Source organism: Aethalodelphis obliquidens, unplaced genomic scaffold (assembly GCF_003676395.1).
Source record: "Aethalodelphis obliquidens isolate GAN/ISIS:26980383/991018 unplaced genomic scaffold, ASM367639v1 scaffold25, whole genome shotgun sequence".
NCBI classification, from domain to species: domain Eukaryota; kingdom Metazoa; phylum Chordata; class Mammalia; order Artiodactyla; family Delphinidae; genus Aethalodelphis; species Aethalodelphis obliquidens.
In genome coordinates, this window is record NW_020837969.1 from 10,896,781 (window position 1) to 10,968,869 (window position 72,089).

Here is a 72,089-nt window from a genome sequence, read left to right on the forward strand (position 1 = left end):
CAAAACTACAATGAGGTATCTCCTCACACCAGTCAGAATGGGCATCATCAGAAAATCTACAAACAACAAATGCTGGAGAGGGTGTGGAGAAAAGGGAACCCTCTTGCACTGTTGGTGGGAATGCAAATTGATACAGCCATTATGGAGAACCTTATAGAGGTTCCTTAAAAAACTGAAAATAGAATTACCATATGACCCAGCAATCTCACTACTGGGCACATACCCAGAGAAAACCATAATACAAAAAGACACATGCACCCCCAATGTTCACTGCAGCACTATTTACTATAGCCACGTCATGGAAGCAACCTAAATGCCCATCGACAGACAAATGGATAAAGAAGATGTGGTACATATATACAGTGGAATATTACTCAGCCATAAAAAGGAAGGAAACTGGGTCACTTGTAGAGACGTGGATGGATCTAGAGACTGTCATACAGAGTGAAGTAAGTCAGAAAGAGAAAAACAAATATCGAATATTAACGCATATATATGGAACCTAGAAAAATGGTACAGATGAAGTGGTTTGCAGGGCAGAAATAGAGACACAGATGTCGAGAACAAACGTATGGAAACCAAGGGGGGAAAGTGATGGTGGGGGGATGGTGGTGTGGATGATGAATTGGGAGATTGGGATTGACATGTATACACTGATATGTATAAAATGGATAACTAATAAGAACCTGCTGTATAAAAAAATAAATAAAATTCTAATATTAAAAAAAACAACAACAATCCCAAAACAACAAAAGGAAAAAAACACCCCAAAAGACCCTGTAAATTCAGTTTCTTAGGAACCCATGAGTTTCACTCATTCATGCCCAGAAAAATCATAGACCATGTAGTGTGGTCATCCAGTTACAGTCCCAGCTTTCAAGCAGGACTATCTCTTTTTCAAAAATTGTATTTTTAAACAAGAATTGTATATATTTAGGGTGCCCAGCATGCTGGTTTGAGACACGTGCACACAGTGAAATGGTTACTACAGCCAAGCTAGTTGGCACGTCTGGCTCACATGGTGACCACTGCGTGTGGTCAGAGAACCTGGGATCCACTCCCTGAGCAAATTTCCAGGATGTGATCCAGTGTTATCACCTGCAGTCACCGTGCTGGACAGTAGTCTCGGGACTGCTTACCCTGCGTCCCTGCAGCTTTGTCCCTGTGACCAGCTCCTGCCCACCTGCCCCACCCTCCGGCCCCTGGTCACCCCCATCTACCCTCTGCTTCTACGTATTGGACGTTTGTAGATTTCATGTCTAAGTGAGATCATGCAGTTTTCGTCTTCCTCTCTCTGGTTTATCTCACTGAGCATAATGCCCTCAAGGTCAGGACCTCCTTTTTCATGGGTGAATAATATTCCCGTGTGTGTGTTTGTGTTTGTGTGTGTGTGTGTGTGTGTGTGTGTGTGTGTGTGTGTGTGACGTGTTCTTTATCCACTCATCCGTCCACAGACACTGGGGCTGTGCCCCCGTCGTGGCCTCTGTTGTGAATACACTTGAGCAGGACTCTTCCTGACTCACAGACACTGTCCCTCCTTTTATCCATGTGCTGCCTCATCCCACGAATATTTCTTAGCAACAGTGAGCACACCATGGTGTTACTGTCCTGCATCTACACTGGGCAGCAGGGATGTGACACACGGAGGGACGAAGAGTCACTGCAGAAGCCATTCTCAGTCCCCAGAGGGAGGGGACTGAGGGGGGCACACGCGTGACGCTCCTGCAGGACTGGGAGAGGCGGGCGGTGTCCCCAACGCCTGCTCCCTCTGGCTGGAGCCTCCTGACTCCTGCCTGCCTCTTACCCCGCGACTGCACCTGCCTGCCTGGCTCACCTGTCGTCTCGTGCGCCAGGCGCCCCCCTGCTCAGGGGGGCCCAGCTGAGACCCCCCCTCCCTGAACTCTGCAAAGACCCAGCCGTGTCTGCGTGGCCCCTCTTGGCCACCTCTGCGGAGCGAGGAGTGGTCTTGCCTCCTTTCTGTCGGCTGCAAACACAGGGCAGGTGTCATCAGGTAAAAACCACCAGGAGCACGAGGACAGGAGTGGAGCCCGAGCACAGAGGTGCAGTCACCCTGTGAATCAGGGTGAAGGGAAACGATGCTTGGAAACAGCAGTGCCAGATTTCCATTGCCAGAATGGAAAATTCTCCACCGATAGGTACCCAGCAGGAAGCCCAGGAAGGAGCAGACATGCCTCTCAGAAAAAGCTCGCTGAGGGTGTGTGTGGGGCTGGTCTGTGATGTCAGAAATGCTCCGGGGGTCGCTTTCCTCTGACATCCTTACCCGAGGTCCGGCCCGTCAGACGCAGGGTCTGTGTGAACAGTTAAAGCGCTGCTGACCGTCAGCCCAGCCTCCCGTTGATGTGTCCAGTCTGCAGGGGAGGGAGGTGGCGGGACAGAGTCACAGGCTCAATGGCGAACACGCACTGACCACCCACAACATGCCAGGTGCTGTCTGGGTGTCAGGGACACAGGGGGACATCCTTGCCCCCGAGCTTGCGTCCTGCCAGAGTCTGACAGAGGTGGGCACCCAACGGGCGGCCGTGTGGCTGGCGGGTGAGCGCTCTTTTCTGAAGTTCGATTTGGGCCAGGAGGGTGTGCCAGCAGGTGGCTTGAGCCCTCCCTGTCCTTGACGCCGCAGCCTCCCTGACTGCCCAAACTCCACCCACAGAGCTTGAGGTCTGTGCTCTGCCCGCGCTCTCCTCGGCTCCACGGGGCGGTGCCTGCTTCCCCCAACGCCGCCCCCGTGTGCCCAGTCTGCCCCGGAACCCGGGGTGCCGGGCTCTCCCTGTGCCTGCAGGTTCCCTTTGCTCTCCTGGACCCCAGAGTCCAGCTCCGCTTCAACTACCCGCATTAACATAACCCCTCCAGGGTTCCTCCTCTCAGAGCAGCCCAGTTTGCGTTTTGGCTAAGTGGGCAAAAGTTGTTATGTCCAAGACTCTGAACCTTCCAAATAATAACATAATAATATGTTATTATTTCGCCTGTGAGACCCTGAGAGAAAACGCGCAGAACGAACTCGTGCTGGGTCAGCAACACGCCTTCCCTTGCCCGGCTCTGATTTTTCTGAGACCCTTGGACACCTCAGGCCTATACTGGGTGCAGAACTGCTGACAAAGTGTTCTGTGCGACACCCACGTGCGCTCCAGAGAGGAGTGATTTACGACGGTGATGTTCAATAACCATTTGGCTATGGAGTTCTTCTGCTTAAGAACTATCTAGCGAAATTAAATGTCCTGTAAAAAAGAAAACGTGCCAGGAGAATTAAATATAGCTCTCCTGGAAAATGCCGGTGGACGTCAAAAAAAGGCAACTTTTTTAAACAAAGAGGAAACTATTGGTATCTGAAAATGCGTTTTGCACATTCCCCTGGATGTGATGGCGTCAAAGCAGAAGGTGCCTGGATGCTTCCCCAACCGCACTTTACACAGGTAACCTGACACTTGTACAGCTCCCTGTGAATATACATGTTGTCACTGGATCATGGGATCCCAGAGAAAAAAAGAAAGGTTCTACTTTTTATCTGTTATTGGAAGTGCTACAGAATCCTACCAGCAGTGCTGAGAGATGAGCTCCCATGTTTTTTAAAGGGATTTTGTGCCAACGGGAAAACGGCGGTGGGGAGAGGGCTCTGAGCTCAGACCTGCCTCTGCGGCCCTGTTGGCAGGTCACCCAACCTCCCCAAGACCCAGGGTTCTCGCCACTAAACGAGGGCTAGGAGGTCGCCTCCCAAGATCATGCAAAGCCTTAGAGGACATAATGCCCAAGAAGCTCCTGCTACATTTGCTTTGCCTTTGCTTTTTAGTTTCTGAGGTCAGGAAGGTGCTGCACACCAGGCAGGTCACTCACCCATCCCACGGCACCAGGTACACGTGTCTGTGTGCACAGCTCGCCCCCCGCCCCCGGAGGTACGCGCTGAGCAAGCTGGAGGCTCACGCGTAGTGGCCCCGGGCCAGGGGTGTGGAAGTGCCCCACAAACCCCTGAATGCTCCCCGCACTTGTGGGTATTGTGGGTACAGGAGGGATTACGGGTCCAGGACACAGCGTCCAGAGGCATCTCCATCCCAGAAGGGGTCCCCTCTGAGAATCCTGAGGGAATTCTGTGGCTGGGCATCTATACTTCTGCACGGGCATCTCTGCAATCTTACCCCAACGCTGTCTTGGTTTAATTGTTTATTCCACGGAAGAGGCAAAAGGCATCTTCTTTCGGTTTCTCAGTGAAATAGGCAAGTGAGTGACTGTACCTGTGGGAGCACAGAGGAGGGAGGGTGAGGGTGTCTTGGAGTCAGCGTCCGAGGGCAAAGGGTCGGGGCCAGATCACAGGTCAGAGATGTGCTCCCGACTCAGCAAGGTCTGTGCTTGTTTCTGCAGAATGAGGTTTTCTCTCCGTGGGGTTATTAGCAAAGATGGCTCACCATGACATGCACTGCACGACGGCCTCACACGCCGGACTCTTTACACACTCTGGGGACACGAGTGGATGCCTGGCCCTCAGGCACTCCTGCCCTCCATGCACCGAATTCTCCCAGTTCCCTTCCTTTCTGGGAGGCCCCCCATGACAACCTGATTTTTTGTGTGTCGTGTTGGATTATCAAGAATACCCGGTTTTCTTTCTTTTTTCTCTTTTAGTTTATTTTTTCAGAGCGATCCTTTGCTTTTGCCACTTAGATATCCTGACCCCTGTAGTAACTGCCCTCTTCTCCAGGACACTCGGCCCCGTCCACAGCCAGAGTGCAGGGTCACTCGCTTCACTCGTTCTCATTGTGTGCCGTCTAGTGTCCGGGCTCCCCTGGGGCTCAGGATACAACTGGAGGGAACAGAGACCTCGCCCGGGGAGCTTGGGCGCCTCTTGTTCAGCGGCTCACACCCCTCACTTGCACTTATTTCCTCCCCTTACCTTCTGTCTGCTTATAGTGTTTTACACCCGAATAAATCCTTTTCAGAATGAGGTGGGACACAAAATACATAAATAACACCCTGGGCTCCCCGAGGTCTCCGAGGTCCTCCGAGTGCCGAGTCTTCTTCTTGGGTGGCTCCCGGCTCTGGCTCTCCATCAGGACCAGGTCAGGAGGCCGCTCCTTGTGAGACACCCCCCTCCCCCAGGGTCTCTGGATTCCTGGAGCACCTGGTACCGTGAGATCACGTTTACACTGGGACTTAATGATCGGTTTACCACCTGTTTCTCCAGAGAAGGAACTGTTTCAGGACAAGATGGATGAAAAGGGCCATGGGATCCTGAGATTGCATCTTCATGCCTGAGGAGTCGGATGTTTTCAGGATGAGGGACCCGTCCACAGACAAGTCACCCCGAGGTCCCCAGGACTGACGGTTCCTTCAGATGTGCCCTGGGTGCGTAGACAGCTCAGCCACCGGTTACCCAGATGCTTACAGGACTTCTGCGTTTTCAAAGACTAACTGAAGCCCCTGTGAGGTCTGGGTCCCGGGACTCCATCTGGAGAACAGATGGTGAATTGATGCTGCAGGACAGACGTGGGGAGAGCTGAGGGGATGGGGGATGGAGGGGACAGGAGGGGACGGGGGGACGGAGGAGATGGGGAGACAGGAGAAATAGGAGGGGACAGGAGGGGATGGGAGCTGGGGGGATAGGAGGGGAGGGGAATGGGGAGATGGGGGGACAGGAGGGCACAGGAGGGGCAGAAGGGATGGGGGGAGAGGCAGGGATGGTGGGGAGGTGAGATGGGGGGACAGGAAAAGACAGAAGGATCAGAGGGGAGAGAGAAGGCAGAAGGGCGGGCAGTTCATGGGGTGACTTGGTGCCCTTTTCTTTACAACATGTGGGGACCTCCCCCAGGGCACCGGATGGTCGGGAAAGAGCTGAGGCACACCTGTAACCCTAAGAGGCAGGAGGCGAGGCTGCTGTGGAAACCCTCCCCATGGCAGCCAAACCGCCAGGCTGCAGGCTCCGCGGGTTGTTCCGTGGGATCCGACGGACGGCCTCCAGCACGCTCTCCTCGGTGTCGGGGGCAGAGGCGGGGCAGGTACGTGCCGCACACACATCAAGTCTGCACGGTTTCATAATTGGAAGCTGCTTCCCCAATTGTACCGGTGGCTTTTAAGGAAGATTAAGTGGAACGGTAAAAATGAGGAATTTACAGGCCGCCTCCACACGTGCTTAGAGAAAATGCAGTTGAGCCCTTGAAAGGCTGCACCGCCCGGATGCAGGGGTCTTGCAGGTGTCGTCTGGGGGGCAGGGAGATGCAGCACGGCCAGCTCGGAACGCAGGTCCCGCACGGGCGTCAGCTGCCCGCCGGCCAGTCCTGGCCGCCAGGGTTCTCTTAGCTTAAGCGAGTCAGGTTTGCAGCTGCAAAGCTGCCAGTTTTCACTGCCATCAAACTCCTCCTTTGCTCTCAACTTGGTGGCTTGGAAGGTGGCCAGTCAGGGTTTCCAGAGCAGCACGGAGGAGCAATCTGCCCCGACCCCAGCTTTGCAGACACGCGCACCCAGGCGCAGGCTGCTAGGGGCCTCGGAGGGGGCTCTGGTGGCCCAGGTGGGCACCAGGCCTGTCCCGAGCCCACGGAGAGAAGCGCTCCGCTCTCGCGCGGGGCTGTCCGCGGCGCCTCCCACCTCCCGGTGCCAGCTCTGACAGCCGCGTGGGTCGGGCCCTGGCAGGGAGGGAAGAAGATGCCCAGAACTCGAATTTCCGCGCCCCTCTGCTGCTGTCAGAGTCTGGGGCGGGGGCAACCCGCCCGTGCTCTGCCCCACTCGGGGAGAACAGCCCCGGCTTCACGCGGTGGCTGCAGGGGGATCCTCTTCATGCAGGTTCAGACCCAGCCAACTGCCTCCGGCGATGGAAGGCTCAGCGACCGAGGCCGCCCCTTCTGACCCACAGCCTCGCTCCTGCCGTGACAGGCTCCGTGGATGTCCCTGTCACAAGGGGTCACGTGGACGACACGCACCCTGCCCACAAAGACACTTTGGGGGATGTGAGGCTGCCCACGTGTGGCCAGAGGACGCCCTGGCCCCAGGCCTGCGTCCTTAGAGATGCCGTGATGTCGGCACTGTGAGTGCGGCGGGGCCCCGGGCCTGCTTCCTGCTGGCGGGGCACGCGGCTGGTCGGGCCGCATTGGGGAATGTTGACAGGCTCCGCTCTTCCAGAGTGACGAGAACACCCGCAGGAACCGGGATGAAGGCCCCCTGCTCCCTAGGAGCCCCGAGCCCCAGGCAGATGGGGCCGTGGCTGCACCTCTGCGTCCTCAGGATCTCATGGGACGCGTCTGGGCGGCGTGGGCTCGGTAGCGGGCTGTAAATGCTCGTGCCCGGGCCTGGCGCACGGGAACCTGCCTGCCGTTCGCGCAGATGCTCAGGCCCGAGTGTTGACTGCTATCCCTCCAGCCCCAGGAGGCCTACGCAGGAACGTGTCACCCGTCGTGCAGTGGACACTCGTCATTTACCTAAAGTCTGCGGAAGGTACAGACGCCTTAGCCTCGGATTGAAACGCCCACTGTGAGGGCCCCAGGAAGAATAAACAAAGGACGGTATCATCAGCTCCCTTCCGGAAACCGTGTGCTTGCAAAAGTGACTTTGGGGCACAAAACACTGTGGAAATCCAGATGATTGCTGTCACGTGACCTTGTTAGGTTTAAAAATACCCTCAGCATCTGCGTGGAAATAAACTGACTACTCAGCTCCTCCACGAGCTGTGGCCCACGCCCGCTCACAAATGCAGCCACAAGGTCCGGAGCTGGGCCCCAACCCGGCCCGACCAGCACCGGCTTGCCCTGTGTCCACAAGCCGGGGATGCAGGCGGGAGACGAGACAGGACAGGCTTGACATCCCCCCGGCTCCAGGCTCCTAACTGTCCACTCTCCTGGGGCAACAAGTAGGACATCCCACGGCTTCCTCAGTGACGTCTGGGACCCTCGAGTCCACAGCTTCTAAAGTCAGAACGGAAGCTCCGCCCACCCCCAGTTCTCTCCCATGATGTGCTGTCAGGAAGAGTCTGTTTTCTGTTCCACACCTTCGACCAACAGCTCTGGGATCCCTGGCACTGGGCACCGGCCATCCAGGTGCATCAGTGGCACATGTGGACTTTGTATCACAACTGTTCCCAGGGTCTTTGAACAGCGACCAAAACCTGGAGCCTTTATCGTGTTCACGGAAACGTGGGGACCCGCGGAACGGGAAGGGATGGAGGTCACCGCCCGGCACACACCCCAGGGGAGCTGGTTCGGGAAGGAGGGTCAGGGTCCGAATCCTCCCGTGAGTTTCCCATCGTGCGCCCTCGAGTGGGTTTCCAACTTTTCTGACTGGTTTCTTTAGCTGCGGGAAACCACGGGGCTATTTGGAGGATTAAATGCATTTATGGAAGCTGAACATCTGGCAGCTGTCAGGTCTTAGGAAAAACAGAGCATGTTTGCTGTTTGTCACGACCTGGGGTGGCAGCCAGGAAGCCCCGCGAGCACAGGAGTGCGGGGGGATGTCGGCTCATCCTGCCTCCGGCACTTTTCTGCACCTGAGGGAGCGGCCGCCCAGGGCCGGAGGCCAGCGCAGGCTTATCCCTGCCCTGCCCGCAGGAGTCCTGACACCAGTTTTAACTCGTTAAAACGGGCTTTAATGAGGCTCACACGCATCTCTCCCCAGCTCCTTCCGCGATCTTTATTTTTCTTTGCAGGTGAAGATGGGTATTTCTCCCAAGATTCAGCCCTTGTCAGTTTTTCTTCTCATCATTTGGAAAATCAATAATTACTCAGGCTTCAGCTCTCAGCTCAAGTACTGCCCATCTTCACTCAAGTGTCGAAGCCGGCAGCCGGCTCCCCCTGCCTCGCCCGCCCCCCGCGCCAGAGCAACTGCCGCCTTCGCAGACAGACGTCTGCGCTTGGAACGGGTTGTGACTCCATACCTTTGTTTCTTTTATCCAAGCCAGTTGTCTGAGTTCAACCCATCTAGTAAAAAATAAAATCTCTGTGTATTCACAAAGCTGATTTTAAGATTTCCTCTTCTTTACATTCCAACCCAGCTGACTACGTGCTTTTTTAAAAAAACAGCTGACAATTATAGCTGGTATAATTGACCTACAAAAACCTGTGCACATTTGAAGTACACGGTCTGATGAGTTTGGACATATGGACACACCTGTGTCACCACTGTCACCATCAAGGTAATAAACATCCATCGCCCCCCAAAGTTCCCTTGTGCCCCTTTGCCCTTCTGTGGCACGAGCCCTTCTCAGGCGCCCGGCCCGGCTGACACGGTTCCAGGGCTCCGCATCCCTGGACCTGCAGCTCCCGAGAGCGTCTGTGCCCACCGACAGCATCCAGACTCGGGCTCCTGTATTCAGAGCCAGGACTTCGGAGCAGAAGCAAAGGCACGGCCGGGAAGTGGGGGCAGGAGGCTGAACGGGGGCTGGCAGGCTGGCGGAGTCAGGACGGTGAGAAAGGAGGCCGTCAGGGCGCGGCTTCGGGTCGCTCCTAAGAAGCTGCCTTGAAAAGACGCCGTTCGAATAAAAGGGCACTGAGAACACGAGGGCATCACCTCAGGGCCAACACTGGGCCCCATGAGCACGGCTGGGGCGGTGGGCTCTCTCCTCCCTCCCGTTCTCTGCGTCCCTTCCACGTGCCAGGAGGTGACGGGAGATTCCTGAACCTTCCAAGACTTGTTTTCTTAGACAGGGACCTGTTCTCATTATGAGGAACAAGTTCCTGCTCTTGTAAGAGGTCCCCACCTGCAGAAGAGGCAGAGGAAGGTGGCCTGGATAGCCTACCGCCTGAGCAACCGTGAGACGTTACATAAGCGCCTTTGAAACCGTGTCCCTGCGCTTGACACCGTTCAGAAGGAAAGTGGGTGTTGCTTCCTGGCGATCAGATGCCTTTGGAAGGAGCGCTGCTGGGGGTGCCCTTGCGGAGACACCCAGCCAGTGTCTGCAGCCCCAGCTGCTCGCTGCGCCCGGCCCCGGGATGCTCTGTGTCAGCTGCGGTCTCACTTCTGGCCGCTGATTTTATGCTCGGCTATTAATAGTCAGATCATAGAAGCTCCTGCTGCCATGAATGGCCCTAACGTGCTCAGGGGAGAGGTGAGGCGGTGCACCAGGGGCCGGATTCCCAGCCTGGCAGAGCCCGGAGGCCGAGGGCACTTGGGTGAAGGAGCCGCTCAGAGCGCGAGAGGCCGGAAGGGAAGGGATGTGCGTGCACACATCCTCTGCGGGGCGGACATTCACGGAGACAGACACACACACAGGTTTTATGCCAGGACATGGCCGGCACGTCCCAGGCAGGGACGGTGGGCTTCTCCCAGCAGGTCACAGAGCCTGACCAGGTAAGTTTTCGCCCTGCTCCTGTGGATGTAAACCCCTGACGCTTCCTCCTTCCTTTGAGCTGCTGACCCCGTGGCAACGGCCATCAGGTCGTCTGGCGATCAGCACTGAGAACAGATGTGCAGTCAGAGGGGGAACTCCTCAAGGTCCAGCCGCAGAGTCCCCATGCGGGCTCTGCACCCCCCTGCCCTCCCCTGCCACAGGGACATGCTCCCCCTAAAGCAGCCCCCCTTGTGTGAGACCCCGCTCCGCATCACCAGCCTTTTTCTTCCCTGCTGCAGCACACACACACGTTTCACTCCTTTCCTGGGTGTGGAGAGCAGCCCAAGTGTGCACTGCGCTTTACAACCCCGGTCGCATCTACGTCGGCCATGTGATGAGTTCTGGCCATAGAAACAGGAATGGAATTGACAGGGGCCATGTGCAGCTTGGCTCTCCACCCTGCACTGGCTTGTCTGCCGGTTTGTGGCCACGAAAGCCACACACTAGAGGTGGCGGCAGAGCCTGGGACCCTGAATGGTCGCTGATGGCGGCGTGTCCCCTCCCCAGCCTGAGCTCCCCAGCGACCGGACTGGTTGTGGAAAACTAAATTGCTTTCTGTTCTCTTAAGGTGTTGCGATCACGGCCTGCCCTGTGGCGGCAGCTTCTGTCAAACATCGCAGGAGGCGGCATCTCCCTTCCATGGAGGGCAGGTGCCGTTGGAGGGCTCTGGTCAGTGGAGCAGCGTCCCACGGCTTGGGAGAAGTGGGCTTTCTGCCGTGTGGACAAAGCTGCTGCAGAGGTATCGGCAGGAAGCAGCTGAAACAGTCAACCCAGATGAAGATGAATTCATCTTAATTAACTAAGGCTGGGACCAGGTGGTAGGTGCGGAGCTGCTGAGACCTCCGGTGTGTCCTGAAGGAAGGGCACCTAGAATCTGGGGTTGGACTCAAAGTAGGGACACGTCACAGGAACCGAGGAAGACCCACTGCTTCTGGCTCAGCAACGAGTGGAATGAATCGCCTTCCACTGAGATGTCGGGCCGCAGAAGGAGCAGGCGGTGAGAAGGGGTGGAGAGGTCTGGGATTTTTTATTTAATAGACTTTATTCTTAGAGCAGTTTTAGATCAGACAGCACAGGACTCTCATGTGCCTGTCTCCCCTGCTCTCAATCTCCTCATTACTAACATTTAGCATTAACGTGCACGGCTACTATGATTGACAAACCAGTATCGATACATTATTAACGAAAGTCCATCCTTTACATCTACAACCTTGTACGCTTTCCATTCTACGGCTTTTGACAAAAGCAAAATGACACGGGTCCACCACTGTAGTGTCCACACAGAGTAGTTTCACTGCCCTAAAAGTCCTCAGCCTAGTCATCCCTCCTTCCCCACAAACCCTGGCAAACCCTGGTCTTTTTACTGTCTCTATAGTTTTGTCTTTTCTAGAATGTCACTGAGTTGGAATCATACAGTGTGTAGCCTTTCCACATTGGCTTCTTTCACTTAGTCATATTCATTTAAGGTTCTTCCTGTCTTTTCATGGCTTGATAGCTCATTTATTTTTTAGGGCTGGATAATATTCCATTGTCTGGATATATCACAACTTATCCACTCACTCACTGAAGGATGTCTTGGCTGCTTCCAAGTTTTGGGAATCATGAATAAAGCTGCTATAAACATTGTGTGTAGTAGCTTTTTGTGTGGACATATTTTTGTCAACTCATTTGGGTAAATGCCAAGGAGCGTGACTCCTGGATCATACAATAAAAGTATGTTTAGTTTTGTAAAAAAAAAAAAACAATACTGCCAGACTGTCTTCCAGAGCAGCTGCACCATTTTGCGTCCCCACCGGCAGTGAAGGGAGTTCCTGTTGCTCCACGTCCTTGTCAGCGTTTGGTGGTGTTGGGTCTTGGGATGTGGTTTGCATTTTTTTTTTTTTTTTTTTGCGGTACGCGGGCCTCTCACTGTTGTGGCCTCTCCCGTTGCGGAGCACAGGCTCCGGACGCGCAGGCTCAGCGGCCATGGCTCACGGGCCCAGCCGCTCCGTGGCATGTGGGATCTTCCCGGACCGGGGCACGAACCCGTGTCCCCTGCATCAGCAGGCGGACTCTCAACCACTGCGCCACCAGGGAAGCCCGTGGTTTGCTTTTAAACGTGTTAGAGTTGAGATGCTTTTTAGACATCAGTAAAGGTCTGGGGTAGATGCAGGATATAAGAGTTTGGGGTGCCGAAGAGACATTTAAGTTGGAGGTATCAATTAGAGAATCATCAAAAAATAGATTGCACTTAAAGCCATGAGAAGGATGAGGTGACTTGGAAAATAAGTAGGGAAGAAAAAAGGTCCAAGGATGGAGCTCTGGGCACCAAAACATTTAGATGCTGGAAAGATGAGGAAGAACTAAAAAAGGCAACTGAGGATTAAGTGCCAGTGAAGTAGGGGAAAAATGGAGAGAATGTGTGAGGGAGAAAAGGAGGGAGAGAGAAGAAGGGAGAGGAGGGAAAGAGAAGTGTCTGGGAGGCTGGAGGAGCTGTTTAGGAAGGAAGCCAATAGTCAAGGATGCAGAGACGCCAGCTGGTCCAGTTCTAGCCCCTGGTGAGGCTACAAAAGGAGTTCTCGTTGGTGAGTGAGGCTGAAAGCCTGAGGGGACCACATCCACTGAGGAGGCTGAGAGCAGGGAGGGGCAGCAGAGACAAGCCCTTCCTCTGAAGGGAAAGCAGAGAGACGCGAGAGTGGCTGGAAGCAGGTATGAGATCAAGAGAAGTTTCTCTTTGAAGATGAGGGATGCCACCTGCTTGTGTGCCAGTGGAGATGCTCCAGAAGGGAAGAAACAGGCTGGTGATGCAGAGCAGGGTCTGCGAAGGCAAGGAAGCAGTCCCTCACACGGGGGGGGGGGGGGGCGGCTTCACGGGGAGTGTGTCCACGGGGGCCGGGCGGGTGCAGAGCCGGTGCAGGGACTCTGGGGTTGGACCACGCGGAAGCTCGCCTCTGACTGCATGTCTGTTCTCAGCACGTGATGGCCAGGTGACCGACACGGGGTCAGCAGCTCAAAGGAAGGAGGAAACGTCGGGGGTCTGCATCCACGGGAACAGGATGAAATGTCAGCTAGTCGGGCCTTGTGACCTGCTTGGGGAAGCCCAGCGTCCCTGCCTAGGGACACGCCACGTCCATGGGAGGAACAGAAACCGTGCTGCAGAGAAAGACCAGCCTGTGCTGTGACCTCCTCCAAGGGCAGGAGAGGGCACGGGGTCAGTGGTGGACACCGCCGGATGGAGGCAGGTCTCGTCTCAGGAGAGCAGGAGCTGTGTGCTCTTCGTTTGCGTCAAGAAGGGGCACAATATCTGAAGGATTCTGGAACCTTCCAGGCCTCCTTGGTATGAGCGACTTGGGAGAAAAAACAGCCAGCACCTAGCAGGACTCGCAGGGAGTGAACTCGGGGGGGTCTGCTCACACCCTGGCTGACTCTGCCGTTCTGACTGGGCCACGCGCAGCACCGTCCCGACCGTCTCAGCATGCCCTGGACCAGCCAGACTGGAGCATAGCAGCCATTCAAATAAATGTTGGCTGAATTTCCCCAGATTGCAAAGTAGAATCTACCAACCCTTTAGACACGTGAGCACGCACACACAGACAGACACACACATACAAAATACTTTTAGGAATAAAGGATAGGAATGTAAAGTTTCAGAAATCATTATGTTTTAGTCTAAAATGACCTTCCTCAAATAGATCTGGCTTAATCGAACCAATTAATAAAACACTGAAAAGGGAGTATTGCTCTAAAACAAAATACCATTTAATCTCAGTTGGCAAAAATGTTTCGAGACAAGCCTTCTGTCATCCTTCTGTGATGAGTTGAGAGTTATGTTCTTTGATGAGAGAATCCGGAAATGAAAATTACCTTTAAAGATGGGCTAGAAGAACCTTCCTTTTTCTTTTTCTAACGCAGACTGTTTTATCACAGTCTCTCAACTACTCAACAGCTGATCCGGGCTCACTTTGGGCTCAGATCGTAATCTGGCTTCATCATGTCGCCGTGGCTTGTATTTTGTCGCCCTTCCCGGGATTTTTCTTCCTGTCTTCGTGGGTGTCCATTTAACCAGATCACCACAAATCTAGCTCACGCCACTCTCCCTCAGGACACAACCGCTGTGCGTGACTTGAGCTGTGTCTGGGACGCCTTTCCTGCAAAATCCACACCATCACCTACTCAGAGTGAATGTTGTAGATAATCAGACAGCTCATTCTTTATTAGGTCCAATTTCCCCAAAGCCTCCAGCACGTTCCTCAGCCTGAGTGCAAATTATTGCAGTCTCATGGCAAATACCTATTTTCTACATTTCTCACAAACACGGTTCTAGAACACGAAAACCCACATATTTAAGCAGTATTCTGGCATTTCCATTGTGCCTTCCACTATTACAGAGAGTTCATTCTGTTTTTGTTGTTCTGTCTTTACTAATAGTTTTTAAGAAGACTGAATCATAAAGATCATTGAATTGAGGAAGAAAGTATATTAATTGTAAAAAGATCATCATAACAGAAACGTCTCCCATTCACCCATGAAATCTAAAAGGGTGCGTCGTGTTCTGCACATACTCTTTGGCCGCTCAGTCCTGTCCTGCAACCCTCGCGCTTACGTATAATCTAAGAAAGGGCCCCCAGACCTAATGAAAATGTGGGGAATGGATCTGTTTACAAGTTTGCAATTTTAAGAAGCAGGGTTCTTTAAAAATCTTATATTCATGCAAATAGGCATAAGTATAAGAAGTATCCCCTCAAAAAAGAAAAAAAACCTACACTGTATAGAACGCACCCCTGTTACCAGGCCTATAATTTGCAGGACCCAGTGCACAATGAAAATGCAGGTCCCCTTGTTCAAACAGTAACAGGAGAGCGTTAACCAAGCTGGGGCCCCTCTGAGCACAGGGCCTTTGCGCTGGTGGAGGCCCACCACCTCGGACCAGTGTCCGGGGGAGACGCCGCCCCAGCGGGACGGCAGCACAAGACCCCACAGCACAGATGCAAACTTCATCCCTGTGCGCGGTCTTCACTCAAAACTGTCATGCCGGAAGGCTTCAGGCCCATCAGAGGTAAATTTCATGTTATTCTACTAACTAAAATGATACAATTTATTACTTCTTCTAACCTACGCTGAAAAGCAATGGATACAAGGCTTTCAAATGAGGTTCAAGCTACTTTCTACTAGAATCCAGTGCTTGTTCAGTTGCTAATCGTGTTCCTACAGTCAGCGGACTACTTCCTCTCACTTCAAGCAAGAGCACGGCAGTCCCTTCAGTCTCCAAATTATTATTTTTCTGTACGCAGGATATAAACAATTTATACTGAAATATTTCACCTTCTACAATCATGTATTATGGCTACATTGTAAACATGTTCATTCAAATTCACTGTTTTGTCTTTTTATTTTCTACATTTTTTTACTGATCAATTTGCTTTCCCTAAAGGTATCACCTAGGAGTCATTCAGTGTTAGTATATATTGGGTTTGCGTTTTAGTTACCAGAATTTACTGAAACACACATTCAGATTTTTCTTTCCCAGTATTGCTTTTATGTTATGGAGCATGAGTTATCATTATATATCCTGTCTTTGTGGCCAACAACTTCCCAGTTGCCATAGACTGAATGTCTGTGACACCAACCCCAAATTCATATTGAACCCTAATCCCCAGGGTGATGGTGTTAGGAGGGGGCCTTTGGGAGGTGATGAGGTCATGAGGGTGGAGCCTCGGTGAAGGGATCAGTGCCCTCATAACAGAGACATAAGAGCCCCCAGCCCCTCCCCCATGTGAGGACACACCGAGAAGACACCGTCTGTGAACCAGGAAGAGGCCTCAGCAGACACCGAATCTGCCGGCACCTTGATCTCACACTTCTGCCTCCCGAACTGACAGCAGTGTTTGGAGATTTTTTATTTTCCTCTCCGAGTCAGTAGACAGTTATCCCCATCTAAGGTTTCCTCCTGGACTTCCCGATGCCTCATAGGACCCTTACAGGAAGGACACGTGTCTGCCCCCTTCGTGGGCACGGCAGGCGGAGGGGAGTGGCCGATGTGGCACAGGGGCCCCGACTCGCTGAGCGCCGTGCTCAGACGATGCTGTGTGATGACTCGACATCTGATCCCCAGCCTGCCCCCAACAGAGTGCCGTCAGCTGAGATGGTGGCGTGTGCCAGAAGACGGCCTTCCCAGGGCCTTGGGAACAGTTCTGTAAACGTTCTCCTGGACTCTCCCTCCACTCCATTCATTTCCCCCCCTAAAAGACTTAAATTTCCCAAGAACGTCAAGTTCACCCTCTCTGGATCAAGTTTAACAAACTGTAAGTTGGTGATAACCGAATGAAACTCAGTGATAAGACAAGGGGGGCAGCAAATAGCGACTTGGGCATAGAGATTCCACGTTAGATACGACACATCACAACGAAAATTAAAACAGCTGAGTTGGTTTTGTGCAATGTTCCCACTGTTGCATCATGCACAAAACGCCCACGTGCCTACAAATGAGGAAATACGGACTAATTCCAGTGATCTGCACACAAGTTACACACGCTCTCATTTTAATTTAAAACCGGCATTGCACTGTGGGAGGACAAATGGTAAAGTTCATGCTGATAATTAAAATATAAAATTCTTCTTTACTTAGGATGACATAGAAGAGCAAGTAAACAATATGATGACAACTCAAGAGACCAGAAAAAAGGCAAAGCTCGGCTCTTCAGTACTTTTAAGGAGACTTTCCCCTGCTGATTGAACAGTTGAACAGGCACCCCCACGTCTTCATTCGGCGCCAGGCCCTGCGTATTCGGAGAGCAGACGTCCTTCGTGCTCACTGGGGAAGACGATGATAAACTTGCAACTTAAACTGTGATAAGTAGCATGAAATGGCAGTGTCGGGCTTCCGCAGTGGAACATGAGCTGAGTTTATGGGGGATCCTTGGAGAAAGCTCCAAAGGGAGATTGGGAGAACCCCAAGGCCGTAATTGTACATTTTATCTTTCTCAAGAAAACAGATCTGAGTTTGGCCATTTTTCGTTAGGAGGTGTACCCACCAAGGTTGCTGTAAACTTTCTAGATGACACCTGCCCACCTGGCCACGGGGGCAACGAACAAGCCTGGCTCCAGGCTCTTCCGTTCAGGCCCTTTAAGCTCATGCGTCTTCCTGGTCCATTTAGGGAGCGATCCCTGCCATATCCCAAAGAGAGAAAAGAAAATGGCAATAAGGTTTAATTTGGGCTGAGCCAGCAGTTTATGCATTTGAAGTCTGCACAAAAATAAGTTCATCGAGCACCCCAAATTGAAACGACGGAAGATAATAAAAGCTCGCTGAAATGACAGAAGGCTCCAGCATTTCCTGCAGCGCTGGCTGCAGTGTAGCAGGGCCGGCTCTGAGAGCCAGTTTTGCTGAAGGACGGAGAATGCCCATCTTCAGGTGAAAGCCAGGTGCAGGATGGGTTTGATCTCTAAACTGTTTGGTCACTGTTGTGGTTTGAGATCTTTTATGTTCCTGCTCTTTGGAGAAAGGAAGTAGGTCAGCTCCTTACTTTTTTTTTTTTTTTTTTGCGGTACACGGGCCTCTCACTGTCGTGGCCTCTCCCGTTGCGGAGCACAGGCTCCGGACGCACAGGCTCAGCGGCCATGGCTCACGGGCCCAGCCGCTCCGCAGCACGTGGGATCTTCCCGGACCGGGGCACGAACCCGTGTCCCCTGCATCGGCAGGCGGACTCTCAACCACTGCGCCACCAGGGAAGCCCGGTCAGCTCCTTACTTCATTGGGCTGTCAAGGAAAGTTTTGTTTTAGGTATTACAAACCTTACTTCTCTCTTCACTGCCATTTTAGGAAAAGAAATATGCCTGCCTGAATGTCTAGTATATATTAATTTTCAATACTTAAAGGATTGATAAAATGTTAAAAAAAAACAGTGCAGCTAAGTAAGCAGGAATTAATCCCCATCAAAAGGAATTGTTGATAGGATAACACTTTTTCCCATTTCATAAAATTTAAAAAGAAAACTTAATGGAAAATGGATATAATATTGTGCCTTAAATAATTTTACATTTAGAGTAATGTTAATGCCTTAAGATGATATCAGAAGAACATGCTTGCTGTACATACTAAAACATGCAGAACGAATGCCATGATGTAATTATAGACAATGCTGGGGACATAAAATCACAGTTGGTTTTAGAAGGGCAACTGTAATAGCAACCCAATTCCCTTATAGTTTTGTCAAGTTGAAGCAGGGTTAAGTTCACAGTCAGTGCAGATAAGCAAGGGACAGACTATGAACTCAGGCTCCAGGACAAGGGGTCTGTCGCTCCACTGAAACTCCGATGTCAGAGAATTACAAACACCCAAACACCGATCTGTCATTATGGGGCCCAGAGAGCAGTTTGTCCTGATTTGGAAAAGGTTAAATAAGGCTCAAACGCAGTATAACACAAACAGCGTGTCTTGAACACACAGAGACCTGAGGCACGTCCTGCAGCCCTCACAGCCCTCCCTGTTTACTGAAGCCCAAGCAACCCCAAGACCAGAGGCCACGTCCGTCTCTGCCGTGAGGGTTACGACAGATACACACACACACGACTGAATTCACGTAAAGATCCTGCGAGTTCTTCATTCTACCGAAACTGTTAATCCCATGAAATAACAACCGGGATTTCTGGAAGGAGGCAGGGTGCAAACAGTAAACAAATAACTAAGAACCGTGGTCCCTGAGCAGCCATGAGCTACAGCCGGCACCCGGCAGCAGCTCGATAGTTGAGCAGAGGCAGTCGGCTAGGTTTCACGGGCGGGTGTGTGACAGTCGTGGGTAATGACCCGATAACACGGCATCTCTGCCCTCCGGGAGTCCACTGCCTGCACATAAGTGGGGACAGGATGGAGCCACACTCTGCCCACGTGGTGAGATGTGACCACCAGACTCGCCACCAGGCACTGGCTGAACCCTGACCCCGGGGACGAGGCTGTGTGTCACAGCTGCTTAAAAGGACTCCAAAAGGGTTTCAGTTGAATTTGACACAAGCAACATTTGTTACGCACTGTTCTGTTGGGCATGGAGGGGAAAACAGTGAACTTGAAAAAAAAAAAGACCCTTACCTTCATGAGTTCATAGTCTAGGAATTGAGGCAGACACGTAAAACAATAATAAATAAATCATTATGCATTGTGACCAATGAAACAACACATAAATCTGTAAACAGATGAGAATTAAAGAGGGAGTGATGAACTCAGCTCATCAGAGAAGACCCTGACATAGTAACATGTGATCCACGTATTTGTAAGGAAAAGGCATTTTCCAGGGTAGGAAATGCGGCGAAATCATTTCACGCTGAAGAAACCACGAGTGCCTAGTCGCCAGGGCTGTGCTCCCCAGTGGGACTGTCTGGGACATTCTTTTACTGTGAGGCGTCCTGACTTGCCTCGGTTGTATTTATCCTGGTAAAGAATGTGTATTTTAAGTTTGGCATTTCAATGCTTTTCATTATGCTTGGCTTTTAACTGAAATTCTATTTTATAAAATATGGAACATGCTAAACTCCTGTTAAATTATGTACATCTGAAATATTTAATGGCTATAAACTGATGTGAAATTCAAGGCTCACCCAACATTAAGTCAGGTATCTGTCACCAGTTACTGTTATCCAAGGTCTCTGCTGACCTAAAGCCTGTTCCCCAGATGAAACTCCTCAGAGATGTGGGCAGTTACACATTCCAGTTTATAGAATTAGAATACAGTTCAGGGTTTATGCTAAATTTTATGCTGTGAAATACAATTAAAATGCTTGCATTTATTGTGTCTGTTTGCCGAGTTCCTTTGGAAACGAAAGAATAGGCCTAAGAAAATTGATTCTATAAATCAAAAATAAAAGAGCTCCTACTTACCAGAACCCAAGTCATCACCAAGCACAACTAATTACACCTTTTTTTCTCCCAGAATTCTGAAGTCAGAGAACCAATGAATTTTAGATTTTACGGACAAGGAAACGGAGTCCCAGAGAAACGCCATTGGGTTTATATGTGTTTTTAAACATTCTTAAAAGAGCTTGCAATTCCTTATGTAACGCAAGAACTGAACATGCAAGCAGGCGACATCCTTGGACTGCACGCACGGTGGTGGGTAGGGGCGGCACTGGGTCCCCACTAACTGGGCGCCTCCCACTCGGCTTGGGGAAGGACCCCGGCAGAGTGGGATCCGGCTTCAGGGACGGGGGGAGTAAGGCACTGAAGGGCGCGGAGGAAGGAGAGAAGAGCGTCCCTCAGGGCAAGTGCAGGGACCTGGGGCAGCTGGAGCTCAGCGCGCGTGACAGGCAGGGACTCGGGATAGCCCAGGTCGCGGCAGTGTTCGCACCACTATCCCACAGCAGAGGCGACGCCCTGCGCGTGTGTGCAAACTGCCCGATCACCTCCGTCCTTTTGTCCGCTCATCTCCCAGACCTCTCACGACACCCCTGCACCCACCGCCTCCTTCCTCCCCTCCATGCCCTTCCTAGTGATCTGATTTAGCTTCGTGGTTTCAAGTCCCATCTGTATGTTGATGCTCCCAGGCAGTCATCCCGGTCCTGGCCGCTTTTCCTGCACCCCGGACCTCTGTAATCAGCCGCCTACTTGACACCTCCGTTTCGGTCTTTATTACACTCAGCTTGGCTCAGAGAACCCGTGATTTTCCACGGCAAATCTCTCCCTCCCCCCGTCTTCTCCTTCCCGGTAAACGACACCACGATTCCTAAACCACTCAGCTGCTCGGCTTAAATAGGAATCAGGCATCTTTGATCTGATTTCTTTCTCTCACCTCACAATAAATCCATCAGAAAACACTGTCGTCTTTGCCTTCAAAAGGCGCCCAGAATGCAAACACTTCCGAACGAAGCCGCCACAGCCCAGGCCACAGCATCTCCCGCCTTGGTGCAAACCTTCCAGTGGGTCACCCTCCCCACTCTTGGAGCCCCGCGGTCATCCCCCCCCCCCCCCCGCCAGTATTAGCACCGCCAAAGAGCGTCCAGCCTCGTCCAGAGCAGAAGTCAAGTCCATAGCACGCCCTGAAGGCCCTCACATCCCCTCGCTTCCTTCCAACCCCACCTGCTGTGGTTCCCACCTTGATCACCTCACTCCAGCATCACCCACCTGGGTGATTGTTACGCACAGATTTCCTTCCTGTTTCATTTCCTTACACTTGATATTTCCCTGCCTGGCCTGGCCTTCCTCCAAAGCTCCCAAGTCTCCTTCTTCCCAGCCTTCCCATGTCCACTTGAAGGTCAGCTCCTCAGAGCGACTAAGCCTGATATAAGACGACCTCCCTTCGCCAACCACTCCACTTTCTTATCTCAGCACAACTGATGTTATCTGTTGACATGCCGACTTACTAGGTGCCTACCTTCCCAGGAGCATGTAAGCGCCAAGAAATCAGTGAGTTTGCCTTTGTTACTGCTGTATTCCTGTAATGAATGAATATTTTGTCACTCTCTGTATTGGCTTATTGCACATCCATCCCAACCCTGTCTAGAATGCACGTGCATAGATCGATGATGTATGGATAGAAAGATACGATACACAGATGACGCATAAATAGCAAGATAGACAGACTGATAGATAGATGACTGATAGACAGATACGTGCATTTCCTAGTTCTGGTAAGGAAGGTTCCAAACGTGACGTGATGTCTGTTCTACCAATCTGCTGCCCTTGCATGAGTCTCTGATTTGAATTTGAGTCAGAGGAGACCAGTTTGAAGTTTCAGGGAATCTATTTCACCAGCACAAATTGTGGCAGAGGTGGGGGTGAGGATTCCAGGGAGAATCCCACAACTCAGCCACTCGCTGGTGCAGCAGCGGAGGCCCTGACCAGAAGCCGGAGGTTGTGGGCTCAGCTGTGGTGGCCACAAGAGCACCCGGGGAGCCGGCCCAAGCCGGCCCTCCGGTCCCAGTAACAACCTGAACGCCTCCCATCCCCCTGCGTCCCCTTTCCACTTCAACTAGCAGATGGGAGCCACTGTTCGCCCCCGAGCCCTCACTAATATACCAGCTAAGTCCCCTAAAAACCACAAAGGAGATACTAGGTGGATTCCCATCTTCCAGGTGAGAAACAGCCATGCTGAATCCATGCATCATGAGTTTTGAGTTCATCCTAAAATCTGCGGGACCCACTGAACCCTCACCAGTGGTAAAAGGCCATCATTAATTTTGCGTTTCAGAAAGATTGCTCTAGCAGCTGTTGCGGATGCCGGGGTCTGGGAGAGCACGGAGACTGATTACGAACAATGGAAACTAGAAAGATGTCCAAGTACCCGCCTCCATACACACACTTTCATACTCATACACAAAATGGATAGGGTTTGTATTTTGTTAACCTAATAACGAGCCATTTCACAAGGCAAGAACACCGTAATTAAATACATAGTGTGTGCTGATTTCTCGGTATTGTTATATATACCAATGGGAAGTTATGGCCAAAACCAGGGGCCAATACTCGCCCGATGAAAACACATCCACAGACACATACAGTCTGGCGTGTGGGAGCTTGCAGAGGTGCCGCGAGCCCCACACTCACTCAGACGGATGGGGTTTCAACCGTAATCTGTCATCACTGTGTATCCATTGCTTTGTAAGAGCTCCCTAATTACTTCAGGCCTATGGTAACAAGTCAGGCATCTGATGTGGGAAGAATGAGGGTGTTGGGATTATGTGGTTCATGTTGTTTAATAAAGGAGAACACGATTTTTAGCAACATGATTGAGAAAATGACATCCCTAGGTAAATAAAGGTAGAGACCCCCAAACTTCTTTTGTATCTGCAGAAGTATATTACGCATCATGCGTTGCAGATTTTGAGAAAAATAACCCTTGTCGGCGACCCGATCACCCCACTGACTGCTGTCCCTTCAGACAGCTTTCCTGGCTAGCGGGTCACTGCCCGTGTGATTAATTCATTAACTCATTCATTAACTTCCGCAAAAGTCAAGCTAAGTGCCCTGCCTTTAGTTAAGCGAAATCAAATGATTAGGAAAATCTTGTCCTTGTTCACAGACCAGAAAAATCTATCAGTGAAAACAATAAAATTGACTACAGACTTACAAACCTTAAAGCGATGGTTAAAAAATGATTTTAAAAAGTACTGTATTTAAAGTCCTTGTATTCATTTGCTAGAATTTGCCAAAACAACCACCACAGGACTGGGTAGCTTCAACAAGAGAAATTCACTCTCTCACAGTCTGGGGCCAGGAGTCTGAGGTCAAGGCGTGAGCAGGTTGGTTCCTTCTGAGGCTGCGAGGGCATCTGTTCCAGGCTTCGGGCAGCCACCACACCTTCGGCGGTCCTCTCCACCCTCAGCTTCACGCATGTTCTCGCTGTGTGTGCGCCTGTGTCCTAATCGCCTCTCCTTGTAAGGACACCAGTCACGTGTGATGAGGGGCCCATCTGACCCCAGTATGACCGTATCCTAACCAACTATGTCTGCAAAGATGATATTTCCCAATAAGGTGGCATTCTGAGGTGCAGGGGATCAGGACTTCAACATGGCAATGTTGGAGAACACAATTCAGCCCATAACAGTGCTCATCAAAGATAAAATATATCTCAAGTTACTGTTGACCAGAATAAATCTAAACATCTTAAAACATTTGGATTCAGAACGATCCCGGCAGCAATTCAGCTGAAGTCTGACTCACTCGATCCCTCCCGCCCTCCCTCCCTCCCTTCCTTCACTCCTTTTGCTTAAACAACTGGACACTTCATTACCTCACATCCCAGATGCCCGGATGTAGGGCTACTCCACTCAAACTTGAGCCAACACCAGGCTCCCTCCGTCGGTCTTTCCTTCTCTACCCTCCCCAGCGCTGGCATCTTGGACCAGAGGTCAGGGAGGACCTCCTGTGGGGCTCCCGTGGCCCAGCAGGAAGGAAGGCTCTTCCTCTTTGGTTGTGTTTTCAACAGAGAAAGTTGGACTTTTCCAGTTATCAGCTGGGGATTGTGGAAGCTTAGCTCATTCTCTGGTGGCCCTCACCAGTTCCTAAAACATGTAAAATTTGAGCTATAACTCACCGACTGCAACATTCACCAATCTACGGCGTACAGTTCAGGAGTTTTCAGTGCAGTCACAATGTTGTGCAAACATCACCACTACCTGACTCCACAACATTTTCATCACCCTAACCTAAAAGGAAGCCCCCCAGCCATCAGCTGTCACTTCCCATGCCCACCTACTGCCAGCCCCTGGCAACCACCAATCTGCTTTTTATTTCTGTGGATTTGCCTGTTCTGGGCATTTCATGTAAGTGGAACCAGGCAGCATGTGACCTTCTGTGTTTGGCTCTTTCATTGAGCCTGAGGTTCTCAAGCTTCATCCATGTTGTAGCCTGTAGTGTCAGTATTTCACTCCTTTTTGTCACCCAGTAATATTCCATATTATGGGAATAATATTCCAATTACGTTCGAATATTCCTATATTTATATAAATGGAATAATATTGCATCGTATGGACCTACCATATCTCTTCCTAACTTTTCATCTTCCTAGCTTCCTTTCCTCCTTCTCTTTTTTCCGAACAGTAAATGTCTTTAGATTAGACACTTTAAAAAAAGCCTTTTATTCCTGCTGTGTCTGTGGAATCCTGACCTAGGTTTGGGCTCAGGGAAAGCATTTAATACAAGTTGGCTGTTTGAGTGACAGAAGGAAAGGATGAATGACCCGACCTGCCTGCCCGTCAGGACAGGCATAGGGTGGTCACAGGGCATGACACAGCACCCTGTCCCCAGATGACAGGCCACCCCTGGGGAGAAAGACTGGCACCTGGCCTCTGAGGATCCTGACTTCCAGGCGAGCAGAAGACCTTGGGTTTGGACACAACAGGTTTTCAGTACCGCCCTGGCCTCCCCACTGTGGCTTGGTGGCTGTCAATATATGTCAGTGAAGACTTAGCTGAGATGAGAAAAATTAGGAGACTCAGTCTGGAATGCTTCCAGGTGCACAAAATCAAACAATCATGTTACACTGCTGGTCGTCCAGTCCGTGTTTGCACAGAAAATTAAAACAGGACAAAATTATATTGAATTTTGATATGAGTCACTTGATTTTCATCTAAAAATAATAAATTAGTATATCACTTGACAGTATCTAATCTATAACCTCAGGTCCCATTTTAGTGACATGGGGGAGCTGCTTTTAGCATGAACGGAGGTGACCTATAACCCACATCAGGGCACGCATCTGTCATTCAGGGGAGGATGCTTCACACGGAGGCTGAACGCCCAAGTCAGAAATGGCCATTTACGAAATCGAAGATGCTAAAGGCTGCTGTTTTGCTGAACGGCAGACCCTGGCTCCAAAGAAACGACGGGCACTGGTAACTTTAATGTACTAGATATGCACAGTGGATAACGGTGTTGGGGAGGTAAAAAGAAGAGCTACTGAAAACAAACCCAAGAAAGCGAAACTGAAGTGAAAACCACATATTCCTGGACAAGATATACACCGAACAAACTTTTTTTCATGTTTTTGCTTTGGTTTTGAGAAATTAAAGACTGAAATGAGACTATTCAACAGTTATTGAAAGACAAGAAAGGAAGGATGGAGGGAAGGAGGGAGGGAGGGAAGGATGGAGGGAAGGATGGAGGGAGGGAAGGAAGGAAGGAGGGAAGGAGGGAGGGAGGAAAGGTGGGAGGGAAGGTGGGATGGAGGGAAGGAAAGCCATTTCTAGATATTGTATGAGGGATTCCACACCTATAAATGTTCTGTTTTTAAAACTTGTTGACTTTCTCTAGTGTTGGGAACTACCCCCAATTATTTCTTGACTTACCTCAGGAAGTTTTACTCTTCCCAAAACATTACCCGTTATATGTGTTTACATTATCTGAAAACAACTCTCTAGTGAAAGTATTACAAAAATATCACAATGAAGTGATATTCTAGAAATCATATGAATAATTCAGAAAAAGTAACTGCTGCTTATAACTACCTTTCAGTCGATGTCCTGCACTGTACGGGGTACGTTGGGCGGGAGACGTGAAAGGAGGCAGGCACACAGCCTTTTTCTGCACAGGTCAGGACTCCACCTGGAGAAATCCCGGGGACACTGCTAGAGGCTGGTGACCAGCTGCATCTCCTGTGTCCACCATATGGAACAAAAGAAAACTTCCAGGGAATTCGGGGACAGGAAAGCCATGGGGGAGGCCATGGAGAGTTGCCAACCTCCGGGCAGGGGGAGCGGGAGTGTGGCCTGGGTGAGAGTGGGAACCCTTGTAGCTGAGTGTCTGCTACACACCCTGAGCTGGGCTAAGTGCTTTCACTCATTCTAGTCTCTCCTCAAGGCAGAAGAAACTTGGGAGGTGGCCACGGAAGACTGAAATCAGAAAAGTAGCCTACGACGTGAGAGTAACTCAGCAGTATTTTTTGATGGAAAATTCCCCAAATACTTTATCAAACAACAGACAGATCTACAGCGTAATGATTTTAACACATTTTTAAAAAAAGTATTGTGCGACCCTTAACTTCCTAACTGCTACAAAATATACCGCACTTTTAAGGTCAATAGCACCTCGACGAACTCATTTCAGTTAGCTGTAAAATGAAGTTGGGCTTCCGTGTGAGAAGAAAATCTCTATTTTCTCAGGGTCATTTGCCAAAAATATTTCGCATGTGTACTTAACACTAATTCCAATGGATAACCGAAAAGCTTGTGTTGCTCTAAATTCTAGCAAATAAATATGTAGCGATAAGTTCCTTATAACACATTTTTATGGGATATTATTGTAATTTTTAAAGTCTATGAACAAGTAGTTAAGTTTTATCATCTTATGTAGGAAAGCACCTTTTTGGTGGTTTCTGGAAGTGAGGGGAATTTATGAGCCTCAGTCTTTGAATTAACTAATGAATCTGGGGAAGGAATAAATACTTGGGCTCAATTTCAGCTCTGCTTGACCCGGGCCTCCCTCTGCCTTCCCACCACACATGACCCAGCCTTTTCCTTTTGATATCTATATTTTAATTTGAACCTTTCCTCACCCTCTGATTGGAAAATCTTTTGCCTTTTACACGATTGGCCATTTGGGATTGAATCACCTCCCAGCAGCCTTCAAAATAGGATGTTTGTATTTCCCACTGCGTGTTCTCCACCGTAACGCAGACGGACTCCCTCAGCATGTGTGCGTATGTATGTGTGTGTGTGTGTGTATGTATATATATATATATATATATATATATATACACACATACACACTGCAGGCACGTGGTGAAGACACACGCCCCGACCTCTATCGAGTCAACACTGGTGAGCATTTTCTTTCAATTCTAACCGCAGTCCTATTTCTACTAACGAAGCCAAAGACACATGTGGTTCTGAATATTACCTTTTTATTTATTTTTTAAATGAAGTTTAGTACCTTTGAAATTAGAACGTATTGTAGATAGGGCTCGACTTCACTCATTCGGTTGGACTCACAGGATTCCATTAAATAGATGCACAGAGAAGAGAAGTAACCCTTTTCTTAGAGATGGACTATTACCTTCGTTTCCAGTCCTTCATTCCTATGAACCCTCCTGCAATAAACAGCTCTACGCTATTCGTGTGATCATATGCGTATTTCTATGGAATGAATTCCAGTTTAATTCGTTGAGTGAAAAGGTGTGTGCGTTAAAAATTTTTTTTGCGAATATCTTTATTGTGGTAAAATATATGTAACAGCAAATCTGCCATTTTTTAAACCATTTTTAAGTGGACGACTTAGTCTGTGGCATTAGATACATTCACCATGTTGCCAACTGTCACCACTGATCTTTTCCAAAACTTTCTCATCACCCCAAATAGAAATCTTGTAACCATTTAGTAACAACTCCCCATTCCCCCTCCAGAAGCCCCTGGTAACCACTAAACTACTTTCTGTCCCTGTTTGTTTTCTTACTGTTGAGTTTTAATTGTTCTTTGTATATTTTGAATATGGGTCCTTGATTGGATATGTGTGTCTGTGGTTTGTTGTTTCTTTTTCTTAACAGTGTCTTTTGCAGAGCAGAAGTTTAATTTTACTGAAGTCCTACCAATCATTCTTTTCTTATTCTCCAGTGTTGTATCTGAAAAGTCCTTGAGAGACCCAGGGTCACCCAGATTTCTCCTATGTTAACTTCTACAAGTTTTATAGTTTTACATTATGTCTACAATCTATTTTGAGCTAATTTTTTTGTGAAAGATGTAAGATCCAAGACTAGCTATTTGGCCCACATAGGGTCTACGATGGTGAATGTTCCATGGGACCTTGAGAAGAAGGGGCGTCTGCTGTTGTTGGATGAGGTTGTCTATAGATGTCAGTTAGATCCAGCTGATGGATGCTGTTCAGTCCAACTACGTCCTTAGTGATTTTCTGCCCCTGGATCTGTCCATTACTGACGGTGGGGTATTGACATCTACAGTTATAACAGTGGAGGCACCTATTTCTCCTTGTAGTTTCATCAATTTTTGCTTCATGTATTTTGACACTCTATGGAGTGCATAAACGTTAAAAATTGTCATGACTTCTTGGAGAATTGACCCCTTTATCGTTAGGTAACTGTAGGCCAGAAACTGGAAGTCTCATCTCTGGGTTTTTCACAAATGTCCTCTATTGTGCTGAGGAAGTCCCCTTCTATTCCTAATTTTCTGAGTGTTTTTAACCATGAACAATTGTAAGGTTTTGAAAATGCCTTTTCTGTATCAATTGAGATGTTTTCTTTCCTTCTTTTAATGTGGTATTAATCGATTACTCTTATGTTGAACCACCTTTGCATTCCTTGTTTTTTTCTGAGTTTTTTTCCCCCACCTTTATTGAGATACAACTGACTTGCCTCCCTTGAATAAATCCCACTTGGTCATGTGTCTAATCTGTTGGATTAGGTTTGCTATACTTTTACTGAGGATTTCTGCCTCTATGCTCAGAAGGGATGTTGGTCGGTAATTTTCTTCCTTGTGATCTCTTTATCCAGCTTTGGTATCAAGGTAATGCTGGCCTCAAGGAATGTGTCGGGAAGTACTCTCTCTGCTTCTATTTTTCTGGAAGAGCTCAAAAAGGACTGGTGTTAATGTTGTATATGTGTTAATTGGTGTATATGTTTTGTAGAATTCAACAATGAAGCCATCTGGACATTTCTTTCTTGGAAGTTTTTTTTTTTTTTAAATTACGAATTGATCTCTTAACCTGTTATAGGTCTATTGAGATTTTCCATTTCTTCTTCAGTCAGTTTAGGTAATTTGCATGTTTACAGGAATTTATCCATTTCAACTCATCTAATTAGTTGTACAATAGTTTTCATTTCTGATTTTAGTTGTTTGTGTCTTCTCTCTTCTTCCTGTCAGTCTAGTGAAAGGTTTCTTAATTTTTTGATCTTTTCAAAGAATCAACTTTCAGTTTAGTTGATACTCTTTATTGTTTTTCTATTCTTTAATTTTCTCTACTTTACTATTGATTATTTCTTCCTTCTGATAACTTTGGCTTTCCCTAGTTTCTCAAGGTATAGAGTTAGGTTATCGATTTGAAATCTTTACTCTTTTTAAAATCTTTTAATAGCATTTACAGCTATTCATTTCCCTCTAAGCACAGCCTTTGTAACATCCCATATGTTCTGGTATGTGGTGTTTTCATTTTCATTATCTCTAAGTATTTTCTAATTTTCCTCACGATTTCTTCTTTGACCCACTGGTTGTTTAAGGGTGTCTTGTTTAATTTCCACATACTTGTAAATTTTCTGGTTTTCCTCCTGTTGATTTCTACCTTTTATCCTCAAAAATATACTTCATATGATTTTAATCTTTTCAAATATACAGAGACTTGTTCTGTAGCCTAAAATATTGTCTATCATAGAGAATGTCCCACGTGCACTTTATTTAGAAGTGTACTTAGAAGTCTATTTTCTCTTTTCGAGTAGAGTGTTCTACATATACCTGTGTATTACATCTAGTTGGTTTACAGTATTGTTCAAGTCCTCTATTTTTATTGATCTTCTATTTAGACATCCTATCCATTACTGAAAGTGCATGCAAGTCTACCATCCTTTTATTTCCATCTGAATAACGTCCCTTAGCATTTTTTTAGAGCAGGTCTAGTAGTATCAAACTCCCTCAATTTTTTGTTCATATGGGAATGCCTTAATTTTGCCTTTATTTTGAAGGAAAGGTTCAGTGGATACAGACTTATGTGACAGTTTTCTTGCAGCACCTTAAATATCATCTCATTCTCTTCCGGCCACCACGGTTTCTGGTGGGAAATCAGGTAAATAACCTTTTAAGAGTCCTTTGCATGTGATGAGTTGCTTCTCTTCTGCTTCTTTCCCTCTCTCCATTTTTTGTTTTTCAATGGTTTAATTATAATGTGTCTTTTTATGCACCTCTGTGTTTAGTCTACTTGGAGTTTATTAAGCTTCTTCGACTTGTAGATTCATCTCTTTCCTAAAAATTTTGGAAGTTTGTGGCTATATTTCTTCAAATATTATTTTATTTTATTTATTTATTTTTTGCGGTACACGGGCCTCTCACTGCTGTGGCCTCTCCCGTTGCGCAGCACAGGCTCCAGACGCGCAGGCTCAGTGGTCACGGCTCATGGGCCCAGCCGCTCCGCGGCATGTGGGATCTTCCCGGACCAGGGCACGAACCCATGTCCCCTGCATCGGCAGGCGGACTCTCAACCACTGCGCCACCAGGGGAGCCCTTCAAATATTATTTCTGCTCCTTTCCTTCCTTCTTCTCCTTCGGGAACTCCCACGATGGGTATATTAGTCTCCTTGTTGATATCCACAAGTCCTTTAGGCTCCCCTCACTTTTCTTCATTATTTTTTCTTTCTGTTCCTCAGCCTATAATTTCAGGTGTCTTGTATTAAAGTTTGTGGATTCTTTCTTCTGTGTGCTCAAATGTGCTGTTAAATCTCTGAGTGAATTTTTCATTTCAGTTATTGTACTTTTCTTCTGCAGAATTTGTTTGGTTTCTATAATGTTCTATCTATTTATATTCTCATTTGTTTATATACTGTTTTCTCAATTTCTTTTAGTCGTTTGAGCATATTTAAGACAATTGTTTTAAAAGTATTTGCCTGGTAAATCCAATGTCTGGACTGCTACAGGAATGGTTTCTTTCAATTTACTTTGTTGCTTAGAATGGGCCATACTTTCCTGTTTCTTCTACTTTTCTTTTTTAATTAAAACTTTAAAATTTTAACAGGTTAAAACCTTCCTATGTGCTTTTTATTTTTCGTTGAAAACTGGACGTTTGAAAGTTATACTGTGGTAACCCTGGAAACTCTTCCCCAGGGTTGGCTTTTTTTGTTTTTGAAGGCTACAGTAGTCTGTTTAGTGACCTTCCAACCTTTTTTTTTTTAAACTGTATTTGCTGTGGTATGTGGTCACTAAGGTCTCTGTTCCTTAGCTTGAGACGAGCTAGTGTTTTGACAGAAATTTCCTTGATGCCAGGAGCTAAAAAAACAAAGAACAAACAAAACCGTTTTCCCAGTCTTTCCAGATTTTCTCTGTGCTGAGCTGTCCTCCGATGTGTAGGCAGGCTTGCAAGAGCCTAGATGTTAGCCTGAAGCAAAAACTCAGAGCCTTCTCAGGTCTTTTCCGAACACACATACTGACCTGGGTATATGTGTGGCTTTCTAAATTCCCACTTACAAACAGGTACTTTTTATTATTTTTTTAATCATGGTAAAATACACATACCTGATGACTGGTTGGAGCCAAGGCAAATTCCACAAAGTTTTCTTACCATTTTTGAGTTGCCTTTTTCTTGATTAAGCGTTTTCTTGGTTGCTGTAAACATTCGACTATTTCCCAGTGTTCTGACGAAGTTGTTTCTGACCATTTCTCCCTGTTTTGTTGACGCTTCTGCGGGTGGACCAGCATTTGGAGCTGCCTACCCCACCATTTTGCCGATGTCACTCCTGTTCACCTTAAATCTCCCTTCAAAGAAGCTCTGTCAGTCTTGGGAGGGAGCATCGAAGGCCTTCATCAGTGTAGTGCATGAAGAAATGTTTTGATCTTTGTCAGTTTGATGAGAAAAAATAAAACACTTCATAAAAAATGCTTCATGATTAAAAAGGCTGAGCATCTTCTCATATGTTCAGAAATCATTAATGCATATTTATACAGTGAAGTATGCACCATGCAGCCATCTAGCTTAATGTAGTAAATATACAAGACGAATCACAGTGCCTCGCTCAGTACGTGATGCAGGACGCGATCACCTGCCACGCTAACTCACAAAGCGGGTATGCGTGTGGTGGGGAGACGCACGGGAGGGAAGGGGGCACCCTGAGGGTGGAGAGCACGTCCATAGAAGAGGGACAGTGTCACTTTAAAGCTGGCATGACTTGGGCATATGCAGAGTCAAGTGCGATCTAGACTGACTGCTTTCCTACAAGTTCTTTCTGCTCCCTGTTTCATGTGACTTTTTCTGACTTCTTTCTCTAGAAATTTTAAAAGATACATAAAGGCAGATGCAACTCACTGCAGCCAATTTGCAACTACCCTACTCCCTAGTTCAGAATCGTGGTGAGGGAAAGCAGACGGCATTCACATAGCAAGGTAAAGAGAGTGTCCTTATTCCAGAGGCTGCTTCCCTCGTGTAAGGAAAGGAGGGCTTCTGTGTCCTTCGAGAGAGCAGGGGACCCATGCTTAGGACACAGCCTATTATGTTCTGAGGTGACTGAGCTGCCAGGCTTTGGCCACAGACGTCAGTCGCTGTCTCTAAACTGCTGTCCTGCAGCAAAGCCTTAGCAGGGCCTGCATGTTTCTGCTCCCACTAAGGGCTCCGAGCCGAGTAAACGAGCGCTTTAAAACTGCAATTATCCTTGGGAAGGAAGTAGTAAACCCTGGGTGAAATGATTCACTTTGCAAGGTCCAAACAAACATTTCATCTAATGACCGTCCCCAGTGAAGTAGCAGCTATTGGCTATATAAACAAAAAATAATAATAAAATAATCTTTGAGCCAGGAAAGAAGAGTAAGTTCAGGGGTGATTTACTAACTTGCTGATTGTAATCCAGAAACTTTAGAATTAAAAAGATATATTACTAAAATAGTTTTGAAAACCATTTAATTATGTATTGCTTTGATAGGATCTGTGAATACTGAAGAAAAAGAATTCACTTTCTGTAAAAGAATAAAAATACTATTACATACAGAAAGCCATGTATAGCGCATACTGCCAGGGACTATGGTTATATTACGTACTAGACACGACACGGCATCCTTTCATGCAGATCTTGTGTGGGTACCATTTTCTGAAGAAGAAAATGGGGCCAGGGAAGTACCAATAGAACCTGTGAAGGACAGAGTCAGAATCTTAACCAATTCTTAAGGCCCATCCCGCAGTTTTAAACGCAGTTATGTTATTGAATGACAGGTTGTGAGGACTCACTATTTTAAGGAAAACGTAAACTAAACACGTGATTTGTATAAACCAAACAGGGCAATGCTAAAGATCCAGAGGGTCTGGGGCCCTGTGAAATCATTAAAGCCGCAGCTACTGTGTGTGGAGACCACCAGGGACCACACACTTCACGTGTGCTATTTCCAATTTCCACAACTCGCTAAGATATTGACAGATAGACCCTACTTTCATCTTTTCAAGAAGGAAACTGCACTCAGGGTCACTGGGTCGCTGGCTGTGACGGCAGCATGGGAAATGGCAGAACAAGCTTTAACCCAGCGCAGCTGGCCCTTGCCCTGCACCCCAGGGCGTCGGCCTGGACGAGGCCAGATGACACCCTGTCGGCCTCGGGCTCACCTCCGGGGGAGGGGCAGCTGCCATGTTTCCCCGTTTCCCCACTCGCACCTGCCTTATTCCATCTGCGTGTGCATCTGACCTTTACCCTCCGATCTATCTCTACGTGGATGCCAGGTGATAGTATCAAGTGTGATTCCAGATATGCGCCTTTGCAACTTATTCCCGTGATGCCAGAGTGTTCATCGTACGTTAATTAATGGCAACAGCAATGCACAAAACACTGACATGCAGGTCCAGGGCCTAAGTGTTCATGTAGCGAGTGTTACTCGACTTTCAAGAAATTGTTTCCTCTGCAGTTTCATAGCATTTGATTCATTATCTCTCCTGAAGCTCTATTTAGCTATGAGAAGTATTAACAATTTTTTTTAAGTATAGTCAATATAAATTTAATTTACTCTGTTGGAGTAAGAAAAACCAACCACCACTTGTGCCTTTTATTGCTCTATTTTCTTCTTCTTTTAAAAGAAAAAGTGGATTAATAATCTCAGCTTTTAATCAGCTACCATCGTAGTCGTTTTCCTTAGACATTCTACTTTTGCTGTAAGCTTTTTATTGTTTGTTTTGGTGCATGTATATTGCCATTATTTTAAATATCTCACTTACTGCTTTCTTCGTAAGTGAAAGCCTAGGACCCTCAGATTTCTCGCCATTCAGTCACGTCCAGAGACCTCCCTACTTAAGGATCCTGGCTTCTGTGGTTCTCAACAGCTGCCTCACCCGCTACACGCAGTGTACACACGCTCCTGCCACGGTGGTTTCCGGCTCAAGCCTAGCAACGCTGTGTGATCTGCAGCTCACCAGCCCCCTGTTCCTTTAGGCAGAACCCAGCTGCTAAATCAGAAGTCCTCAGATATATTTTAGTTCCCTGCAAGGACACACTGACCGGCTACTGATGTAACCTTTCTTTTGGCTTCACTTGCAACTTCATGAATATTAAAATGGCCTCTGTACTGGAAAACGCAGTTAAAAACTCTCTACCCCCGATTCCACCCACTGACCTTTGTGAACTGGGAATAAGTCTCCTGGATACTCTGAGTGGTCTTCCAGGGGTCCTCTCTCCTCACAGAGGGAAAAAATCACCACTTTTCTTTAAAAGTGCATTAGCCGCTCCATTTACTGGGGAGATAAATACGTCTTAAAAGCCCATCTCTCTCAAGTTCACCTGTGATTCTGGTCCAGGAGAGAGGACGCTGGGATGCGGGGATGGAAGGGGCCCCCCAGGATGGCCAGTGCAGTCAGTGATGGAAGCAGATGTAAGACTGAATTAGCTTATGTAAGAAACAGTCCCAAACCCCGGAGATGAGAGAAGGGAGAAGAGAGGCCTGGCAGGGAGGCACCGTCAGACCACCCGACCTTCCTGTTCCTGAGACTCTGCCTTCTCTCTTGGGGCTTCTTGCTGGCTCTTGAGCCCCTGTGGGGTTGAGTCCCCACTGCGTGCCGGGGGAGAGGGCGGCTGGGCTCGTGCACAGACAGAACTACTGATTCTCCATTAAGAAAACTTTGGGTCTTCCAAAGGAAAAAACAAATTACTAAAGCTTCCGGATGGCACTAGGGATGAAACACCATATATCAGCTCCAGGACAATCGGCCTCATACACTTGCTTTCCTCCTTCTTACCCCATTGCCTGTTCTCTCTTCCAGGAAAGTTCTCTCCCCGCGGGAGGAGGGGTCCAAGGACAGCCAAGCACCCATTTGGTTACATTCTGCAGACAGAGCCACAAGAGAAATGGGCTGGGAGGAAGTGGCAAGTTCCACTGTGTATTCCCCCCACCGCACAGCCCGGAAGTGCTGCTCCCGAGGAAGATGCAACCGTGCGTGAGAGACAAACAAATGCACATCGGATTCTGCCCACTAGAGCAGTGGGGCTGTTCCGGGGGTTGACCTTCTGTCTCCCAGATCTGAGGGCCCGTCTCGGCCACGGTGCAGTCCCAGAGCAGAGGGGTCCCACGTCTGGTCAGCACCCTGTAAATAAGTCACCTTTCTTGTAACCCGGGGTCAGTGCCCGGGAAGGTGCGGTTAGGGATGCCAGGCAGAGTCAGACTCTTACTTCTTACAAAAATACTGCACCTGATCTCCAGCTCTTTGATTTATTAAACCGAGATGTGTTTAGTGTTGCTGACACTGCCAGGCCGAACGAGATAGATGTCCTCCCACCCGTACACTCGGGTTGATGTGGCTGAAATACGGCTCTGTGTTTTCCAGACACTGAGCAGTTAACACCGTGTCTCATGTCCAATCAATGTGGAGCTGCGTCTCAGCAAACGTCAGGGGAGAGCAGGAAGCTCTCAGGGGCGAACGTCTAGTCCAGGCCCCTTTCACCCCTTCTGCTTGAAGTCCAGGGGCAGTGCGTACATGTTTCGGTGGTGCTGGCTTTGAAAGTTGCTATGGACTGAATTGTGCCCCACCTGCCCCCAAATTCATATATGGAAGCTGAACCCTCGGGGTGACTATATGTGGATTAAGGTTATTAAGGTTAAGTGGGGTCACAAGGGTGGGGTTCTAATCCTATAGGACCAGTGCCCTTTTAAGAAGGGGCACGAGACAGCTCCCCCTCTGCAGGTGAGGACACAACCCAAAAACCATGTCTGCACACCTGGGAGGGTCCTCACCAGGAACTGAACCTGCCGGCACCTTGGACCCCAGCCTCCAGACTGTGGGAAACAAATGGCTGCTGGGACAGGGCCCCCGTCTGCGGCCTCTTGTACGGCAGCCCCAGCTGATTAGGACAAAAGTCATTTGAATTGTTTTAAATTTTTACTCACACAAGAAAGTGGCTTCAGACCAATTCTTGACCTACTTCAGCAGCGCAGCCTAGCGGGAATTGTGGATGATAATAATTATGATATCATTTTGGTTTTATGCAGCACTTTTCCTCTGAGCAGTTCACAGCACTTTAGAAAAATAATTTAAAAATACGAGGTAGGGACGAGCATTATTAGTCATAATTTGCAATCAACCTCGGAAGACAGGCTTTTAAAGTGAATAATTTGAACTAATCAGTTAGTTATTGAGCCAAAGAATTAGTAAAATCTAGTTCTTTTTTAACAATTTATTTAATTAAAAAAATTTTGATACAGTTTTAAAGGTTACTTTCCATTTACCGTTATTACAGAATATTGTCTATATTCCCTGTGTTGTATGATACATCCTTGGGCCTGCCCTACATCCAGTAGTTTGTGCCTTTCATTCCTCCACCCCTCTATTGCCCCTCTCCCCACTGGTCACCACTCATTTGTTCTCTACATCTGTGAGTCTGCTTCTTTTTTGTTATATTCACTAGCTTGTTGTATTTTTTAGATTCCACGTATGAGTGATCTCATACAGGATTGGTCCTTCTCTATCTGACTTACTTCACTGAGCATAAGGCCCCCAAATCCATCCATGTTGCTGCAGATGGCAAAATTCCATTCTTCTTCATGGCTGAGTAGTATTCCATTGTATGCATATACAACCTCTCCTTTCTCCATTCATCTGCAAAATCTAATTCTTAAAACAGCGTTTTTGTTACCATGGAATACTTTCTTCATGTGCTTTTCTATTAAACATGGGCAACTTTGAATTTCTAAGATTATGGCAGGGAAACATTAAACATCATTATAATTTTACAGTAAAACGCTAGATGAAATCCACGTGTGAAAAAGTCTGTGAATCCATTTCCAGATTTCATACTGGTTTGTGCGTTTCTCAGGTGCATGGTGGGAAAGTCCCACTGATCAAAGGCTGGGCTGATGGCCCTCAGGCCCTGGTGCTACCCGTAACGTGGTCTCCACAGGGTCTCGGGGAGCACGGTTTGCCCCACAGCAGCCCGTTCAAGGCGCAGGGCTGTGCCGTCCCAGACAGCGCACTGGCCGCTCTGAGTGCTTGAAGCGCGACCGGTCCAAACTGACTTGATTCTGTTCCTTTTAAATGTGGCGACTAGGAAATGTAAGCCTCACAGGGCACACTCCTGTCGTTATGCGCAGCTCTGGTCTAGACAGACGTTCCCAGGACTCCCACCAACCTCCTCTCTCCTGGGACCCTTCAGGCTTTTAGGCCCGGACACAGCTCGACCACCAGCTCCGGGAAAGGGGCCCCTCCTCCTGTTCAGGTTTCTGGAAGGTTTGCTTATGCCCGCGGTCTCTGGTTAAGCCACCCCCCCGCCTTCTGTGAGCTAGCCACAGTTAGGATCACATTGCCTCTCAAGATAATCTTTGCAAATGAAAGGTTTTATTTAAGAAATTCCTATAGAGAAACCCTGCAGTCCCTTTAGTAATTCAGCGACTCCTCACTGACAGGAGAGGACCGTTGCCCAGGCACGTGGCGCGTCTATTGCAACTGTGAGAGTGACTCGCAGCCGGGTTTTCTCTAAGGATGTTCTCTCGGGTTTCTTCCTCGTGCTCACGTCAATGACACGCCGGAAGACGTTATGCCCGTTACTGGTCTTTGGGGCCACAGGTCAGCCTACGCAGAGTTTCCTCCTCTGTGTTCCCATAAAGCCTTATTCACACCTCACTTAGAGAGTTTACCACAATCTGAATTATGGCCTCCTGGGTGTCTCCACTGCTGGTTTCTGACGGTGTCTGGCACACAGCATTGCTCAACCCCTGCAGGACGGATGGGTGGGTGGATGGATGGGTAAATGGGTGGGTGGGTGGATGGATGAATGCATGGGGACATGAATGAGCTTGGTATATGGATTTAGAGAATTTAGATTCCATTACTGCTACCAGATCATTTATAAAGATGTTGAAATAAAATTATGCCCAAGGACTTTCATTATCAATTATTTTCTATTTGTCCCTGGTTATCTGTTTTGTACCAAATCTGTCCTCAGTGAAATGTGCAATTTAAAGTTTCCGACTGAAGCTCCAGTTCTTGGAGGACACAGTGGGCCACTTCTCAGATATCCTCATCCTAAACACAAGAGGAGATGTGTGCTTTTCTAACATGTGTTTATATACACGTATATTAAAGTTTATTTACAGAGATAAATACGTATCTTTCTCTAGATACGTATGCGTTCCTCATTATTTGAACTTCTCAGCCCTTATAACTGCATGGACTCTTTCATAGTGGATTGCCAGCGAGCATCTTTCTTCTCAACTTCGTGGAAACCGTGCAGCAAAGAGACGAGAGGGACAAGATTTGCAGAGCACGTGCCCTGTGTCATCACAATAAGAGGTTTCACACACTTCCCCTCATTTCATCCTCACCCCAACCATCCAGGTCATGTCGTCTCATTACACAGAGAACTAAACCCTGGCGTCGGGTGAAAGGGCCCCCAGTGCCCTAGAGGCAGCGGGAAGTCCAGGCTCTGAACCAAGCCTCCGGGAGCCCCGCCCCGCTGCGTACCCTGTGAGCTGTACTGTCCAGAGTGGAGTGCAGGGGCCGCCCCTCCTTGCCCTTTGCACCCACCACACTGTCCCACTGGAGCAGCGTAAGGTTCACTGAAACCACTGCACCAGATCCTTGGAATGAGTCCAAGGGTTTTAGACTCTTTAAGTGCTTACTTGTTGCGGAGCACGGGCTCCTAATGCGCAGGCTCAGCAGCCATGGCTCACGGGCCCAGCCGCTCCGCGGCATGTGGGATCTTCCTGGACCGGGGCACGAACCTGCGTCCCCTGCATTGGCAGGTGGACTCTTAACCACTGCGCCACCAGGGAAGCCCTAAGTGCTTACTTTTTAAAGTGGAGAGTGAAAAGGCTGTGTTCTTTGTTCACAGGACTTGTCAAAATTCAAAATTCAGTTAAGACTTCACATAGATTATGAAACCAGCTTTTATGCTGCTCCAGGCACATGTTTATTCATGTAGAATCTCAAAAAGAATTTAATAAAAGGCGTGCTCTGCCAGAGAGGCCGCGACGAACATTAGCCCACGTTCTGTTGCTCTCCTTCCTAAAGACGTAGGTATACACGGAGGGCCGAGCAGCCCCGAATGATAACACCTGCCTTTGATCTTAACAATCGTTAAGACATTTTTTGGAAGTTAGGAAGCCAATGCAACCAGAATTCCATGTGAGATTAAAGGCACCCTGCACATCTCTTTCAAGCACACACTGGAATTTATTTATAAAGTTATAATTGAGACTTCCCTGGTGGTCCAGTGGTAAAGAATCCGCCTTGCAATGCAGGGGAGGCGGGTTCAATCCCTGGTCGGGGAACTAAGATCCCACATGCTGCGGGGCAACTAAGCCCTCGTGCCACAACTACTGAGCTCACGTGCCGCAAACTACAGAGCCCACGCGTCCTGGAGCCTGTGCGCCACAACTAGAGAAGGGAAAACCCGCACGCCACAGCTAGAGAGAAGCCTGTGCACCACAAAGAAGACCCTGCCTGCCTCAACAAAGATCCCCCGTGCCGCAGCTAAGACCCGTCGCAGCCAAAAATAAATTAAAAAAAAAAAGTTATACTTGAGGTTCTGGGAAAGAACTGAAGGTAGCCCAGGACCACAGGATAAGACATATTCAAGGAAGTGTCAGATTTCATGCAGGTTCATCCTTAAGCTCCCAGCTACGGAGGGTCCCAGCCCACCCAGCGGCAGGTGGAAGGCACAGCCCAGAGGCCACGTGGGCTCCAGGCCACAGAGAATCCCTGGAAAACCAGTGCCCAAGGGAAAGGGTGAAAACCACTGGGATGACAGGGGACACAGAGAGGGCTGTGGACGGATGTGTCCAGGATTCCATCAGCTCGCCAGTGACCTTCAGAGGCGTGTCCCTGTCCACCAGCAACACTGCAGTGGGGTTTCTCCTCCAGACACAGGTGTGCTGTGATGTGTGCTAATTACAGACCCTGAAATGATTCAAATCCCCAGGCACGTGCTGGGGAAGGTGCGCAAAGGATGAATTTTGCTTTAAGCAGCGCAGTACCTCTCTCTCCCTCTCCGCACGGATGTTCCAGGGCAGCTCCTCCGCCGAATCACCTGCTGCCAGATCGATGCCTGGGCCAGTGCGAGGTGGGGAGCTGCCAGGAGGGCTCTCCTTGACATTGTCAACGAATCGTGCCTCTTACAAAGACAGTCCACTCCTTAAGGACATATATATATATATATATATACACACACACACACAGATGTGTACACTGTACATGTGTACGTGTGTTTTGTGTGTGTATTCTACATACGTAGGTGTGTTATGTATATCTACCTCTTGGTACTAACACATGCACATACACGTGTGCACAAAGGCCACTTTTTAAACACCTTTAAAGGTAAGATGGGCAAAGCACGCCATCCGTGGTCTGCACCACACTCCTCAAGGGAGGGCAGAGCGTCGTTCTGGGTGTAAACCAGAATACGCCCAGTAATAAACTCTTATCTCATGTGTTCAATTAAATGCAACATCTTCTTCCAGCATTTACAGTAACGGGGAAGAAAACAGGTATTCTACAGCTCACCAGTACAAGATATGGCAAGATTTTTCACACTGAAATCTTTTCTGGAAAATCGATTGGTACAAATAAGGCGCCTCAGAGACGCAGACCTTTGAAGACGTCCACATAGCCTGGAGTTGGACGTGCCCCTGGAGGTGGGTCCCTGAGCTGAGCCCCTGGGGGGTGTTCCAAGTGTTGGGAGAGGGGCAGATGGTGGCGCAGGCCCCAGGGATCTGCACCCATTACCCCTGTGCACGCAGTGCTGGCGAGACGCCCAGCAGAGGTTTCACCCCAGCATCTCTCCTCCCACCGGGGCCAAACCCCTGAGACCAGCGATGGACAGAGCGATGTAGGCCACCTCCTGCCTGAAGTGGCCTTCGCTTCCCTCCCATTTGGAGGCCCGAGGAAGCTGCCCACGAAGCCCCGCGAGGCCGCGGGGGCCAGGAGACCCTCCCTGTGCCTGGGCTGGGGCTGTGCTCGTGGGTAACTGGGAGTCTGGCTGACCAGGCCCTGCTCCCTCCCCCCAGACTCCCAAGGTCACCTCGGTGCTGACATCAACACACACACGGAGCTGCTTCAGGGGGGCGGCTTTTTGTTTTAAACATCCGGTGATGAATGTAAGTGGCTGGTTGACTCTCTTAAAAAATGCAACTCAACATTGATCCGGTGGCTTCTCTGTTCCAGGACTCATTCTTGGCCTGGGACACTGAACGGACAACACAGTCCTTGCTGTAGGGACGCACAGAACACCGGGGAGACCGTGCCTTCCTCACCAACCACCCTGAAGGTTATGATGGATGTGTGAGAATTTCTTTAACACACGGTCTCAGTGACTCCTGAGAAAAATGGGAGAAGAGTTCCCACAAAGCAGACACGTGACGACATCACTAGTCTCTGTCACACAACATGGAGATCCATGATATCCTATTCTGATGGAAAAGTGATATTTTCTGCCGTAAGAAGACAACATTCACTAAGCCGAGATCAGAAAACCCAGCTCTTGCGAAAGAGCTTTAAACCACACCAGCTACCCTGGAAGGCAGGAGGTGAGAGCCTTGAGCTGGGAGATTGACTGACGGCTCACCGTTGTTCTGTTTGGATGCAGGAAGCAACGATGAATGAGCAAATTACACCCCCCCCGCCCCCCAAGCAGGGCAGCACTGGGATTAGCAGAGCTGCCCTCCCGGGTGGGATCCGAAGCCCTAAGAAAAGGGCACGACCTTTCCTTCCAATATGGTGCCACATGCCCTCAATCGTGGTATTTGTTTTGCATCAAAATCAACCTGATGTAGGTCCTCCGAGTACCTGCTTCTGAAGAAAATAAACTATTAAAATAGGCTGATTAACAGTAGCACCAAATAGAAACACTAGCAACATCTAATAGAAAGAAAGTTGCTAAGAACTGGAGAAAGAGACTCTGAGATTCAAATCTTCTCTGTTCCACAGTGTTCCTGATTGTTTGTAATAACGGGGGCGGAGGCAGGGACGCGTCCTGGTCTCTGGCTCCCAAGAGACTCTAGAGGCAACAGGCACGAGGAAATGTTTCCGTTCAAATTGGAGATGAGCGGCTGAGGCTCTGACAAGTAAATTTCAGCCCAGAATGAAATGGAGAAATACACAGATTATTTCAGGAAAAATTCCAGACCCAGAGGAAGATAATGAGAAAATTTCCTGTGCCATTAAGCCCACGGAAATAAACTGCATGAGTGCAGAAGACAGGGGAGCATGGGAGGAAAACGGAGGGCGGATGTGTCCTGAGACAGCGCAGTCCCTGTTACACACGGGGTGGGGGGGGTGTGGTCCTTCCCTGTACCAGGAGGAGGGGCAGAGGGGGTGTGCATGTGTAACAGAGAGAAACACAGAGAGAGACCAAGAGAGGCAGAGATGGAGAAAGATGTGGAGACACAGACACAGAGCCAAAGGAAGAGGGAGGGAGAGAGGTGGATGGAAAATGGGGATTCTGCCCACATGGGCCCCCTTCCCTCCCGCGACGTGGATAAAGCCGACTCCTCAGTTCAGCCCTGGCTCCAGCCTGTCTGGCACAAAATCATATACTGAGCACCCACGTCCACCAATTGCTGGAAAAGGGCACGAGAAACAAGCACGGTCCCTGCCTGGAGGGGAAGACGGAAAAGCAAGGATCACACCGTGCGGGACAAACGCTCTCATACGCGATACCCCAGGCGGGATGGGACATTGTTAATCGGGGGGTGGGGGTGGGTGACAAGTGACCTGGACACACGGGTGAGTAGGAGGGAAACAAAGGAGGCTGGGGGAGGCTTTGCAAGAAAAGGGATGACACAAAGAGAGTGAAAAACAGAAGCTTGGGACAGAAGCGTGTATTTGACAAACTCCAAATAATTAACTCCTTTGGAGCAAAAGCTGGGCTCGTATTTCTGTGGCATCTCTCAGTCTAGTAAGTGTCCAAACAACGGCCGCCCATATAGCGGAGAACAGGTTACTTGTCATCTTTTCTGGTCATCTACTTTCCAAAGTATTGTGCGGGATACTGAAAATAAAATTATACCACATACGTACAAAAGCTGTCAACATAAACACAGAAAAGGACAGAGACTAAATAGAAAAAGGACAGAGCTATCACCTCCCTCAAGAACTCAAAGCGACGAGGCACGCTGCCTGCTGCCCAAGCAAAAGTGGGGGAGTGCACAGCTTCTGGCGAAGGGAAGCCCCCCCCTCACCGGGTGAGACCCCTCTCTGGTGGTTTACAGCTTGTTGACGTGTCCGCAGGATGTCAGGGGGCTTGCTACTGTCACCTGTTCCCGCTGTCCTTCCTGGTTACCTTTGTCAGAGGGGATGACGGTTCTTTCTGTGCTGATGGCTGGAAAACACTGTGAATTGTACACTAAAAAATGGTTCAACGGCAAATTTTATGTTTTGTACATTTTACCACGATAAAAAAGGAATGCCATTTCTTTGAAACCTCACCTTGCGCAATTTTGCCCGTGTGGACGACCCCAAGCCATCCAGCCTGAGCATCTCGGAGGGCTGGATGAGTCTTCACACAGTGCTATAATGTTTAAACCATGTATATCCTTGAATGTAAAATTTATACATATCTGCTCAAGCACAGAAAAGAACGTAGGAAAAGGCATCCTACCCGAGAGGTGTCTGACTTCCTGTCTCTGAGCCCGTGTCTCTTTTTCTCCCACACAAGTGCCTGTTTCCAAATGCCAACTGCAGGGTGCCTCTCCTCTCATAATAACTAAACTTTAACCAATTATAAATAGTGTGGAGCCTCGAATAGGAGTTGAAAACTTTTAAATGAGATGAAGATATGGGAAGCAGTTTTGTGGGATGCAGAGAGCAGAGATTTACTAGCCAGACGTTTCTAAGTTTCCATCCCGTTGTCACTAGTGACTAAATGCATAAACTGAGGCAGGATATTAAGTGCTTCTGAGTCTCACTTTCCACGTCTACGAAATGGGGATAATAATATTTAATTAGTGGGTGTGTTTTTAAGTGAGTTTTAAAGAAGACAAAAAGAGGAAAAAGAACAAGGGCAAAAAATAGAAAATGGTAACAAATATGGTAGATATGAATCCAACTATATCAGTAATCACTGTGAATGCCAATGGTCTAAATGCACTGATTAAAAGACAGAGACTGTCAGAGTGAATAAAAAAAAAAATGTTGTCTACCAGAAACCTACTTTAAAGACACATGTAGATTAAAAGCAAATGGATGGAGAAAAATATACCACGTTATCCCTAATCTAAGCGAAGCAGGAGTAGCCCTGTTCACTTCAGGCAGAGCAGACTTCAAATAAAGGAAACGCATCAGGCATAAAGACGGTCATCGCATAGTCCTCCAAGAAGATGTGACAACTCTCAACACGTACGCACCTAACCACAGAGCTCTGCCAAACTATGCGAGGCAAAATGCATACAATGGCAGAGGAAAAAGACGCATCCACTATCATAGCTGGAGACGTCAACACCTCAATCAGTAATGGACAGAGAGAGCAGACAGAGAATCGACAGCAGACACGGCAGGACAGAGATGCGCTCAACACCACCACCAGCCCATGGGGTCTCACTGACATCTGTAGACGACCCCCCTATCAGAGCAGAACACACCTTCTTCTCAAGGCCATATGGGGCACTGACCACAACAGACCACGTTCTGGGCCGTGAGACGTGTCTTAAAGGATGAAATGATAACTAAGTGAAACTGGATGCGTGCTCAGAGCACACAGGGGCTCAGTGGACACCCTCCTCCCTACTTCCTCCAGGTTTCTTATCTTCAGGTCTGCATTTCACTCAACGTGGGCTAATTAATCCACTCCAGGAAGATGTGTGACTCCTCAAGTTCCATAACAAGCTCTGCGTCTCCCATGCATCCCCAACACCTGTATCCCTGGCAGGACTCAAGCCCTATCGCTAACCATGTCGCTGAAATATTATGATCTGGACCCTAGAAGCTGGCGAGTGGATGCTTGGCTTGTGGAGCTGTTTCCAACTGGCTACTCCCAACCCAGCCCGTTCTGGCTCAGTTCCTTGTATTACATCACACCCTCTCTCTCCCCAGATCCACCTTGAGTATCATACATGGTCAAGAAATATTGAATAAAACCACGTAAGATGGTCTTACGCAACTCAGGAGAGAGTCTTTCACACTACATTTGCTACTTAATCTGAGGAGGTTCTCCCCGTTACCCTTTAGGCGGCGTGCAGCAGGGGTACGCCTGCAAGACGCCAGCGTGTCCTGCATTCATCAGCACGTCCACGCCACGTGGGGTTGCTTGATCTTGTGAAACGTTAGCTCAGGGGGTACTTTTGTCCAGATGCTGCCTGACAGAGATGGGGAAGTCTATCCTGAAGGCAGCGGGAGAAACTCTGCAAAGCCCAGTCTAGGCAAGCCCCACAGAAGCAAGTACCCCAGGAGCGCACCAGGAACTGGGTGACATGACACAGTTGATGCCGGGTGCACCCTGGCTTAGTCCACAGAATAAACTCTGACAGCTCCACAAAAAATTATATTCAAGACACCCAGTGTGCAGAAGGGCTTACAGGATCCAGAGGGTAACCTTGCCGACAGAACCACTAAGAGCCAATGGCAGAATTAAAATGGCAACTCTGAGTCTCAAAGCAAAACTCATCATTTGTTAAGTGTGACTTCTACATGTCATAATACACTGATTTTTACTTCCTCCAATTCATTTTAAAAAAAGTAGATGCTTCCATTTATTAGCAATTCTATAACAAACTGACCGCTCCGCTTACCTGATCCAGGCTCTAGATGCTTCCCAACAAACTCAGTTCCTCACAGTAGTTCCTAAGTCATAAACACACTTAAACCCAGAAATGAGTTTCCTTCAGGCTGGGAGTGGTCCAGCGTCTCGTGTCAGGCTCCCCCACCCAGCAAGTGCATTTGCATTTCTTGTATCAGACAGAAGCCAGAGCAGCTCTGAATATCATAGTCAAGGAGAGAAAAGATCCAAAGGGATTTTGTTCTCACAGATTTTCTTACATTCAGCAACTCCGATACCTAGATGGCTGTAATTTTCTAAGTCCCGAGCTTCAGGCTGGAAATCTTACATGATTTTCTGCAAAGGAAGCCAACAAGCAACCAGATTCACTTGCGAGCTAAGGCACAGTGAACACCTTTGCGGTATTTTCCTCTTCCTAAATTAACAGTCACAGGCACACACACACCTGTGCACACACTGAACCCAGACACAGCCCAAACACACCCAGGGATGGGAGATGCCTGCACATTACACACCTGGCTCTTTTCTTTCTACAAGTAGCTTACTGAGGCTGGTAACAGTCTAGCATAACTTGCTGTGGGTTAATTTATAGATAAGCCCCCAATCTAAAGTGTTTACCATTCTCATTACCCTGGAGACTGGCTTTCTTCTCGAATACATTTGTGCAAATCAAGGCACGTTCCCCACGTTGTCTAAAGCGCTCTAATTCCACCGCGAAGATGGGGTGAATTCACAGACACGTGGGGAGGGGTCCAGTACAGTGCACGGAGCACACACTCTGAAGATCGACATGCATTAAAATTCCAGTCTCTCCTGTTCACGCCCCTGGAACACAGCGAGATTCTCCTGGGACTGAAGGAGCTGCATGTGGCCCGTCGTGACCAGGATAAGAGGCTGAAGGACACGAGGACTTCATCCCCGGAAAGCCACAAGGGGGTGTGGCTGTGGAAGCCACAGAGCCGATGCTCATTCGAGGCCCTGCATTGTTCTAATCACAGCTCCAGGTTCTGAATATACGCTGTTTTCTTCACTCTATACACCGAGAAAACTAAAGCTAAGAGCCCAGCTCTCAGCCGGCAGAGAACCGATGCGGCTCCTGTTGGCCCCGGAGACCCCTCCTGAAACCTCTTTTCATGTTGATTTCTGCATATTGTATTTGTTGATCTGAAAGAAAAATGTAAGTGGACAAGCCCAAAATGGAACTATTTAAGGCATATTTATGGTGCCTCACATGTCATAAACATTCCCCTGTTTACAAGCTATTTTTCTTGGCTTAAAAAAGTCATACTTTTTATATGAATCAGCGGAATTCTTTCCTCAAAAAGATGTATCTCATTGTCTGCGTAGCTGGACGGTAGCCTGTTATTATCCTACAACACCACGACACCAAATATTTATGCAACGCTGAAGCACATCTTATATCATCTCTTGGGCAACCTCTATTTATAAGCATCTTTTCAAAATATCTTCTAAAGCTAATCTAAATGCACAACATTACGTTCACTTGTTAGTGTCTTTTTTGAAATGTGACTGAGCTTACCGAGAAAAATGAATCACAAGGCATTTTTTAAAAAAGAAATGCATCGACCGTTTTTCCGACAATGAATACTGGGACCAACCATTCATATGGTAGATGTGAAGATGTTTTAACTAAAAATAGTTTTTTCATCTGCTTATATTCTTATTCCACCATGGAAACTGTTAAGAAGGTGATCAATGAAATCTGTGACGCAAATGTAAGTTCTCATCATCAAATTTTATGTGGAAACTGCCTTATCTAGTGGAGTTTGTACTCTACGTAACTCTGCTCAATTTCGGCAGAACACCAAAAGCAAAGTAAATAAGGCAACTTTCAGATCACTGAGCCCTGGGAATTTGGTGCAGAGAGAGGGGAAGGCAAGAAGAGATGAGTAGAAGCCTGGAAGGTCAAGAACACAGCGGGGTAGGGAACAAGGTTTTGGGGCGAACAGAAGAGCAATTAAAGAAATCAAGAGAAACGGGCCGACCCTGAAGGGGGCAAGCTGGCAGGTCTCCCTTCGTATCTGGACCATCATTTTTTCCTGGAGCGCATCCTTATTTCTTTGACTTGATGTTGGAAACGGTACCGAGATGGGTAAGCCTGCATTCTCTTGCATCTTCTTCTCATGCGGGGCCTCAATGATGTGACAGGATCATTTTAATGGGTCTCTTAGAAGCAATTTAGAAAATCTCTACTGAAAATACAAGCCCCTGGAGAACTGCTTATGTGGCCACTAGCATTTGTTCTAGAAATCAGGGCACTTAGCTACTCGAATGAAAAAGTCCTGTAGTTCAGAATGCGTGTAGTTTGACTTCCCTGCTGGTCTAGGGACTGGGTGATAGTAATTTTTAAACAAGTTTTCCCACTGATAAGCCACAAACTGGGACTTCGCTGGCAGTCCAGTGGTTAAGACTTCTCCTCCCAATGCAGGGGTACCGGTTCGATCCCTGGTCATAAAGCTAAGATTCCACATGCCTTGCGGCCAAAAAAACAAAACATAAAACAGAAGCACTACTGTAACAGATTCAATAAAGACTTTAGAAATGGTCCACATCAGGGGCTTCCCTGGTGGCGCAGTGGTTGAGAGTCCGCCTGCCGACGCAGGGGACATGGGTTCGTGCCCCGGTCTGGGAAGATCCCACATGCCGTGGAGCGGCTGGGCCCGTGAGCCATGGCCACTGAGCCTGCACGTCCGTAGCAAAGGTCCACGTCAAAATAATCTTTAAAAAAAATAACCCACAAACTTATTTTAGAAAATTTGGGATATATGAAAAAGAAGGAAGGAGAAAACACAAGAAGCTAGAGTTCCATGTTGACATTTTTGATCACTTTTTACATCATTATCCTTCATCTATGGATTATTTAGTGATGCTACTTTAAAAACGTACACTCTGGCATTTCCCATATTTTTATAAATGTTCTAAAGCATCACCTTGGAAGGATATATATGATTTCACTGCATAGATGCTACGTGGTGTAACAGCCACCCCCTTACTATTCCACTTCAGTGGTTTCCAATTGTTTGCTTTTACTAAGATTGCAATACACTTGCTAATATTAAAGCATTTTCTGAGTGTTTACTTATTTCCAGAGATAGAGTCCCAGAATTAGAAGTCCACAGTGTATGAACATTTTCAAGATGCCTGTTAGGTGGCAAAGAGAATTCTTACTAAAAGAAAATTGAATATTCCATAAAAGTCTTCCCAGTATCATCACTGTCATTTTCTGGAGTTTAAAAAAAATGACAAACAGAAACCTAGAAATTATAACAAAGCAGAACTAAGCATTAGGGCTGAAATAAACGGTCTTTCGCAGCCACTTAAATAATTCATCTTTTCAGTGGAGCAAAGGAAGATATTTCCATATTTTATTTATTTATTTTTTAACATCTTTATTGGAGTATAATTGCTTTACAATGGTGTGTTAGTTTCTGCTTTATAACAAAGTGAATCAGCTATACTATATTTGACTTTAAAATAACTTGCACGCAATAAATTAAAACAAATATGTTATACCCAAAGGCTGTTGCTTCTTCCTTAACAAAAGGAACAGGCTGGGACACTGGAGGGCAACACGAGGGTCACAAGCATGGGCCAGCAGGTTTGGAACAGGGTCACGCTCTCAAGCTCCAGGCTCCCTGCGTCAACTAATTCACAGTGATGAGCTTCATCACAGACGCTCCTGCTGTCGAGCTGAAGTTCCTCCCAGAGCGGATCAAAGACAAGGTGAGGGGCACCGACTCTCCCTTGCGTCTGCGCTACCCTTTCCCTCAGCCAGACTCCTGGGGAAGCGGCCGCAGGAGGGGCTCCGCCTTAGCCAGTCAGATCGATGGACCCCGGGGGCTGGATCTCAGGATGAACACCTGGCGCTGTTCTCTGACCACGTGCTAATTTAAAGCTCCCGGTGAAAACAATGCCGGGCCCAGCACTGGTCAAGCCTAGAACGTGCTTCTGTTCTGGAGGCTGGCTCGGCCCTGCAGTGACCTTGGTCCCACGGGCGGCCTGGGGTCGGATGCGTGACAGCCTGCACCCGGGGGGAGGGGGAGGGGAGGCGCAGGAACTGGGAACAGGTACCGGGGCCTTGAGCCCCGAAGCCATTTGGGGTATCTAAAGGGCAGGGAAACCTCAAGGTCACGATGACAGGAAAAGCTAACCTGCAAGCTTCCTTGGCCCCCAGTTTGGGCACAGAGGCCCTTGACTCAAAACACAAACCTAAGCCTTGGCAGGCATACGCCTTCTGAGGTTGCTACGTCAGCACTGCGTAGCCATTTATAGGATACAGACTAATTAAAAAACCCATGATATTTATGCTTTCTTTTTTTTTTTTTTTTTGCGGTACGCGGGCCTCTCGCTGTTGTGGCCTCTCCCATTGCGGAGCACAGGCTCCTGACGCACAGGCTCAGTGACCATGGCTCACGGGCCCAGCCGCTCCGCGGCATGGGGGATCCTTCCGGACCGGGGCACGAACCCGTGTCCCCTGCATCGGCAGGCGGACTCTCAACCACTGCGCCACCAGGGAAGCCTATGCATATTTTTTAAATTAAATTATTACTACTTGGCGGGCATTATGATAAAAACTTGACACACGTAATCTCATTTAAATCTGACAACATTCTCTGAGATGGAAAGTGTTATGATCCTAATTTTACAGAGAAAACTTGCAAGGTCATTTCTTGGCCAAGGGCGCAGAGCTGTCGCTGAGATTCCCAGCCCACGCCCAGAGGCTCCAAACCCAAGTTCCCCTTACAGCTTCTGCTTTTAGCAGTGGACTTGTTCCCCAGAAGACGGCACACAAAACTTCTGACTGTCATGTCAGGGGTGGGCGATGTCCTCACGGGCCCCAGTTAAGAACCTCTGCATGACAGGTGACATCTGCAAACACGAGGGGGCACAGAGCTTGACGTGAGCTCCCTTCCAGCCTCGTGGCCCACTCACCCTGCCCCCTCCGCCCTCCACACCCACGACTCACAGCTTAGCCCACGTGGCCCCACCCCATCCCCACCAAACAAAAAATACCTATCACGTGTCACTGCTCCCATGAACCTTCTTTTCATCTTTTTCCATAATCCTGCCTCTTTTTTCTAACCCCACGCCATTACCTGTTCTTAATTCCTCCCATTAAATCCCTTTCTGTCTAAATACCTAGAGAGGGGCCTGTCTTTCTGACACAAGGAAAATCAATGCCTGTCTGTGAACTAAATGGATATAAACAAATACATACTGTGACTCAGGCTGGCCTCTTTGTTTTCCTCAGTTAAATATTCATCTCAAGGCAAGAGATGGAAGGGATGGGGTGTAGACAGATTGTAAGTGGAGTACACGGCTGCTTGAAATCCTTAGCTACTGGCCTGAGATCTGATCAATAAACCTGGCCCCTGAAGAGGAAGCCCCAGGGATAGCTAAACCACCGCTAGAAACAGCTGAATGAGAGGTAACCTCCGAAGCCAAGTATCCCAGGAAAGTCAGAGAGAAGACAGGTCACAGGGAGAGAACTCAAGGACCACCAGACCCCTAAGTGAGCGGCCTTCAAAGATATGCAATTCTGGGCTCTCAACGAGAAGTTTCTTCATGTTGCTTCTTCACCCTGGGGCAGTGGACAGACTCCACGTGGCCCCAGGGACCCTCACTTGGGGGTGTTCACGCCTCCCCTCGCTTGAGGGCAGGACTTGTGCCTTGGACCTCACCAACAGAGGGTGGCCAAGGCGAGGGACGCCACCCTTGGGGGTGAGTCCCACCAGGATGGAAGACTCCATCCTGGGTTCCCTGGCTTCATCGTGGCTTTGAAGCTGCCGTGAATCCTACAGCCTCAGGGGTGAATCCCACCAGCAAGCTCGGTAAGCCTAGGAGAAGGCACGCTGGGACCCCCTGACAGGTGAGAAGTCAGCCCTAGACACACCTTGACAGAAGTCTTGCCAGAGACCCAGCTAAGCCAGGACCCCTGATGCACAGAAACTGTGACACAATAAACGTGGATTATTTTCGGCTGCCAAGTTTATGGTAATTGTTATGTGGCAATAAAAAAACTCATATGCCTAGAATTCCAATTTCCCTCCAAGGCACACTCTTTGTATGTTGATTAGGACTCTTATTTCTGTCTTGAAACATAGGTTTGGACATGTCTAACTTTCCTACTTGTTGATAAATTCAGTTAGGACAGGCATCATGTGTACATGTCTACACAGGGGCCAAATCCACAGGCCATCCACAGGAGGTTTGTACAATTTTACTGAACTGGAGTTGAGCTGGAGAACATTCTGGAGAGTAAAATCAGTGAGTTGACAAACTCTGATATCAAAATAATCAAGACTTTAAAGTTGTTTTTACGAAGGACTTTTGAGACTGGGAAATTCTAGTTTAAAATTACCACGGTATGACTCAAACCACACAAGTGACACCTCTCACCTGCAATTTCACACGAGTATCAGTTAGAAAAATACTGTTTTTTGTTTTTCTCAGCTTTATTGAGATATAATTGACCTTTAATGTTGTGTAAGTTTAAGATGTATAAGAGGACCATTTGATAGACATATATACCGTGAGGTGATTACTACAGTAAGCTTGGGTAGCACCTCCATCCCCTCATATAATTAGCACTACTTTGTGTGTGTGCGTGTGTGCGCGCGTGTGTGTGCGCGCGCGCATCTCACGTTTTCTTTATTCATTCTTCCACCGATGGACACGGAGATTGTCTCCACATCTTGGCTCTTGTGAATAATGCTGCAATGAACATGGGGATGTAAGTATCTCTTTGAGATAGTGATTTAATTTTCCTTGGATAAATACCCAGGAGTGGAATTTCTGGATCATATGGTAGTACTACTTTTAATTTTTTTGAGGAACCTCCATGCTGTTTTCCATAGTAGCTGCACATTCCCACAAACAGTGAACAAGGGTTCCCTTTTCTCCACATCCTTCCCCGATGGTTAGTGATGTTGAGCATCTTTGCATGTACCCAATGGCCACCTATATGTTTTCTTTGAAAAAAAATGTCTATTCAGCTCCTATGCCCATTTTTATTCAGATTTTTTTTTGCTATTGAGTTGTATGAGTTCCTTATAATTTGGATATTAACCTCTTATTGGTTACATGGCTTGCAAATATTTTCTCTCATTCAGTAGGCTGCCTTTTCATTTTGTTCATGGTTTCATCTGCTGTGCAGAAGCTTTTTAGTTTGATGTAGTCTCACTTGTCTATTGTTGCTTTCGTTGCTTGTTTTGTTCTTATTTTGCAAATTTATGCAGTTAAAATCTATTCCCTGGGGTGAATAAGGTTCATTTCCTCCCAATTACTGTTATTTTTCTACATATTCTTTCTCCCAGTCTGAAATGGAAGAAACCACTTCTGTATAACAGTCACGGGTTTATCAACGTGAAGGACACTTCTGCATAAATATCTTCTAATGTCTTCTTCTCTGAGAAGACTGAACAGGGCTCATGTTTTAATCAAATGAACAGTGAAGCACCTGTATGGCTTTAAGCTTCTCATTGTCAAAGGGATCTTCATCACGCAGTTCATTTATCAAAGGTTATAACCAAATATGCATAAAATATAAAGATAGGATGGTATCACCGCTGATTAGGTAGAGGGTACAGATACAGCATTTCTAACCTGAATACAATCAGATACACAGGGATCTCTTTAATACACCCACGGCTTGACTAGAGAAATATATCTTTTTTATAATAAATTTACATTTTATTGTACAGCATACCTGAAATAATCGTTCGTTTAAAAATACTAAAATAAGTTTTTTTAAAGAACTATATCATTTTTATTAAAACCTGAACTTTAAAAATCCATCAAGTTATTGACAGCACCAGTGAGCAAGTAAATTTTTTTTTTTTTTTTTGTAGTACGCGGGCCTCTCACTGCTGTGGTTCTCCCGTTGCGGAGCACAGGCTCCGGACGTGCAGGCTCAGCGGCCATGGCTCACGGGCCCAGCCGCTCCGCGGCATGTGGGATCTTCCCAGACCGGGACACGAACCCGCGTCCCCTGCATCGGCAGTCGGACTCTCAACCACTGTGCTACCAGGGAAGCCCAGTAAATTTTTTTTTAAGTTAGCATAAGGATTTAATTGTACTGGAATTCATTTATTCTTCCCGGCATTTATTCCCTCAGCCGACAATAAGAAAAATAATCGAGTGTTGACCACATTCAAGATTAAGCAAACGACACGGAGAGTGGAGTCTCAACTTAGGCTCCCTGGAGCCAAGGGCCACAGCTCAACAGCATCAGATGTTGGAACTGGAAGAGATCTCACAAGGTACAGAGGTTTTCCTTTTCCTTTTCCGTGTAAATAAACTGAGGACCCCGGGGACTCGTGGCTTGCCTGGGGTTAGCCGGGTCTTCGGCGGCAGAGAGAGGACACAGCCTTTCTCCCTCCACACGTGCGCTGCCTGAGCGGGGCTCCTGTATCTGATCTAACGTGGTGTTTGTCGGAGTCAATGGAAAACGGAAAGACCGTGTCTCCTGAACGCTGGAATTGGAAGAGACCGTTAAAAACTTATTGCTGACTCAGGCCAATTAAGCACAGTCACTGGTTTGTCCCGAAAGCAGTCTGACGATTCCTATCTGTACAACCTCCCTCCCGACACCCAGTTCAGAACCGTGTTAGATTAACTGAGGTTCAAGAGACGTTTTCCATCACAAGTCTTCCTGTTCACGGACACGTCTATTTAACTTTCCTTGCACAGTATTTGACCCAGCAGACTGGGGAGACGGAGGACACTGCACGTGAATTCGAGGAGCATCAAGGTTGGGGGCAAACAGGCTGTAGCTGCTGATGTAATGTGACCTGGTGAGTGAGCCTGGCCGGACCCCATCCCTGAGCTCTGCCACAGCTGCGCCCCGCCTGGAGGTCTCCACCCCGCCTACCTGCCTGGCTCACACTTGGACACCTTTCTCCACCAAGTTCAAGACTCACCCCTATTATGATCATTTTTTATAATCCACTTTCCTCCTGGCAAAATGGGCCATTCCCTTTTGGACACTATACGTCTATCACAGCATATACTTCTTATTTTATATACCTCTTGATATATGTACGTCTCCCTGCATCTCCCTGCTCTGATTCTTTCTGCACCCCTAGTACTTGCTACAGAGCCTGTTAAAAACAGGTTGCCTAGGTATCTGTGAATTAATAACAATAGTAAATAGCAGAGCTTCTGAATGTTTGGTGGAATATCTGCACTTGCGCAGACGTGCCCTTGGCTTCAGGATGGGAAGGAAGCACATGTGACAGATCACTCCTGTGTTCCGAATCTTCATGAATAAGGTAACCACACTTTGAATTAACAATTGTATTTCTAGGATTTCTAGAATTTACCCTCAGGACATAATCATGAATGAACATACAGATAAAGCTATGAATATATTCATGAAGGTATAATTTATATTAGTAAAAAGATTAGAAACAGCTTAAATTTCCATTAAAAGGGAATTAATCCAATAAATCACAGTGGACCAATACAATGCAATAATATGTAACCACTAAAAGTGATACTTAAAAGCATATCTAATGCTGCGGAATAGCATCACAGCAAGTGAAAATGCGGATCCTAAGGAATGACGCGCGGTCTAGAGTCAATAAACAAATATATCTATTCCATGTTTAGGACGTCCTCAGAAACCCTGGCACGAAGTGAAAGGCCATAAGATGAACACTTAATCATATTCATTTTCATGAGAGAATTATAACGTCTCCTTTCTCCTTCTAAGACACACAAATAATTTTCACTGATAGAAAATACATCAATTAAGCAATGTAATCTAGTTTATGTTTGTCATCAACAGTACAGTTAAAGTAAACCAACAAAACTGGGCCATAAAATTAAGTACTAGTGGTTTGTTTTACTCCAGAACAGACTTGCTAAGAGGGAGGGGGGAGTGAGGAAGGGCTCCCTTGGAAGGTGATTTTTTTACGTGGGCTCCTAACTCAGACCAGCGCTTACACTGCACCTAGCGTTCCAGCAAGGAACACACTTTCAGGGCAAAATACAGGATAAGCCATGTCAATAACACACAGCACAGCAAGGTGAAGGGTCACAGGACAAGAGCGGGGGACTCAGCACCCCTCCTCCCAGGACGCCCCCCGAAGCAACATGGGCTCAGACACGGCCTGGAAGGATGGATGACTTCTGTTTTCATTTTCCTTCCTTCTATTTTGTGTGGTTCTCTTTTGCAGTAAGGACAACATAAAATGATTAGAAAAATAAAAAACAGCACTTACATACGGAAAACCTAAATTAATGAACACTTCGGAAAGGGTAACACTGATTTTTTTACGAAAAGCATACTTTATTTTAGTCCTAATTATTACTGTCTCCCCAAATCATTATTTTACAATGGAATTGATTTTATATGTGTTTTCCTCTTTTTGGACTGGGGACAAAGTTCCAGAGGCCCTAGCATGGTGGCTATTGACTTCGAGCCTTTCCTTATAAACTCATAAGCAGAGCTTTTGCATCACCTTTGTGTCGCTGTGTCTACGTAAAGATCTGAGAAGGGAACGTAACTGAGGTCACAGGAGGATGAAGCACAGAAGCGACACATGGAATTCAACTTCTGATGAGACAGTGAAGCCACCGCCATCTTGCTTCCGCGCTGCGGTCCACCGCGCTTCAGGAAACGTGACTTATGGAACCTTCCCTCGGCACGCAGGACACAAATCTGTCACCGTGTTTTGCCTTTTTTATTCCAAATTCTCTGCCAGAAGCTAGACAGCATGTTCGGTTCTATTGCTCCATAAGCAAGTGTTAGCGCTCTGCCTTTCTGAGCCTGCGTTTACCTAACGGCAACCCAGGGATGGGGACCATACGACCTTCACGGACGTTTTTCCCCATCCTTAATATTATGATCAAATTCTATGTATACAACAACGGAGATGCTTCTGTGTCATTCAGGAAGACGCCAGACCCCGGTGCTGTAGTCAGACGGCTCTAAATTCAGACCCAGGCTCTCACGGATCATATGCGACTGGGCTAGGAACCTCACTGCTCTATTTCTGATGGTGACTAAGGAATAAACAGAGAGAAGCAAGTCTGATCGATGTAAGTTGCTGAACACGAGGCAGCCTGTAGGGAGCGCGTAGTCATGGCTGCTACAGTTAGTACTGCTGTTTTGGGAAGGATCCGTGAAGAGTATTTAATAAAAGTTCCCTAATGAAGAAATTAAAGAAATATGGAGCACTGTTAAGTCAATAAATTAAGAGCAAAGGGAATTTCTTTTCTCCTCCTGTTATTAGCCTGAGCATTAGGTATGTGATTCTTAGGTCTAATTGAGCTGGACCACTACTAAAGCAACAAAAGCAACAAAACTTTAAAAACTACCTCAGAAAATGAATCCAAAGACACTCATTTTATGTTTTATGTTTCTATACATGTGACCTGTCCTTATGTTCACATTTGTGTGTGTGTGTGTGTGTTCATTCCAGCACACTGACATTTGGAGAGAGAACAGTTACTATTTTGAATAATCTTATCTCTTAGACACACTGAAGTATAATTTAAAAATGCATTTTCCACGTAAAAAGTCTGACAAATGCAAATTAAGACGTGATAAACATAGTGCTATTAGGCTGAGACATCACAGCTTTATAAATGATTTTATCACAAAGCTATTATTTAAATTGACAAGACTTTCATATATGAGAAATGGTTACTGAATGAGTCAGGTTTTGAACTGATTTCAAAATCAGAAGGAATATTAATACATATATAGCCAGTTGCCCACAGTCTGAGCAATTCTCAGCTATATACAAAGGTACTAAACTCTGGAAAATTCATTTAAAGTTCCCCATTTGGAATTATACATCAATGTCATTCTAGCTTCACTCTTTGAACAGAATCCCATTTACCTCACTGGGAATTCTACAACGAGTTTATCTTAATTTAACATGCAGTATATATCCCAGTTCATTAAAAACAGGCTTCTGAGTTAAAGCATTCATACTGGCTTGAGAATTTGGATTAAATTCAAATTCAAACCAATGTTTTTATGCAGTAAACTCCAAGGATCTGTAGAAAGCTAGGAAGCCTTCTGGAAAAGATGGAGCCAGCTCTGCACATCACAGAGCTGCAGCAGGACACACAAACCAACACAATGACACGTTCCTGCCCCACTGTGCACACGTACATCCAGGAACCAAGGGGCCTTACCGCCTGATCATCCCTCTGGAGTGTAAACTCAGTGAAGTGATACCAGCTGCGATTCAGCTACAAGGTCAGACGGGCAAGAGGACCACGGGTCAGCATCCTGGAGCTCGCTCTTCGTTAGAAGCTCTGGGGGATGGAGGTGCCTATGTTCCCCAAGTGAGCACTCGGCAGCTGGGTGTCTCCTGCCCTGCTCAAGGCAGGAGCTCCCCAGGCCATCCCATGCCCAGTGACTTGGTACCCAGGGTGGGGGGTAAGTATCTGTGGTCCAGGTGAAGGCCTGTCTCCAATGTGACCCAACCACATCCATCCAGACAAAACTCGCTCACAGCAGCTATTTGGACGTATTACTTACTCTCTCTTGTCATGAGGGTTGGCCCTGAGGAGGAATTCAAGAGCGAGCATGACCAAGGTTAGTTCCCAGGGGTCCAGTGGGTTTCGTCAGAGATCCAAGATGGAGATGGACACACACAGCACTGAAATATGAACAGACCGGGAATCTTCCCTTCCAGGCTCCCCACACTCACAGCTCTTCTCACCTTTTCAAGGTCATAAACCTCTATGAGAAACTGATGAAAATTCTATGTCCTTTTGCCCCGAAGCATATATAGACACTCTCAAAAGTTCCGCACACAGTTTAGGGTATTCACAGACCTACGGCTCCTGGGCCCCCTTGAAGAGCTATACAAAAAATCTGCAGCTTGATACAGAAAGCTGCCCGCGATCTGAGTCCTACAGCCCCTTCAAACCCAACACCATGGTTCCTAAGTCTTTGTCCTATTTTAGGGTCCAGCTCACCATTTGTTTCAGATGCTGTTCCCATGTCCAGCGTCGGACAACTGATTATTCCTCTCACAGTTGAAATTATTTGCTGTTTCTCTGGCACGATCATAACAGAAAGTTACAAATGTTACGGCATTTATATGACGTATGTGCCTTTCTTTCCACTAGATGACATCTGTCCCCTGGCTTGACGCCCTCACATATCATAGACCATCTCCATATACTGACTCACATGAGTGGCTCTAACCCCAAACCCAAAACGAGTGTTGATTGTAGAGAGATCAATTCAAACTCGATTTATCTCATGTTTCACCTATCATTATTCACCAATTATTCAATGTATATTTGTCAGGTGTGATTCTAGGTGTTGGGGAAATACAGGATGAGGAGATAGTTGTGCATCTAAAGGAAATCTGAGAAAGTGACAGTTGTAATAACTAGCTACAAATAAACCAGTAGTTGTAACGATGATGATGATGATGATATTCTAATTACTTCTTAAATCTGATTATGTAACTTTCTTATTTTTGCTTCACAATACCTAAGTAATATTTCAGAATTTGAGAAAACGGAGAATATTGAAATCACTCTAATTTCATTATTCAAAACCAATAACAATGGGTTCCCTGGTGGCGCAGTGGTTGAGAGTCTGCCTGCCAATGCAGGCAACACAGGTTCGGGCCCTGGTCTGGGAAGATCCCACATGCCGCGGAGCAACTAGGCCCGTGAGCCACAACTACTGAGCCTGCGCGTCTGGAGCCTGTGCTCCGCAACGAGAGGCTGTGATAGTGAGAGGCCCGCGCACCACGATGAAGAGTGGCCCCCGCTTGCTGCAACTGGAGAAAGCCCTCGCACAGAAACAAAGACCCAACACGGCCAAAAATAAAATAAGTAAAGAATTATTTTTAAAAAAAACAACCAATAATAAGCAGGCCTGTTAAAAGAGTCATATCAGGTCAACATATACATATAATCCAATCAAACTGTAGTGTGGAGTCTGTATCAAAGCTGAGGTCCCCTCCTCAGTGTCGATCCAGTTTACGCCTCTACGGACTGCTCTCAGGTGTATTCCTAAGACTCCCAAACTAATCATTCCCAGAAAGACCCAAATGGAAATTTCACTTTACTCAGGGTCACTGATTTCTGAGAAAGATCCAACCACATCCTACACCTCTCCCACCCGATGCCCCTCCCAGACCAAACGCCGAGGATGGTGAGGTCTGGAAGGACTGCTGGAAGGTCCACTTACACGTAGATTCTCTGCTTTTCTCTCTACCCTTTAACAGTGTCAGGAGGACAAATGCGGGGAATTCTTCTGGCGCAGTTCCCTGTTGAATCTGTTGGTGCCTCAACAGTGAGTGACCCCAACTGAGTTAACAGCATCTACTGCCCTTCTGTTCTGTGCCAGGTGTTACCCCAGGCTGATACAGGTGCTAACACAGGCACCACCAGGGCAGCGATGCATCCATCTGATGGAGTCTCTCTTCTCTCGAGGAAGGGAAGTGGTTCTAGCAGATGGAGGTGAAGGGTTTCTATAGCTACCTCTTAGAAAAGCCCTAAAATGTAAAAAAAATAAATAAATAAAAAGATTCCCTCTCTGCAACTTCCATTCTCTGCTTACCCTGAACTACCTCTTCACCTTACGAGCCACATTTTACTATAAGTGGGAACAACTTTCTATGAAACAACGGATTCATCATCATCATCATCGTTACAACTACTGGTTTATTTGTAGCTAGTTATTACAACTGTCACTTTCTCAGATTTCCTTTAGATGCACAACTATCTCCTCATCCTGTATTTCCCCAACACCTAGAATCACACCTGACAAATATACATTGAATAAAAACACAGAATAATCGACAACTGAGCAAAGAAGTAAACGGCAAAACAAAACACACACGTCACTGAGTCCCTGCTAGGTACCAGGCACTATGCTAACCACTATAATCTTCAAAGTGCCTTGTAACGTGGATACCATGTTACCCATTTTGCAGATGAAGACGTCAGCCTCAGTGAAGTTGCACGATTTGTTCAAGGTCTACTTAAAGGGAGAAAGCTGGATTTGTTCCAAAACCTGTTTAGTTCTAAACTTGCATTCCTAATTTATATTCTTTTTTCCCCCTTTCCACACATTTTTATTCTGTACATTTATCATTAGTTTGTTTAATTAACAATTTATTAATTAGTCTGGTAATAGTTAATCCGCCAAAATTGCCACCAATTTCATGAAGAGGTGGAGGAATCATGAACTTGAATAGCAGGAAGTGGGTCAGCCCTCAGCACAGTTCTGAACAATTAGTTCCCATCTGCCTTCCCCACCACACGTCTAATAGCAAGACACAGAGTTTCACTAAACCAAAGGCCAATGATGCACAATGTCATGGAAACCGTTGATGCCCGTGCAGAGCATCTAGAAAATAAAACGGAGACACTTGAAGCCAAGACTTTAGTCTGTAGACGTGCATGTGTGTGTAGACACACAACTTAGGAAATCTTAGGCCGAGAACATCAGGTCCACAGGGCAGCTTCTCACGAAAGCTCACGCTTCCATCAATGGAAAGAAGCTGTGACGCTGCCTCCTGATTCCTGGCCCAACTCTCCTTCCACTGGACACAGAACCTGTATTTCTCCCCAGGAAAGTCGATAACCTTGGATACAAGGCAGGAGTCAAAAAAGGCATGTATTTCAAAAACGATATTTAAGGGCAAAGCCAGTGATTTTTTATTAGTTAATGAAGTTGTGATGATCGATAATCACATCTGTTGAAGGGCTCTCCCTTGCCCATGTTGTATATCCTGCTTTTCTTTCCATTTTTAGTCTCAGAGAAACATGTTCCAGCAAGTCTGAACTCTCCTGACTCCACTCACTCCATATATATAGTTGAGTAGCTCCCGTGTCCCAGAAGGTCTGAACTCTCCTGACTCCACTCACTCCATATATATAGTTGAGTAGCTCCCATGTCCCTAATTCTACTCCTTTTAACACAGCCCCCGCCCCTGCACCTGCACGTCATTTCCCATTTTGCTGAGATGAGGCCCACACAATCTTCAGGAAACAAAACCACCCACGGTGCATGGAGGGCGGAGGCGGAGAAGCTCTGTATTATAGTCAAGAGTGAGCTGAGCTGAAGGGAAGACGGTGTGTCTATGGTGATGTGAGGGGGCATTTCTAGTGGGAAACTATAGGAAAAATAAAGAGAAATGGAAAAAGCCCAGCATCTGCGGCAGGTTTGCTGAGTAAGGCCTTTCCTGAGAACTCTTTCCAGCCGGGAAAACATGATCTCTAACGATCCCTTCCCTACACGTCATCTCACAAGAGCCCCTCGAGAATCCCATGAAGACAGAACCACGGCTAGCTCAACATTTTTAGAAAATGAGTCATACATCTAGTTCGCGTTTTTGGTTCCAAGATCACTGATCTGCCCATGACACCACAGCAAGTGCCGTATTTTTAAAACACGGTGTCCCTTGCAAGCATTTTGCCAACTTGTAGGTCCATACCCTGAGTTCCGGGTCATCTGACCACAAGATCGGTTGGGGGAGGACACAGTAATTCTATGTTGGGAAGTTTACCTCCAAGGTTATTCTACAGTGATAGATGCTGTAAAAATCTCAATAATTTGTTATTCATAACATTGGTAATGACATGTAACAATCAGAGAGAAAAGAAAAATTATGAACCCATAATTATGAAAGCAAGAAGGCTTTCTCATCTCTGTCTGTCACTTAAAAGACAAGCAATACCTTAAACCCAGCCAAACCTGTAAACACAAACCCTGGGGCAAGTATTGGAGAAAGGTCAAACCAAAGGCTTCACATCATCTCCTCTGTGAAACGCTGATGACAGACGCTCTGGCCCCATGATGGATGGTCTTTCCAGAACATTCTCAGAACTCAAAGAACTCTATCCAGGTTGGAACACCCTCCAGCTTTTCTTCCTGGCACCCAGTACAGAGTCTTGGGACTCACTGAATGCTCGTGAAGTGCAGGTAGGAAAACGAAGAAAATCCAGGAGAAAGGCAGGAATGAAGTCGCAAACACAGTCAGCAGAGAAGGGCAGACAGAGGAGTGAGAGCACGGGCAGTTGCCCAGAAGCCCTTGATTACATCCAAATCAGGAGCCCTGCTGCTCAATCAGGCCTTTTCCTTGCCTCTGTCTACCTCCAAGACTTGTCTCACTGATTGTCAGGGCCTTGCTGCTGCCCTGTGGACCCACGGGAGAAAGTAGGTTTACAGGGCTGGTGGCACTGGGACGGCCACTGTGCCATGAAGCCAACTCTGCCCGAAGGTCCAAGGCACAGAAACGTTTCTTTGTCTCTGAAAGTGTCTTGGAACTCGTCACGTCAGAATGAGACTCCCAAAAGGATTCTCACAACGTTTGCCAGTGTACAGCATAAAACTCAGGGTTAGAAAATTACAGGAAAAGAGGTAGTAAGAGGAGTTCATTTAACCTCTGCACGGACATTTCATTCTCAGGAAACAGAAGCACTCCACTTCTTCGTGTTCCCAGAGCTTAAGAAGATGGAAAGAACTCTCTCGAGGATACTGATTCAGCTCAACCAAAAGGCAGCCTAAATGTTGGGTATTTTATGCACGGACCCTGAGGTGACATGCATGATATTCAAAATTTAAAACAAAGCTCTTGCTTTCAAGGTGGCGACATTCTAACATGGGAAACAAATGTCAGAGCCTGTCTTCATGTTAACTTTCTCTCTTTATCCATTTTTTCCAATATTATAAAGGTGTTTATTGTGAATTACTAGAAATAGTAATTTGGCGCTTCTCAACATTCCACTGCATATATTCTGTGTGTGCCTTCACCTCCCAAATAGGCTTCAGAATGCAACAAATAGGGGCTTCCCCGGTGGCGCAGTGGTTGGGAGTCCGCCTGCCGATGCAGGGGACACGGGTTCATGCCCCGGTCTGGGAAGATCCCACATGCCGCGGAGCAGCTGGGCCCGTGAGCCATGGCCGCTGAGCCTGCGCGTCCGGAGCCTGTGCTCCGCAACGGGAGAGGCCACAGCAGTGAGAGGCCCGCGTACCGCAAAAAAAAAAAAAAAAGAATGCAACAAATAGGCACAAGTTTAGTGGCAAGAAAATAGACAGCACTTTACCTACATGTTGGAAACCTGAAACTTGATATTTAAATGATCTGGTGACCAGAAACATAGAATATTTATTTATTTATTGAGCAAATTAATGAGGTAAAATTGTTTCAGTGCCAGCTGAATGCCTGAATCTCAGATATTGGATAATCTAAAAAAATTAGAAATTTGCAAATTAGTGTTCTTTGTGCATTTTATGTCATTCGGCATAAACGCATAATTGTGACAGAGTCTCAGACACCAGATGGTATGTGCAATTCATCCCCACTTTCACTCTATTTTATCATATTTAATAGCTGTAGCTTCACCTCTGAGCGAAGCTTACGTAACTGCCTTTGTTGGCAATAAGACCAGATATACTAATGATTAGCTTTATGCATTTGGTTCAGAAATATGCAACTGGGCACTTTGGGATGTAAAGATGAAGTGACACAGCTCCTGTGCTCAGAGCGCCTACAAATCAGCACTCAGCTCCAAGTCTGGCATACATTGTGCTCCCACAGGTATCCCTGGAGAAAAAAGAATGGGAGGAAGGCTAACAGGAAGCACAACAGGCATGGAAGATCCCAGAGGGTGAGTGCCCATGGGTGATGGAGAGGACCCAGAACCCTGCATCAGGGAGATGGAGCTCGAGCTGGTCCTTGAAGGCTTTTCTAGACTTTTCTATGCTTAATACAAATATACTGCAAGTCTCCTCTCCCCCTGTACATGCAAAACTAACCTCTGCTGAGATAACAAATGCCAACCACCCCTTGTGTGTCCCTTGATCCCCCACCTCTGCTCATCACACACACACACACACACACACACGCACACACACACACGGTCCCCACCAGCCCTCCTCCAACCTCTGTCCATCACAAATCCTTCAGTGTCCAAGTGCACTCTTGGAGCCCTCTGTTAGGATGTGGCAACCAGAATCCAGAGGGTGCATGAGTTACTTGTGGCTACATGAGGTGAAAAGGGCAAGATGGGGCAAGTTTACGGCAGATTTTGAATGTGGAGTTCATCCTATAGATGACAGGGAACCTTGACACCATTTGAGGAAGGAAATGATACCGTCTGACCTATAATTCAGGAATAGATATTTATCTGCCTCAGGCTATAAGGCTGGAAGGTGGGCTCGCTGAGCTTTGGGGGCCCCGGGAAGGGAAGGCAGAGATGCTCCACTGAGAGAATGTGGTCCTGAGGAATCTCTTTTCATCCTGAAGCCAAGTGGGTTCTGGATTTCTGCAAATATTTCCAATAAAAGCTCAGATTGTTTGGGCAAGCACTTGCTGTGGCCACAGGGCCACAGTATAAAAGGACTGAGGTGGAGCAGAGAACTAAACCTTGACCTTGGCAAGAACTCCCTTCAGCTGTCAGTAGACACGGTTCCCAGCAGGGATGCTGGGGGGAAAGGAAACACCTAGGAGCTCATCTCTCTCCCTGGGGAACCAGCTTCCTCCTGCAAGATTCTGGGTACATAATGAGATTAGGGAGTCTCCCATCAGAATTTTGAATTTGTCAGTTTCTCACTGTAATCCTGTTTTTCTTTTCTGTCTTTTTTTTTTGCATATTTTCAGTCTATTCTAAAGTAATGACTGTTTTAGCTTCTTAGAGCAGTATCCTTTTATCATTAAATAATGATTTTATTTATCTGAAAAAATACTTGAGTCACTTCTCTCGTATTTTGTGTTATCTGAGCCTTTTCCCCTCTCTCTCTCCCCCTTTCCTCTTCTAATGAGATTTCTGTTGCACATGTGCCATCTTCCTTACTCCCTTCATTTTTCTCAGTAATCTATAGACGTGACTCTAACGCCAATGCCATCTAGCATCAATTTTGATGACAGTAAGCCTCTGCTGTCACTGTAGCCTGTATATTCCCTTTGGCTATATTTAAGATCATTTGTTTGTCTCTCATATTCTTTTTTTTTAATTTGTTTATCTTAACGTATTTATTTTTTTGGCTGCATTGGGTCCTCGTGGCTGTGTGTGGGCTTTCTCTAGTTGCGGCGATCAGGGGCTGCTCTTCATTGTGGTGAGAGCGCTTCTCATTGTGGTGGCTTCTCTTGTTGCGGAGCATGGGCTCTAGGCACGCGGTCTTCAGTAGTTGCAGCTCGCAGGCTCAGTAGTTGTGGCTTGCAGGCTCTAGAGCGCAGGCTCAGTAGTTGTGGTGCATGGGCTTAGTTGCCCCGCGGCATGTCGGCATGTGGGATCTTCCTGGACCAGGGCTTGAACCCGTGTCCCCTGCATTGCCAGGCGGATCCCCAACCACTGAGCCACCAGGGAAGCCCTGTTTCTCATACTCTGAAGTTTCACTTTGTAAGATATGAATGTGCTTTATTTATTGGCTTCAGTATTGGTGGTCTATAGATCAAGAGGCACAGCCCGTGGCTTCAGTTCTGGAAAAATCTCAGCCTTTCCTCCTTTGAGCAATGTCTCCTTTCTCTCCATAGTATCTTTTATATGCTTATGCAAAACCCTAGATAATATCCTCATATCGTTTTTCTAGCTTGCTCATTCTCTTTTCAGCTCTGTCAAATCCACTTATAACATACGGACACAGTAGCGAATTTAAATGACATTTCTTGTTTCTAGGTACACGGTTTTTTAATCCGTCTTTGTTTTCATACCAGAGAGTTATTTTATTATGATTTCTTTTCCTTTTAAAAATCTCTTTAGTAATTTTAAGCCTACCCAACATCTCTGCAAGTCTGTTGATTCTCATCCTTCTATCACGTTTTCTCACCCCCAAAGTTTCTTTACAGGGGTTATGTTTTATTGTATGTTTATCTAAAGTGGGGGTTATTTTTTAAGTGGAGGAGTAGCCCCTGGAGCCCTGTGTTGTCAAAGATCCCGTAGATAATTTGAGATTTCGATTCTGCCGCAGCCGTCAGGTTTGGACAGAATCCCAAATGCTTCTGCTTCTGGAACAGCGTTCACATTAATTTCACCACATGGTCCTTCAGACACAGGTGGTAGAAATTCAGATTTCATGTCCATGCCTGGAGTGCCTGTACCCTGTCGGTAACCATATTCTACCCATGACCCTGGTAATGTGATAAGCTTCCTTTATACTTTCATGGGTCAGTGTTTTCCAGTTCTTCTCTCACACATGGGGAAACTCCCTGAGATTCTGGGTTTCATTCCCAGGGCTCAGTTCCAGCTTCTCCGCCAGCCCCACCCCACAGGTGCAGCCAGTATCTCTCATCTGCCTGAGCGTCAGCGCTCTGCCCACCCCCGTGCCTTTCTGGGTTCACTTCTCAGGGGCCAATGTCCCTTGACTCACGCCTACCCTCGGGCTTAAAATCCTTTCCTAATTCTTGGCACCTAAGCGATTCCCTCTCTTTCTTTCATTCAAGTTCAACTATGTCCTGAAAGCAAATGTTGATAAAAATCATGCAGCGATTTTATGTGTGTAGTAGGGACGGGACAGTCTTCCATGCTTTCTGATGTCCCCCATCATAAACTTTTATGAGGAACAGTATTCTCTGTCTTACCCTAGGCAATATCTTCTGATTTCCGCTATAACACAAACCATTTTAAGGTCCTAGAAGACAGATTGGCTGGAGCAGAGTTCTGTTTTCTCTCAAAAATTAGTTGAATTCTTCAGTTCCTAAGCAACACTAATTTTTTTTCTAGAGTGGAGAACTTAATAAGTGGTGGTTATCTTCCACTAACCATCCAAGAAGAGCAATCAGAAAAGATGATGTTTATCCAAAGCATACAATTAAAAAGGTATGATCTTAAAACAAGAGAGGCACGAGTTGTATTTGAGAATTAACACTCCCCTGTTTCCATGGACGGGGGTGAGAGCTGGGAGGAGGGATGGAAATGCTTCTCTCTAAACCCTTTGATGCCCAGTTTTCTAAAAGCCACCTTATTATTTTCCCTGATTGTTGAGGGGCCTTAAAATCTCAGGATGACACATTCTCAATTAAGGTACAAAAGTAGTGTGGAAATTTCCACTGTTCAGAGTCACTTGCAGGGAAAATCTTGATTATTTGTATTTAAAAAAAAATCAAGAACATAACACTATAAATACCGGGGGAAACTCTCCTTTTCTCAACTGATGGGTTATGAAGAAAGAAGAGGTATTTGGGAATCATTCTATCTGTAGTAAAATACAAGAGTCTGTATGTCTGTCCAAAATTCTAGGAGCAGTATGCAATTTAAAAACAACATGATCAAAGTAAAAAAAAAATTCAGATTTAGAAAGAAAATTCCTCACTTTAAACTTTTTGAGATTTTCTTTTCTTAACCTTACATTTGTTTTTGGACTGGTATTTCTACAAATAAGATTTTCCCAATGATCCAATGTATATTTATGCCACCACAAATGGTCCACTGCTTTGAAGTTATAATCTTAAGGTCTCTATCACTGAAAAATCTTTCATTCTAAAATCCATCCTAACATTTTTGTATCACATTCCTTCATGCCAAATTTATATCATAATAGCCTATTGTATTTCTTAGTTTTAATTGGGTTAAATAACATAAACGTAAGACATTGTTATTACATTATAGTAGATTTCAAATAAGTTCTCCTCAATCCCCCCAGGCATCAGGATCTGTCTTCCCACATCAGAAAATCTAGTAGGTAGGACGGCAGGTCCAACCACAAAAGTGTAAACATATAGACAAATGCATGAATGGACATCTGTGGTCCCACCAAATGTCCATAACTTTCCTTGTGGTCTTGTTAAAAAGCAAGGGGTATCACGTATCTGTCAGTAAAGTTTGGAAAGGATCATGTAGCCTTAAATTATCTTCCTATATTAAAGTAATGGATTATATCATATAAAACCTTCAGATATACTTTCAATGTCAAGAAGATCTGAGAAGGTGACCTTCTTGCTAAATAACATCCAGTTACTTCCAAGGTCTAAACGATAATAGGAACCACTAGGGAAATGATACAAATGGAGACAGTCTTACTGTTAAATTATTATAGAAAATTATTTTAACAAATGAGATGGCTCTGAGTAAATTTTAAGCTTTTTTTGGTTTTGGTTTGGAATGGGTCTCCATCCCAGGGAATTACTGTGGTTACTGTCCCCTTGCAAATGCCTAGATGAATCTCAGTCACTAAATGACCCCCCCCCCACTTTCACGCACCCTCTCTTGCAAGCATTCAGAGTTGAGTGGTCTGTATACTCTGAGTAGAAAGAAAGATACCAGGAAATAACAATAAATCCCATTAAACATTCTCATCTCATAAAAACATAGCTATCCAAATTTCAGAAACCTTGAGACGACGTACGAAGTGTAAGCAATACTGAAATCGTGATCTACATTTTATACACGATTAAACTTTTATGTTCTCTGGAAAACAGGCCACAGCAGTGCAGGGATCCACAATCTCAGAATTCTGAGGTCTCCAGCCTCCCATAAACTGGGTGCCTAGTCTCACTAGCTTCACAGATATTATCATCGGAGACAATGCTAATTATTCAATCTGGATCCAAAGAACCAGCTCTCTCCCAGAGAACCAATCATTAAAATGCAAATAGGTGTTTCCCACTTCACTGGTTTAGCAGTGAAACGCTGTTCACAGCCTTCTGACAAGAAAGAGGAGCTCAATCAGTTGACGCCTTAACCTTCTGGGTGTGAAGAGCCTGGGGCGCCCGGATCTAAGATGTACATCCTGTTGCCAGCCTCCAGCTCTGATCCCCCCTGTGCACGGGGCTTACGAGTAAACTGATTGAAGCCACCGGAGAAATTACTGAACAAAAAAGCTGATTTTAGATTCCGCTCACTGCACCCAGCCAGCCCTCACTTAGACTAATTACTTAAATGATTTAAAAATGTATGAATATTCATATGATCGTGCTTTTCAGAAAATAAAGCACAGCTGAGGCCGTGCCAGCCAGTCTTTCCTGCTCTCTGATTTGGAGCCGCCCACTTGCATGTCTGAAACCCTGAAATGGCTGCAGAGAATCAGACTGCGCGGGGCGGGGACCCGCAGGGGGTCCAGCCACCGCCCCACAGCTACCCAGCCCAGCGCAGCCCGAGACCAGCCCCCTTCCCGAGCTTCGGGGCTCCGGCTGGACGGCTGGGGTCATTCTCACATGGAGTCAAGCTAGACTGTGACTAAACGTTCACAAGTCCTTCTGCCCCAGAACAAGAACAAACGTGTCCCCCGCTTCCCCGGACAGTTCCCCCTCTGCTGGGCTGACGGCCTTCGGGACGTGGACCTTAGACCAGAGCAGATGGAAGCAGCCCCGAGCTTGTCCGAGTCAGGCCGGCCCTGGTGTGAGCGCAGGGCTGGGGCCTCAGCCTGGACCTGGGTCCCGCCTGGCCGGGCTGCAGGCCCGCCGGGGGCTCGTCCACTCCGGAGCCAGCCCGCCGCCCTGGGCGTCCACGGACACGGACCGATGCCCCCGAGCCTGGACGCCCGGGGACGCACGTGCCTACCTCCGCCCCTCGCCCCTCGCGCGCGCCGGGCTCCACCGACCCGGGGACCGCGCTCTGCCCGCCCGCCCGCCACCGAGCACATGCCCGCAGAACACGGCCGGCCGCTCGCGGAAACACTGAGACAGACATGCAGCACGGTTTGCAGCCGCCAACACGTACAAGAATTTCATGTTTCACGACTTTTGTAGGGTACGTAGCACGCTGACCACGTTCCACGAAAGGTGTGGGGAAGAGCAAGGAGATTAGATGGGAGGCCAGGGCGGGGGCGCAAACCTGCAACAACGAGACAGCGCACAGGACACGGTGGAGAACTCCATCAGTCCCCCCGCGACACCCACAGCTCCCCGCAAAACCCCGAGACACCCCACGACACCCACAGTCCCCACGACACCCACAGTCCCCACGACCCCCGGCATCTCCGCGGTTCCCACATCACCAGGCAGCGCAGCTCAGCTGAAACCCGCTCTCGACCTTCAATCTGGAGCAGCCGCCCCGAGGACCAGAAAACCCCACGCGTCTTTCGACCCTGGAAACACCAGGGGCCCAAAGTTCATGTTTCCATGACAGTGAAGCTTAAGACTTTAAAATGTGAGCCGTCATTGCCACAGCTATCGTTATATAGTCCTTAAACAACACGGGAAGAACTCCAAACTTAGTCCTAGCATCTCTGTTAACCCCAAACTGAGGAAATACAGTGTTTGATGGAATTTCCAAGTTAACACTAGGTTCACTTTGTTTTTCGACTTGCGGGCAGACACCTTCCTGGTGGTGTGATCGCGTGCATGTACGGAAGCCCCGGGGTTGAGGGGGTCACTCCACACCTGCTGCCGGGGGCTGGCTGCTCTGACCCCACCCCCTCGGCTTCCGCCCCGGACAACAAGAAGGAAGGAAGAGTTTCCAGAGGTCTCATCGCACGTGAGGCCCGTCAGCACCACCGGCTAATTTCTTTAAAGCCAATTCATATGTATTTGTAATACTGGCATTTATTACACGGAGAAAACGAACTGCAATTTCTAAAGCCAAACCGAAAGTGTTGCAATTTGGGTGTGCTGCCA

The 72,089-nt window shown here is 47.3% G+C and overlaps 1 long non-coding RNA gene across 1 annotated transcript; it reads right to left on the minus strand.

Moving 5' to 3' along the window:
- Nucleotides 1-28,900: 28,900 nt before the first annotated feature.
- On the minus strand, nucleotides 28,901-42,247 carry LOC113628966 (uncharacterized). Its single transcript, XR_003436304.1, has 3 exons — nucleotides 42,237-42,247; nucleotides 34,535-34,539; nucleotides 28,901-29,191 (listed from the first exon to the last, which is right to left on the minus strand). It is a non-coding gene; the product is annotated as an uncharacterized LOC113628966 (long non-coding RNA).
- Between the last annotated feature and the right edge of the window lie 29,842 nt (nucleotides 42,248-72,089).